This window comes from Trachurus japonicus, chromosome 9 (assembly GCF_045865225.1).
Source record: "Trachurus japonicus isolate A0001 chromosome 9, Traja_1.0".
In the NCBI taxonomy this organism is placed as follows: Eukaryota; Metazoa; Chordata; class Actinopteri; order Carangiformes; family Carangidae; genus Trachurus; species Trachurus japonicus.
The window spans coordinates 18,470,482-18,535,763 of NC_140915.1; the positions used below are offsets into that span (position 1 = coordinate 18,470,482).

The 65,282-nt window shown below is 42.5% G+C and overlaps 1 protein-coding gene across 1 annotated transcript; it reads right to left on the bottom strand.

Moving 5' to 3' along the window:
* Positions 1 to 32,874: 32,874 nt before the first annotated feature.
* Positions 32,875 to 59,834, bottom strand: crb2b (crumbs cell polarity complex component 2b). Its single transcript, XM_085786333.1, has 13 exons — positions 59,521 to 59,834; positions 53,824 to 54,519; positions 53,012 to 53,207; positions 48,806 to 48,945; positions 47,830 to 48,015; positions 47,639 to 47,752; positions 43,466 to 44,419; positions 40,984 to 41,525; positions 39,371 to 39,536; positions 37,738 to 38,599; positions 36,895 to 37,011; positions 36,607 to 36,733; positions 32,875 to 35,502 (listed from the first exon to the last, which is right to left on the bottom strand). The coding sequence occupies exons 1-13, from the start codon at positions 59,588 to 59,590 to the stop codon at positions 35,281 to 35,283; spliced, it is 4,392 nt and encodes a 1,463-aa protein (XP_085642459.1). The 5' UTR covers positions 59,591 to 59,834; the 3' UTR covers positions 32,875 to 35,280.
* Positions 59,835 to 65,282: the final 5,448 nt, after the last annotated feature.

Consider the following 65,282-nt stretch of genomic DNA (forward strand, 5'->3'; position numbering starts at 1 on the left):
ATTTTATATCTTATACTTTAATGTTTTTCCATGTCACTGTTTGAACTGACTCATGTCTTATGAATGGTGAAATATAAATTACCTTGTCTCGCCTAGAGGAGGAGACCAAGTCATTACAAGTCAGGAAATCATTGGTGTTAAGTCAAAGTCAAGTCTTCTTTGGGTTTCATCAGCTTGAATCCATCCGCTCTCTTCATCCTCAGACCAATCCTCTCAACCGCCTCCTTGCTCCCACACATTTCAGCCTTGCTCAAATCAGCAGGTTGAGAAATACGCTCTCTGCCAGGTGCATACACTTATCCAGTATTGCCTGACTGGTCGACAGGAAAGACGGCATGTGGCAAGAGAGGGAGAGAGAGAGAGAGAATGTATATGCTTGCATATTTGTCTCTGCTCCCCTTCCTCATGGGAACATAGTTACTGTGATCTCCCCCCGACAGGCATTGACTGGATTACACCCTAAGCCCTGCTCGCACGTTTTAGCCACAGTACAACATGCATGAGTGAAAGAAGATGGAGAAAACAACAAGGGGGTGGGGGTGGGGGGTGGTAGAGTGGGGCGACTGTGCACTGTGTAGTGGTGTGGAATAATGTCCCTGTTTACTTTCTGGGCTGTTATCGTGTTAAACAGCAGTGAGCCAGGCAGCACTGGGCTATTGGAGGGAAGAGGACTTGATGTCAGGCGAGTGCAGGGGTGGGGTGGGGTGGGGGTAGCAGCTGATGTATGGCATGACTGTATCAGTTGTGTGGAAGCTCTTGATAGATACACAGGAGAAGGGGGCATGAAGAGGACAACAATAGGATGCAGAAGAGGCTGACCTGCTTCTCCAAAGTTATATGCAAATATCTGCCATGCTCCAGAGAGAAGGGTGTTATGGGTAACTTAGTTGCAGACACTCATGCACACCTTCCTACTGTATAGGCTTTGTGCATACCTGTACATGGAGCAAGTTCAATGTTTGATTCAATTACTTTCAGGACACTAGCTGTTAAAGGGGTAGTATTATGGAAATATCACTTTTTGAAGGCTCTTTAACATGTGGGTGTTTGTCTTGCCTTCTGGCCCACAAAACGTGAGAATTGACAAAATAATCTGTAATTTTCAGGTTCCCTAGGTTGAAATCCACCTGGTTTTACAAGCTATTCCCTCAGTTGTCATCCAGTGATGTAACTAGGATTCAAATTTGCATAATACCACCTCTACCTGGGACCGGTAGAAGGGGTGGTTCATTTGCATTTAAAGGGACAGGCACTGAAACCAGCCGTTCTGACCAGTGCTGTTTTGAGAGTATGAAAAGAGAGCTGTGATGTTTGATCCTTGGGGTATTTTGACCGAAGTATGTCACAGTCTTTAAGACATCTGGGAACTATTTTAATTTGTGGAAGGGGGCATAATATGTCTCCTTTAACGCAGATATCAGTGGAATGTTTTTGTTAATATAAGTCCTAAATAGTCCTATTTTCCGTCAGCAATCACTTACATGAAGTATTTCAGCCTAAACACGAGTCTCTCCGTCACTCTGCTCTGCTGTAACCCGAGGAGAAAATTTTCCTTGTGGGATACAAGTGTTATCCAATGAGGGGAGAGAACGGCATGAAGGGCTGTGTGTGCAGCCAAGGGATGCGCGTGAATGTGGTGACGTAGCACGAGGACCAATTGATGCCTGACAAGGGCGGGGGCTGCTAACTCATGGTGCGTTCAAGGAAACTCGTACTTTGTGTTTTTCCTTCCTGTGAAGTCATACCAGTTCGATCTGGTACGAGTTCACGGGTCGGAAGTTACGAGTGGCCGTTATTAGGGATGTGCACGGTTACCCGGGTACTCGAGTACTCGAGTAGCAATCTGCTACTCGGGTATGAATTTATTACTCGGGTACCCGAGGATTAAAAAAAACGGCACGTCAGAGCGCAATCTAGTGTCGGATCAGACTACATTATCATGCCCTGGTTCGGCTTTTTGTAGTGTTAAACAGTTTCGGATCAAGCAACGTGATTTTCTGCTGTGTAAAAGCGTTTTTGGATCGAGCCTCGGATTTTCAAACCTTTTACAATAATTCTCCCTCCCTCCCTCGGCGACGTACGCCGTCGGGAGGGAGACGACAGGTCTCAAGTCTGGTAGAAAATATACTTTCACTTTACAAACACTCTGAAACCTTCCCTGTTATTTCCTGAAACGATGCGAGGCAGAGAGGACCGAAGGCACCAACATGTGTAGTGTGGACTAATAAATAAGCACCGCTAATGATTTAAAAAAGAAAAGAAAAAAAAAGTTTTCTCCTCCGTGGCAGCCGCGGCATAAATGCGCTGCACTCAGCGCTGCACTCAGCGCTCAGAGCGCATGCAGCGCATTTATTCCCCGGCATAAAGATGCACATCTGCCTCGTGTGTGCATCTTAAACTCCAGTCTCTACTCTTATTATCCACCTGACATTGTGTGTGACGACGCTGTGTGTCAGTAATGCGGACTGTCTGACGGACAGAGCGCATTTATGCACCGGCTGCGCTCTGTCCGTCAGACATGACGTCATTTTATTTTTTATTACAGTACTCGATTACCCGATTAGTACCAGCTTCGGTTACTCGATTAGTAAATTAGTCGAAATGCCCATCCCTAGCCGTTATAGGGAACTTTCACAGACAACAGGACGGTAAAAACACGAGCTACGGGTTACCTGGAACGCTACCAAGTCGTAGTTGTGACTTGAAGCTGTAACTTACGGTTTCAAAAGCCTGCCTTGAACACAGCATTAGCCGAAACGGCCGTGCCGATGATATCTGCTTTAAAACACTGAATACAAATAAGTTCAACCAAAACTGCCATGTGAACAACTCTCAACCAGGACTCCCTGAAAGAACAGATTTTTCTGTTTCATGGGATCTTCCAGGCTACATAAATGATTAATGAAAATTAATTATTATTTAACTATCAATTAATCAAATATACATCTGAGAAATCCAAATCTTATTTCAGTTAAATTCTGTATTTTAATTCTACCACCATCTTTGCTGTTTCTTGCTCACAGTATTTTTTCTGACTAATTAACTGCATTGTACATTGACCTGGGCTAAGATACAGGAGTAAAATATGCTTATATCACACACTCAAGTTGTACAACCTGAGTTTGACAATAGAAAGAAACAATGCATGCAGATGCAGATGTAAACTGAGGTGTGAACTTCAAATTGAGCAAAAAGTTTACTCTTACAGCCAAGCTGTGCTAATAAGTTCCTGGGTGTGCCTCCTGTTCAATTTCATTTTACTTATATAGTTACAGTTATATAGTTTTCTGTGTATTTACGCATATATATAAGAAAACTAATTGAAAATCATGCATAAAAAAACTCACAAACATAAGTTCATCAGAATTTAGACAACTCAAGTTTATGCAATTCTGCAACTGAGTTCCTGTGATTTTCCTGCAGGTTCAAAGGTTAACCTGACTTCCTCCACACGTCATCCATCTCCCCGTGTTACATCTCATCCATCTCTGGCCACTCCCACGTCCCCCCTCCCTCCCCTCCTCACTTTCTCTTCACTTCTCTTGCCCCAGCACTGGCCTGGGTAAGTGTGCTTAGGGGTGGGGGGTTGCAGAGTGAATGGCAGAAGGGAGTGGGTCAGCAGCGCTAGGTCGATCATGCAAGATTAGCCTGAGCGCTTGTGGTCATTATCAGAGCAGAGTATCAACGTTGCCGCACCAATTAGTTTTGACCCAGAAGGAATAGACTGCAGACCGGGGACGGGCATCGCTCCATTCACAGCAGACTCAGAATTACACACACACACACACACACGAGGATGAAACCTCATACTGACACACATACATACACATGAGAGGCATCACATCCATTTGTACTGCATCACTGTACATCGCTGGATCTCTCCCTCTCTTGCCCCATATTCTGTTTCTCTGTCTGTTTTCAGTCCAGGTGCCTCCTGGCAGACAGTGACAAGGTGTGTCCTCAGTGACAAACTTTATTTAAATGTGGGTGAACGTGTTGATGGGCTGACCTTCATCACACCTGGCGGGGTAAAAATTCACCAAATTTTGTTTAATGTGTAAAAAGTTCAGGTAATTTTGAGCATATATGTACTGAATATTATGAATTACTTTGTTATGTAATTGGTCAGGGAGAAGTGAACATGATGAATACCAGCAGCATCGCATCACTCATCATCACATACAGTGAAAAGTGTTTGTGAATGTCTCACAGCGTATTCAGGACTGAAACTTTATTATCTTACAGCACATTGACAAACAGATGAATAGCTGTACTTATTTTATTACTTTTTTTTTTTTAACTTCTGACTTTTAATACACTACTCTACACTTTTAGTCAGGGAAATTATTATTCTTTTTTTCAAAATGTGACCACACAGACAGGAGGAACAAAAAAGAAAAAAACCTGTCCTTAATGATGCTACATTACATAAAGATAAGGCAGAAGATTTTGAGATATGATCTGAATCTGATCTGAGGTAAGACTGTTTCATTTTTAAATGAACTGTCGTAAAATTGATTTTAGAGTAAACTAAAACTTTTCACATAGTTTAGTTTATTTCAGTCTTGACATGTCACCTCATTGTACAGTACAATGGAAATTACATCACACATAAATGTAGTAGCTAGACAAGGTTAGATTGAAAAGTTGTATAGGCTGAATCGTATCTTATTTTGCCTAGCCTGTTATATTAAAAAATATGCAATCTGCTTGTTTATTTTATCAACGAATAGCAGATTCAAAAAAAAGTTTTGAAATTTTGTAATATTTGACCAGGAAAAATCTCAAGTTTCCTGAAACACTGGGAAACATATGGTCATCAAAATGTTTCTATGCCCAGAGAAGTCAGTTTCTTCTTTTCAATAACTACAAATACTTGTGTTTCCTGACCAAGAACACATCTATTTGCACTTGACAACAATGGTTAAATTTGATTAAATATCATCCACAAACCTAAATATTAAATTTACTCATTTGGCTGATGCTTTTATCCAAGGTGGTTTACAAGTGAGGGACATAAGCTACAGGATAATAAGGGTCAAAGGACCATTGGTTGGACTCTGCAGTTAGGACTACAGTACGTCTTTCTGGTTATCGTCTTAAATCCGCCCTTGTCAAGGTGCCATCAACATGTGCACCAAGTGTAGGAGTGTCAGAGATGCAGTGAAAACACGGATGTTCACATTCCACAATAATCTGTGTAATGTGTGTGTCCCCTCATGTAAACTCTGGCCGTCTCTTCCTCTTCCTCTCTCTGTGTTCCTCCTGGCTGCCAGGTTGGCCCAGGCAGACTCCTCTCTGATTTGTTAAGGTAATGATCTAATCTGCGCCCATTAGGGAGAACAGCCTTTAGTGTTTAATGTGTGGCCAGGTGGTCCAGCTGCCAAGCTCCACGTATTAAAGGGCCCGGGCTCGGCAGTAATGAGTAATGAGCTGTATTTAAAAGCTGCCATACCTGAGCCCGCTTGGCCAGGCCTCAATATGGCCTGGTTCAAATGAACAACTTGACTGCTTTTTCAATTCCCCAGATGCTCAGATGAGCTGTGACTACTGAGCACAGAGTAGATACACACATAGGCTAAGAAACACCTGAGCTAAAACACACACACACAGAGAGACCTCCAGTTAGCCGTGTGTGGATGTCCTACAGTAGACTTTTCGGTTACTGTTCAATAAAGGAAATGAACATTAGGTATTGTTTTTTTATTATTAAAACAATCCAGGTGTAATTAGAAAATATATCTGAATTAATTAGCTGGCAGTAGCCTACTGTTGATTTGCTCAGATTTGTAAGATTTCTCTCCAGACATGTTATAAACTTAAATAAACTATGGTTATACATAAAAAGTGAAAATGAAGTGAAAAAGTGAAAGTCTGAAGCTCATCTCTTATTTACAGTGTGTCTACCTGCAACAGATTAAGTTCAGCTCCTGATTTACCTGGGTGATGAGCTATTGTGGATGGGCTCAGCAGAAAAAACAGTGTGTGTGGTGTGTTTTTAAGGGCATCTTCTAACTTTCCTATTTTTGTATTTTGGCTTACCTTTTATTGAAGCATATGTTCAGTCCTCTTTTTGTAAATCCATACAGCAAATAGTTCTGTACTTATTTTCACTACCATTGCTTATGATCCATGTGTCAAAGCACTTTGTAAACTCTTTTTAAATAGATAAAGTCATTCATATTATTCAGACTAAATACAGTTCTTGTCTTGCACAAAAGTTTATCAGACGTTTATCTGGGGCATCCGGCAGTGTAAGATTTAAGTCACATTTAAGTGCAAAGTTCACCTGGACAGGTGTCCTGGGCCATGGCTGAGGAAGAGAAACACACTGGGGACATTCTGCAATAAAACACATACAAATCACAAGCCTGTCCCTGAGCTTCTTCTGCCTCATGCGTTCCAGCTGGTTGGACCTTGATCTGTGCCCCACTAACGATCACAAACATTTCAGCCATCCCTAAGTCAATGTAATGCTGCTGATCCCACACACTGTAGCCCCTTCTAAATACAAATCCCACTGTAATGCCATTTAAGAGAAGACAGCAGTCGGGACTGAGAGACGTAGCAAATATGGTCATAAAATCCTGTCGGCATCAGCTTGAGCATAGATACACACAATTTGTTTTTTGTTATCCTAACATCTTCTATTAATTAAAATAGAAAGTAAAATATGTGTTATAAAATCAGAAAAATTGTTATGATTCACATTCAGTTTCAGTTCAATCTTACCATTGTGTTCAGGCAAAGTCTGCAGAGTCAGACTCTTTATGCAGATGTGTGGATATGAATGAGAAGGGGAGACGGAGAATAAGTAGCTTCTGACAAAAAAAATTATGTACTGATGCATGTACTGTACTGTGTGTACATATGAGATACATCTATCTATCTATCTATCCATCCATCCATCCCATTCCTGCAACAGTAGGTCCAGCCCTATGATTGTGAATATCAACTGACTGACTGAATGACTGACGGATGATATTTCCACCACTGCCCCACATTGTGCTGAGTCACAGTCTACTGACTCGCTCTGGTTTCCTGCCTGATTAGGAACTGCAGGGAACAGGGGGAGAACTTCCAATACACTGATCCTTGTGTCCATTACAGCAAATAAACTACTTTCATTATTACATATTGTTAAAGCTTTGCATTACTTCTCAGAGTTGCATATTTAGGTTACAATCGGGAGTCATGCAAACAAGACGTACCACGTGTCTTTTTTCCGGTCAGTCGTCATGGAAACATGACACTCTGCCAGTGGTGCAGCATTTCGACCAGGGTGAAAACAAACGTGTGTGAAAGCAAACTGTACGAGCTGAAGAATTAAACAATGAATGCATCGTTTCCATATCTGGTGCGCACCTATGGTCAGCAGCAGTATGTGTGAAAACACCCTTAAAACAAGCCTTGTGATGCTCGTCCACTGGTTCGGTGTTCACCATCTTGGCTCGTAGAAGTTCGGCTGCTCTGACACAGCAGAGGTCGACGAGCTAGTAGCCTTACTAGCTGGCTGTGTCCCATGGAACAGCAGCTCAGCTAACAATAACAATGTTGACGTCGATTCAGTTTGACTTCTCATCCCAAAATTTTTGGCCTCTCTTCTGTGACCTGAGGTTGATGTCCCTTTATGCTCGACGAAGTTGTGACGTGAAGTTAGCATGTCATGACAGTTGGTAGCAGTTTTAAGGGGTTGCTTCAGGTGCTGAGACCCGACTTCAGACCCCGTAAGTGTTCATGTGTTGATCAAAAGATGTCACCATTGCTCATTCAACCGCACCACTGTGATTGGTACTACAGATTATAAAACGTATTGTTTTTTAAAACATTGTTTTTTTCAGGCTGGTAGCCTAAATATAATTGCATGTCAATTAATCTACCTACGGTCTACCTCCAATTTGTCAAGTCAATTACAATCTGCAGTAGGCTACTAAATCTGCAGGAGCCTGTAATCTTGACAGATGTAGTGCCACATTCTGTGTACAAAACCTTGGTACACATTTTGACCAATGACATTAGACTTCAGTTCCTCTCCCGTCTGAAAACCAGTGACATGCTGTATTTGAGAACAGTTCTGGACACTGGCTCTTTGTCTGGGTCAGCCCCGTCCAGACTCCTCGTCAGCAATGATTGACCGCTACTTCAAATTTCATGCTAGAGAGCTGTCATTAAGCAATGTAATTTGAATATTCAGATGACTGTTTTAATTGAAGAGAACAAGTGTTCACACATGGCGGGGCTGGCGGTGTTGTCGAGCGCCTGAGGCCGAGTCCCCGAGCGGCCCAGACCCATCTGATCATGGCTCAGTGGAGACCACGAGCCCACCAACACTACGGCAAAACCCTGGCTTCTTTTAATGCCCTCAGGCTTCCATCACACACACACACACACACATACACATACACTTATACACATGCACGCACACAGGCCTGCACAGCACTTGAGAATAAGGGAAGGAGGAGAGGAAAGAAGGGGAGAAGAGAGCGATGGAGTGAGTGACAGCATAATTTGAAACAGCAAACACATTAACATGCACAGCAAATGGGATTTCAACAATGTCAGTGAGACATAAACACAAACTGAATATGCTATGAGGGATTTTGCCTCAGTCAGCGTGAGCGGTGTAACAGCAGTAACCTGCAGAGTGCACTCATTTCCCTGGCGTTCGTAAACATGAATCAGCACAAGTGAGTCACACCGAAGCTCATGTACAAGCATGAAAACACAAACACGTGTAGATGTGTATTTATATGTTAATCTTGTCGACAACAATGAACAATGTAAGTAAAGAATTTGAATTAATTCACTACTACTGCATACACCTACTGACATTTATTCTAACAGAGACCGTGTTGGACTTCACTTGAACTCAGCATTTAAAACCTATAAATAGAATAGAAAGAATAACATACTTTTCTTTTCTCTAAAAACATGCAGGGAGGTTGAAATCTTCGTCCAGAGCAGTGCATGGACGACCCCGACTAACTCCTCCACCCATTAGAGGTTTTGGGTAACTTGCATGAGGTCAACCACAGGGGAAAGTGCTGAATATTGATGTGAGCACAACACAGAAACTAAATAATAACCAGTGCTGGAAAGTAATGAACAACATGTACTGTCAATACTTGAATTAATGAAAATGATTTTGTGTACTTGTACTTAAGTTGTAGTTCAACAGTTTTTAGAATATTTAAGCTTTACTTACCTGGGTTTTGTTTGAATTGTTCTTCACTCCATTTTAAATCACATCTATTACAAGGTTATAAAATATTAATATTCTGTAATGTGTAATGTAAAAAAAAAAGAAACATACAACACCATGAAGGTCCCTGACACTCAAGAGTTTGATCTTCTTTGGGTCATAGGTGAAGTCACAACACTTGTGTCCTTTACCTAAAATGACACATTATATCTTCTCAAATGTTTTAAACGTTGTGTTGTGTGTTTAAAATGTTTTGTTTTTGCACTTTAATGTGTGAAATGTGTTCCTTTAGTTTAATATTTGCATCCCTTTGTGCTTTTTACATGACACAAAAGAACCCTCCCTATTTTTTTTTAAAGAAACTGAGTATCGCTGAACCTGAGTAGATTTTAAATGAGCTACTTTTTACTTTCACCTGAGTACATTTTTAGACCGGTATTGTTACGTTTATTTTAGTACTCTTTCCACCTCTGAAAAGAACATAATATCATAATGGCAACAACTTATTTAAGTCTATCAGTATTTTGTCGTTGGGGAATAAAAAATACAAACAAAGAAAAACAGATAAAATACAAAAACAAATACAATTCTGTCATTGACCAAAATCTATCACACTCCAACATTTTCCGACAATAGGAGTTCACTGTGTATAAAACAACTAATAACTAAATCTAATGTTTCCTGATGGTCAGCAGGTAGATAGTTTACAATCCTTGTATGTATGTGTCATATTCATTGTTTTATTTTTTTATGTATGTTATTATGTTTCAATTCTAACCCTCTCTTTTTGTATAAATTGGTCTGGGAATCCAGTTTAATCCACGTAGTGAGTATAAGTGCTTATATTGTGCTGTTGGTTCCTTGTCCCTTCAATTATTTGCAGGTTTATCATTAGTCACAGAGTCATGATGCAAATGCAGGCAGAGAGGCTGAAAACCTTTCCATGTGGCTTGAGACTTCACACAGAGCAGATACGTTATTACCTTCCTGTGTTCTGAAGGTTTTTAACCGTGAGACAAGTCTAACGTTAAATTGTCAAATTTAGCATGAAAGATCTTGACTGGGCTGCATTCTGCTTTACCGGAGCACTAAATATCTTCTGCCGACTCGAACTCAGACTCATAGGATACTAAATACGCGTGCTGCTATCGTGCGGGGCGTTATCACTGCACCGAGGCTCATGTGGTTGCCAGGATCTCTGTGGAGAATGAATTGGTTGAGTGATGCTGGGGTCTGCTAGCCCTTCACCCCCTCACGCCTGGTCCTCTTACCGTGCTCAGGCACCTCCTGTCCTGCCCAGATCACCCACTCCTCAGCCGCATTAATTGGCTGTCAAAAATGTGCTGAATTAACGGATTAATGAGCGTGGATTTGAATCCTAAGTTTGGCAAAGGGGCGATGTTTCCCTGCCGTGGCTCAGGCTCCCCCTGCCTCCCCTCTCGTGTGCGCAGGCCTGTTACAGATATGCATCCAGGACATTTGAGCGGATTGCATTTCATTAGTTTGATTTGAGCGGACAGCACTAAGCTGCTGAGGGCTCTGCGCTGACAGCTAATTACAGGAATCAGCCTTGTCCACTGATAGAGAACAATGGGCTGGGATGAGCCCGCCTCGCCAGAGGGACTGGCCCTGTATACAGCCCCAGTATTTGGCTCCCATACAGTCCCCTGTATGGAGAACCATTACTTGTGTTAAAGGATATAGAAAGCCTAATTGAGTGTTACCTTCCTCCTCAACTCTATTTCTAGACAGAAACAGAGAAAATGATAGAAAGATAGCAAGAATGGCCTTCGTGGAAACCTGAGGGCCCCCCACACCCACCCACCCACCCCCCTCCACACACACACACACACACACACCTCTCTGCCAATTACACTCGCTTCCCCACCCATCCCCGCTATACCCACAGCATCCTCCATCCCCTTTGCCCAGGCCAGCCGGCCGGCTGCGTGCGTGGATCTGTCCGCTTCCATAACTCCGTCCATCTTTAAATCATCAACATTAAAACACGCCGTTCACTCATGTGAACACTTTCCCCCTTAAAAGAGAATTAAATGGATTAGCGCAAACGTCAGTAAATTTAGCGGTGCATTACCCTTGCAACATTCCAAATGGCAGATTGCAGTCAGACAACTGGATTAGCTGAGTTCCTGCTCCCCGCCCCGCCGTAATCTTTTGTCAGGAGTCATGTTTTCTTTCTCTCTGTTCTTCCGCCAACCACGCAAATAAGTTTTTCTTTTATTTCCATCTCTAATGATCAACTTTGTTTGTGAAGCTAAACAAAAACTAGTTTGGATTATCTGCCTTCTTTTAAGCCTCGGCACTGAGGGCAGAGGCAATTTTGCAGAGGATCTCTGTCTATTTTCTGCTCCTCTGTCTTGTTTTGGAGGCACTGATATGGCCAGTGGCTAGTGGCCAGGTGCGCTGACACAGACTATTATTTTGGGAGTGAGCAGCACCATCTCTCAGCTTTTTGTGCCATTTTCAGGTCAGGCCTTTAGGTCATTTTCCCCTACAGATTCTACCAGTCTATTTTCTGGTCGGCTGATGGAAGGTAATGACTGAGAAGCTGATGGTGGTGCTGCCTGTGTCGGCACGTGACCATGTCATCTCAGCTCAGTGACAGGGCCCGCGGTGGCCGGCGTCTGCCATGGGAGCGCAGAGGAGCAGGCAGATCCCGATGCCTGGTCCGGGGGGTCAATGTGAGGTGGCCCCTGTGCTGACTGACAGAACACAAGGGTTTGTTAGGGAGATTTGTCCCTGCTGCGGATCTCCTGTCGGCCCGGTTGTGGCACTCATGTCAATTTGCACCCCACGCACGTCGCCAGTCTAGCTGACAGGTGAGCGGTGGTATGGCGTCCTGTCCGCCTAATTGTACCCCGCAGTCCTGCCTGTGTGTGGGTGCAGAGAGGATGGCTGAGGCCCGGGCCTGTTAGCTCCCTGCTTGCCCTGGCGGCCAGGCCCAGAGCAGCCTCCTCAGCATGGGAGTAATCCAAGGTGAGGGCCTGTCGCTCTGTCAGCTGGTCGTCTGGCAGTTGCGAAAGGATGATGGACATACCGCCCCTTCATGTGCAGATACACACACACAAACAACTAGTCATAACGCACGCAAACTATAAATCAAACCACATTTAAATGAGAGCCAGGGAAGAAGTGGATAGATACACATGCGTTTATGTCATGCACGTTGTATTCTTCAGGGAATCCATGGCTTTCGCAGTGTAAGGGGGGAGAAGCAGGGAGGGGGAGGTTGTAATTGTCAAATTGTCCATCTTTGAATTCCCCAAAGAACTTTGTATGTAAATATGTGGAACATGATTCTTAAGCAGTTCCTATGTTGTGTGTTTCTCAGCTCTGGTCTGTGATAAATGGGCTTGAATTAATGTCATGAGACTCAAAGAAAAACTCAGCGTTACACAAATTTTTGTCTCTGTGAATATTAACAAAAAAAAAGAAAAAAAAAAGGGATCCTGCGTGTGTGACAGACAAACGGCAAATCAAATCCCTCCCACTCATCACTGTGTTGTTTCCTCCCACCTTCATTTTCTCTCCAAGAGGAACTGATGATGTTTGCTTGCTTGATGAACAGTGTGAAGAGCATGTGTGTGTGTGTGTGTGTGTGTGTAGAGGTGGGGTGGGGGGTGGTGGGAGGGGGCTGTCGGGGAGGTGTGCCATTTCCTGGCTCATGAAGGCCTCAGTGCCAGCTGCGCGGGACTGGTGCTGCTTCCTGGGGGCAGATGCCTGCAGTGCTGCCTCCATGATCCCAGCTCTGTTCCTGCACCAGCCCCTGCAGTCTGCTTCACGCCCTGGGGGGGGAGGGAGGGGGGTGTGGTAGTGTTGTGTGTGTGGGGGGTGGAGTTGGGGGTTATGCATACACACAAACACACACATACACACACACACACACACACACACACACCCCTACCCCACATGCACAGTCACACAGAGCATATACAACTGGAAGTGCAAATACACACACGCTCACATACACACCTCCTAGGCTCTGGAGCATTAATTAGGCAGCCTACAAGTCTGCCACACCACGGTCTACCTCCATCACATGCTGGAAAACAGGCAGAGGAAGCGACAAGCACTATTCAACATACACACACACACACACACACACACACACACACGCCGGCGCACAATTCGAGGAAAACTGGGGAGGTGTGCTGCGACCGGAGCCCAAACAACAGAGAAACGAAGAAAAGAGATTCCAGTTGCTTTTTCGCCTCTGAACACGAGCTCCTCCTCGCCTTCAACCAGCTCGTCCATCGCTTTCATCACCCATTCCCTCTGCCCCCACCTCACCCTCACCCCCACCACCACCTCACCCCCACCCCTCCCCTCTCCTCTCCTCTCCTCTCCTCTTCAGGCACATTGTTACTGACACCACACTGGCACCCAGAGGCCCTGTGAGGTACTGCAGCCTCCCTTCCCTGCCATAAGGTTACCCCCCACCCCCACCAGCACCCCAGTCTATAAATAGGCTCTAATTAACCACTGCACTGTACCTTTGGAGATGTTGTTTGGAGTGGGAGAGTGTTTGTTGTCTTGTATCTATAGAAGTCACTCCTCTGTGGGACTGAGGCAGGATTGAAGGTCTCCTCTGCATCTTGATGATAACACACAAGATGTAAATGGTGCTGAAGCAGCTGCAGACATGTGTGGCAGGAGGGTGAAGACCTGAGCTGAACCAGGGTCAGTTCAGGCTGATGGATGAGTCTAATTCTGGATTTGAAATGAAACCACCACCACCACCACCACCACCACCCGCGCGATGGACGCTCCTTTCTGACCACAGACATTTTGATTAATTATAAGGTCAGATTTTAAACTCTGCAGTGTGACCTCATTAAGAAACATAAATATGTTTAAAACAACGACAACATTTGCTCAGAGAGGGTTTCAAGTGTCGTTATCCTTTCTTTTGCGTAAGTTAATATCAAGGAAACGTAATACATTTATTGTTATTTCTATATTTTAACACAAACTTTTGATTTTATAACTATCCCTCCCTAATAAACCAGAACACAGTGAACAATAGAGTGAGCAACAGTTACTACTGATCATAATGTGCTGTTGTTTCATTAACATTTGTATCAAATAATAGTAAATGACCTTTGCTTAATTTGAAGATGGCTCATCTTTTTCTGTGCTTCTTTTCATCATTGTTGATTTTGCAGTTGCCTTTTCCATATTGTATTTATCTTCTATTGTTTCTAGAGCATTTTTTAACCTCGGAGTGTCCAGTTTTTTGTTTAAGACCTGTGATTCTTCTGATTCAAAATGGATATAATTATTTTTGTGGGCTCTTGGGACGTGCTCTAAAAGTAGCGTTTGATTTTTCTTGATGTCCCTCCAGCTGGAATTGTTTTGTGTTTACCTGAGCAGTTGACTGTGTTTTATCTGTCTACCAAGCATGATCCTGCCAATACAGTGATTTTATGAAGAGGTGAACTTTTATTTCTATTATACTGTCTTTTATTTATGTGTTTATTCAGATCCTCCATTAGCTTCCACACAGTGGTTGCTGGTCTTCCAAAGGTCAAAAAACAACTAATATTTTACTAACAATTATTCACATCACACTACATCAATAAAACTGAAAATAATTAGAACAACTTCACATGTAAAACAACAAACAATAGTCTTGCAGTGAAAATTCAATTATTCAAATGTGCATAAAGAGCAAAAAGAAACAAATGCACATTTCAATAAAAACATTAACGTTCAGCAAATTTAGTTCTAGTGACATAATTGGAACATAATCCAAATTATGCATTATATTGTTTTCTCTGCAGGCTATTTAAAAACATGTATATAGTTTTTCCACATAAAAAAATATGGTGCATTTTGCTTGAATTACAGATTTGAATTTAGCCTCCACTGTTAGCCTGTTAACACAAATGTGTTTTCATGTCTCAGGCCAGCACTTAACTGACCAAATAACTGGCAAAACAAGTCACTGAAAAATCCTTCTGTCTTTCTTTCTTTTCTTCTATTTTAGGTCTGAGCTTTATTGTGAAATCAAAGATATCTCTTTTCTATTTCATACTTCTTACACAAATTTCATAAGTGGTATTTCACTCATTAGATAAAGTTAATACACTCTGAAGTTGTTTGGAAAATGGTGTGAAGTTAACAAAGCATTTGTGTTACGGTGATGGTAAATCGGTCCCGTCATCCTGAGATGTACACCCTGTATTTCCTGTCATCGTTATATGAATGTGTGTTTTTCCTGCCTGATGTTCAGTGTAATTGAAGTGAGCAGGAACAGTCTCTGACAGTGTGGACACTGCACAGTTAAGTCTCTCCCTCTCCCTCTCTCTCTCTCTCTGCGTGCGATGGGCCTGGCTGCAGAAGGCTGTGGCAGCTGTCTGAGCGTGTGTTTTGCCCATATGGGGCAGAAATGCTCATGGTGCACTGATTTCCGATAGGTCTTCACCTCCTATGCTGCTCATGGCCTGCGGCTCCTTCCTCCTTCTCCTGCTCCTCCTCTGCACTCAATCAATTGACTGACGCCGCTGACCAGCTCCCACAGCACGCTGCCGGAGGAGGGAAGTTATTGGAGTCGTGTGTGTGTGTGTGTGTGGGTGGGTGGGTGTGTGTCTGAATCAGATACCTCCAGTGGGGTTGTGAATGCAGTAATGTTTGCATAATCTGCAAATAATCTGCAGAAATCTGAAGCGTCAGACAATACACACTCTCCACAGCCATCTTCTGAGGAAGGTTTGGTCTGTATTCAAAACATGTTTCTTATTTTCATTTTCAAGTCTTATCTTTTTCAGCAGGATATAAATTCACTGACATTACTTCATTATGTCACTTCACTCATTATTTGACTTCGGAAATTAAAATTGCTCAATACAATTTTTTAAATGTTCAGTAAAGATGCTGATGTAATAAATAAATCAGTTCAAATTGTTGCTATTCTTTGCAGCTGTAAGGGAAATACTGTGAGCAGAAGCAGGTAATGTGTATCAAATGGCAACATTTATGTTTTAACTGTACATTGTCCCTTTTAAATAAATTAAAATTGAATTGAATTGATGTGAGGCAACATTTATCTGCTGTGTGAGCTTGAAAGTCAATAAATTGCGCATTTATCACTGATATGAAAAGTCACAAAATCTTAAACCTTGTAAAGTTGCCTTGTAGCAAAATATCATTTGAATAAACATGCCGAAAAATAGATGTTTTAAGTAATTTAAATCACTGTGAAACTCAAACTGTGCAGCAGAGACTGACGTAATCATTTTTTTTTTACAAATCAGCACAACAAAAGGATTTATAGAAGAAATACAAACACTAATTGATAAAATAACATTGCAACAACCAAACAACAAAGGCAAAATCATTTAAAACACAATAACAAACCCAGTGACAATAATCTGTAAAAACGCCAACAAGGAGGACTCAACAATGATTTAGCTAATAGTTCATTAATTATAATATTTTTAAAAGGGAAACCTTTGGCCCCCAAGCACATGAACTCATGTGTTCAAGATGTCGTCATGACTTCAGATTTACTTTGGAGAAACATTGTGTATCATTTCAGATGTGTCCCTGAAAAGCTTTTAATAAATGTAGTCTACAAAGTGAAACTGTGAGATAATGTAGAGAAGAAAGAACATGAATTATCAGAGTGAAGATAAAGGAGAAGTTATTTGTATTTGAGTATACTTTTACTTTGAATACAAGTGCAATATGTTTAGTGGTCTGAGCGGCTATTGGTCAGGTTTCAATAGGAATAGAAATACCTCAGTATGATTATAGATTAGAATCATTAGATTTGTATTAACTTTGTCAATTTGTTTTTATCCATTCAGTTATGAAGGACTGGCATACTTCACAGTCAATACAGAAAAATACCCATCTTTAGGTATCGATGTGCCTTCTGAACTGAAACCCATGTCATTTCATTCATTTTTGCAGATTAAAGAAAGTGGAACATCAATTTTGACAATATGTCAGAGCAGTTTAGAGATCATTTCTCATTTTCCCACACACACACATACATGTACATACGCACACTGCCGATCTGTTCAACTGTTTTTGTGTTATGAGATTTCACCTTTGAGACAGGGGAGCTGTAGATACCAGGTGTGTGATAGAAAGTAAACTCCTCGGGGGAGTGCAAGGTGCCTGCTGTCATAGCCACCAGCCACCGGTGTGTGTGAGTGTGTGTGTGGCCCACACCCCGGGGAGCTGGTCAGCTGTTGTTTCATGCAGGAGATTACACAGCTTAATCAGGCAGCCGGATCAGGTGCAGCTGATGCAGTAGCTTCTCAACACACACACACACACACACACACACACACACACACACACACACACACACACACACACACACACACACCCTTACACCCAATTAGCCCCGTTACCAGGCCTTCATGCCAGGGGACTGCAGACACACCCACCACATACAGGTGAGCTCGGCCTCTGTGCAGGCCTGTACATGTAACATAATAGTCCACACATATACACACACACACAAATATCATCTAAGTATATTCCAGCGGTATAACTAAAATAATAGTTATTTACTATGCATTGCACTGTAATATAATAGTTATAGGAGGCTCCAGAAATATATAAATATATAATAGTTAAAGCAGAAGTAAGCGGCAGGAAGCGATCCGGTCGCTTTCGCTAATGCTGCGTTCCAGGCAGGCTTTTGAAATCGTAAATTACAGTTTCAAGTCACAACTTACGACTTTGTAGCGTTTCAGGCAACCCCCTCATGTTTTTCCGACCTGTTTTACCTGTGAAAGTCACTATAACGGCCACTCGCAACTTCTGACCCGTGAACTCGTACCAGATCAAACTGATACAACTTCACAGGTCGGAAAAACACGAGTTACGAGTTTCCTTGAACGCACCATAACAGTCCTCGTCCCTGCGTCGCCACATTCACGGCGTCCCTTGGCTGCACACACAGCCCTGCATGCCGTTCTCTCTCCTCATTGGATAAAAACTGTAGGATACGATAAATGTTTTCTCCTCGGCTCAGAGCAGAGCAGAGTGACTGACAGACCCGTGTTTCGGTTCAAACACTCTATGTAAGTGATTGCTGTCGGAAGATATAACTATTTAAGACTTATATTAACACAAATATATCACTTACTTCTGCTTTAAGTAATAATAATCTGTACAGCACTGAGTGAGGGTAGATCAGGCTACAGAGAAGGTGAGAACCATATTAGCTGTCAGCCGTCCTCTGCCTTCATTATTGTTACCAGTAGAGTTTATCTTTCCTTAATTTTTTCAGGGTTTTATAAAGGGGAGAGTGGGCAGTTCTGTCTGGTGCCCCTGCGTTTATGATGTCATCCCATTAGTGGTGACAGTGGCTGTGGGTGTGTTACGTACTGCCTGCGTTACACGTAAATGACAGCTGACGTCGCTGGACTGCTGCAGTACTGTCTCTAGAGTTTGCAGGTTTCATTATAAATTCATTTCTGATGTATTTTGACAGACACATCGCTGTCTCCACATGCAGAGTGGATGAAATATACGTAGTTATATATGATTTGTATCATATTTCAATTCATCCATGAGAGAGACAACCATGTAATAGTGGAAGGAGTCAGTTTCACATAAAGTTGCCGGAGTGGCATCAACAGGTCTTTTTTTAGTCTGTGTGTCACAAAAGCGCAGCATCTGCTCAAGCATGTAACATGTCAGGCAAAATAAAAACCAAGATGTTCAGATGCAGCGCTCAAACATTCAGGGAAAAAGAGAAAGTGTTTTCATCCAATGACTGAACAACTCTCCAAAACATGTCTCTATCAAACGCTTCCTCTGCATCTAGTTGTGTTATGATTTTTTGATTTTGTGTGTGTGTGTTGTAGTCTTCTGATGTTGTTTGTTGAGTGTTGTTCCTTGATGGTTTTGGTCATTGTGGATGAAGGAATGAAGTCTTGTTTGTAGCCAAAATGTTTGTGCTTCAGAGGTGATTTTGATGTCTGTGTCGACGATTGATATGGAACGGCAACTAGAGGGAAGAGTGGGGTTTTATAGCAGCAGTATTATTCATCTGAGGTGGTAATTGACCTTCAGTCACACCTCAGTGACTGACTGACTTTCACTTAACATCTTTATCTTCAATTTTGGCTACTTTGGCTACTAGAGTTTGTTGTAAAACTTCAGTGAATTCAGCAGGGCATCCATGTGTTTTATTATCAGGCACTGTGTGTTTCTGAAAGTCAGGAGCATCTAAAATATCAGCTTTCAAGACCCTCAGATGAATGTCTCCATATTTTCATCAACTCACGTCTGCTCTCATCTTATCATCTGTCACATCTCATCTTTGTTACAGCACAGGGAATACCGCAGAGGCAATTTGTTGTTGCATCTAGGGGAATTAATTAATACTTCCTCCATACAGTGTGGCATGGCATCATTTACAGGCTTTTAGCTGCAGAGTTTATTTGGAGATGTTTTGGATTATCTACACCAATGAGGAAAATGGACCAGACTAAGTCAAACCATTGGCACATCTCTAGTCTCTCTGTCTGTCTGCTTAAAGTCTCATTTCAGCATCTCTGCCTGGGTGAAGAACTGAAGATGATGATGAGGGAAACACTGAAAATAAATCATTCCTTACCACAAACTAACAAGGTGATAGTGACAGTACAGAACCGTGACTCAATAGGCCTACATGTCTCCAACTCCTTATGCCAAAGATCTTGCTGATTGAGCTCTACACTTTGATGAAGGAAAATATAAAATAAAATGATGAATGATGATAAAATGCAGACTATCAACAGAAATTAAAATCAATTGCCATCAGTAGGCTATACTTTCTCATTCACTTACAAGCCTACTCAAAGAGCTAAATGGGACAACTGTTACCCTCTCTCCAATCAACCTGACTTGAGCCATTATAGCGGATTACCTGCGATTTTCCAGGGGCGCCAGCCGCAGCTCCCTCCAACAACTTGAACCTGAGTTTAGTCAGGTTTATCCTACAACTGAGCCACCTTAGACCAAGTATCATCAAGGCCTTTGCTTCAATCAAACACCAAGACATGGCATGAACATGACAGGCAAAAGAGACACAACACAATATAAACGTGTATGAAAGTCCAAACAGCAATCACAACAGAAAATGTCCTTTTCAGCCAAAACCACACAAGCAAAATGTCCAAAATGTCCCACATCACCAATGAAAGTTCGTTTAGCACTTTGGCTACTTACCTTATAGCTGCAGGCTGGTTGGTTGCTGCAGGTGATTCAGGTGATTCAGGAGTCCTGGTGTAGTTCTCATACTACGACGCGTGTATTTCAGACAATCCACAAAACTAGGGTGATGATTAATCCAACGACCGCGGACTAAGTTAGAAAAAAAAAAAAAAAAAAGAAGACGAAAAAAAGACGAAAATAGGCCAATAATCACGGCACTGACGCTGCTGCTGTTACTCAGGTATGGCGAGCCGCCATCTTGCTTTTTACCGGACCATTTTTAAAAAGTGGGGCGTAAAGTTGGATGGACACCATTGGTCGATGCTGGAGGTGTGTCGGGGGCGTGAAATAACGGCGGGAGGGTAGGAGTAGTCTGGGGCCGTTGACTCGCTGTTTTGGTAGGAAACAGATCCAGGGCGAGAGAGACAGGCCTTTCCGTCAAAATAAAAGCACCGAGCTAATAAAATGTGGTAAAACTCTTTAATTTAAGGAATATAATTTACAAGAAAGTCCCCGAGCCATTAAGTTAACATTTTGCTTTTATTCTATTACAAGTTAATGTTTATTTTATAAGTTTTATGTTGGTGAACACTTTTATTTTGGTGAATTTGGTGATTTCGGTAGGCTATCCGCTACAGACAGGAACCAGAATGCAGACTAATTGAGAGGTAACGGACGAGGCTAGGTAGGAGTCCTTTCTAGACGTATCATTTCCTGTCTGATCGCCACACATGTTGCATCATGTGTTCAAGCAGCTGAGAGCAGTGACTGAAGTTTACCCTGTTAGCACCAGGGAACATCAAGATAGTCATTTTCATTTTCTCATACAGTGGCCTACTGCAGATGTTACAAAGGAGACATGATGTGACATTTTACACGCCTTTACTGCCAAATTTATTAATACAAAAAAGTAATGTAAGGTAGTAGCCTACTATTTTCAAATGTAAAATAGAGCATGTTACATTTAAACATAATAGTAGCCTACACCTGGGTCTATGGAAAGGATTCAGCTTGGTTATGGATCAGCTCTCCTTATGTTCTCACCACCTGCTACTGTGAGTGACTTATTTAATTTCATAAACTGTGATCGTGCTACATAAATAGCCTATCATTCAGTAGCCTAATTCGTTTTTTTGTTTGTTTGTTCTTATAGCGTAGGTAGGCTACTAGCCTACTATGTTACCAATGTTACTGAAGAAATAAGTCATCCTTTCCGGGCAAATCCATATCCTAGATTTGCACAACACTCAATGAAACAACCAACTAATAATATTACCTACTATACTAATAACAAAACAAAGTTGATTGTTGGATCCTCTTGAACAACTCCTTGGGCCTTACAACTTAAGTGTACAGCCACCCTCCAAACTTGAGCCTGTCCCTCTGTTCCTCCATATTCTATAAAGTGAGACTTGGGCTGGTTCAGCTGAACCGTAGACGAGCCTCAGAGATTCAGCGTGTCACATATTTTCTGGGAGCCTCCTGCAGTGTGTCTTGTCATGTGTCCTGGGGGCTGACAGAAAGACAGACAGAGCCTCTTTGTGGCTGTCGCTGCTTCTGTCTCTATCTTTATTTCCCTCATGCTCTCTCCCTTCCTCTGACTCTCTCTCTCTCTCTCTCTCTCTCCCTCTCTCTGATGCCACTGTCTGTCTGGAGATTAATTAAACGGCTACCCAGCCAGCCAGCGCCACATCAGCCATCATCAGCCTCTCCTCGCCATCAGCTCCCTGCTACAGCGAGGCTGAAGTGCGTGCACGCCTGTCTGTGCGTGTTCACCCACACATGCTATTAAATTTATCTCTTTATCTGTGTTTGGTGTGTGTTTCCTGTTTGGTGGTCTGTGTGAGTTTATACGGTACCATCCTCAAAGTGTGTTCGACGTTGCATGTTCTGTCTGTGTAACTCAGGATGTGCACATGGTGTGTGTTTGTGAGCAGAAAATTAATTTCAGGATGCATCTATGTGTGTGAGAATGTGTGTGTGTTTGTGTGTGTGTGTGCGGATGTTGTACTCAGCTGTTTGTGTGGTGTGGATGTGTGTTTTCCTATGTACTGTATGGACACTGTGAGAGAGTTGTGCCACAGTAACCATCAAATCTGGCAGAGTGGAGATGATTGCAGTTACCTGGCAGGTGTATGTGTGTGTGTGTGTGTGTGTGTGTGTGTGTGTGTGTAGGGGGGTGGGGTGCAGTGGGATGTCGGATCTGAGTGTTTACTGTTTGCCATTATTGTTGTCATTACGGCTGGCTTTGGCATCAGTGGCGTGTGTGTGCTCCAGCCGGTCTTATCATTACCATCCCGCCTCACTGTAGTCCTCCGCTTGTCAATTTACTGTACAGACTCCTCTCAAGAATTTCCCCCGCTGTCACGCCACTGAAGGCTTCCTCTTTCTCCTTCCCTTCAGCTTTCCCTTCTCGTCTTTGTTCTTTTCAGTTCTTTACTGCGCTTTAAGGAAGTGTGTGGACATAATGCGTGTGCGCATGTGTTCGGGGTGCAGGGGGGGGGTCAGTGAATCTGGCAGCTCAGACCGGCTCTGCTCGGCTTTTCAGGCCTTAATTGAGACATACTGTCAGAGTGACAAACACATTTGCATGCGGTGTGTTTTTAAGGATGTGCTTTTTTTTTCGGCCGCTCACCACTCTGTTAATCAGCTCTCCATCACTCACATGAAGAAATGTTTGCAAGCACACACACATACAAAGTAACTGTACATACAGTTTAAAGAGCAGTCAGGATGGTTGATACTCCCTATCCTTGCGGTAATGAGAAGAAAAAGAGTCAGTTGAAGGAGAAGATGCTAACTGGAACATTAGTTAATATATATAAAGCTGTACGAATATGACCAAGGGTTAGTCTGCAGCCATGTCAGCATACTCTACATACAGTAAATGCTAACCTGTTTCGCAGGTAATATGTTTGCCGTCTTAGCTTACTAACATAATTTAACCTATATCTGGCTCAGAGATTACTAAATCATTGAGATTAATCCTCTGGGGGCCATTGATAATTGTGTGTCTATTAAAAAGTCTTTGGAATATATCAGGATGGAGAGAGAGTGGCGGACAGACAGACAGGGAAATCTTGCAGAAACTGACTCAGCTGCCAAACTGGAAGTTTTCCTCAGGACTATTGTCAGTAAATTTTAAACAGAGACTTCAACGGCACTGCCTGTAGTATGTTTTTCATTCATATATTCCTGGGGAGTGAAATGTAAATGACAGATGTATTGGATGCTCTTTATAAAATGCAATCCTGTTGACAACAAGTCAGTGAGCAACTAACCCCTTCATCATCATCAGCTATGTTTTGCATGATGCAGCAGAGTTAGAAAACCAAACTGCCTCCATTTGCAACCTGCACTCCTTCTCCTTTGTCATTTGACCTTATCTATTTGCCCACTGACAAAAGCTTCCCTGGTACCCAGTGCATTATTCCTTGCATGTATAATCACATTATATCTTGGCCACATAGCTTTATTCTTCAAAACCTATTCTACATTCACTGAAGTCCAATCTGAGCAACAGTGGGAGAATGTATTGTAATGAATGCCAAAGCTGAGCACTAAGAGGTATTTTGTTCTTGAGGCTCTTAAGGAATATGGATTATGAATGAGGGCGGGATCAGACCTGCTGCGGTTTCAATATGTATGACTCTTTTCATATGCACCGACCCCGCTCCTTTATAAGCCACAGCAGGTGAGGATCAGGCAGCACTTCTGACACTGGAGAAAAGCAGCCACATGGGTTCGGATTTTTTAGCCCTGTGCTGGGATAAAAAAAATATAATCTATTCCTTAATATACTGGAGCTCATTTGAGAGGTAATTTTTAACAGTTTTTTCTACTGACCACCTCATAGCAAATGTTATGTATACCAGATTTGGCGATTGCGTCCTATGTCCATTCAGCAGACAAAACTGAATTAATGGGCAGTGGCATCTGTTTGTGAGACCATGACAAACACTTGGGTAAAATTTCCACAATTGGCGCTTCTGGCTTGGTCAGGTGCTTCATTAAACACACTTTTTTTTTTTTTTTTTTTACCAGCGAGGGATCATGTCCTTGTTACTGCAGCTCATATAGTTGGCTACAGCACCTGTGGTAGCAGGGACACGGCATAATACTTAATATGTGTTACATTCGGCAAGCAAAGCCTCTTGCTGACAGGTGAAAACAAGTGGCTTGGAACCCAGTGTGTAGGCTATCAGGAAAACACATGGCTGTCTACACCCTGCCCATGCCAGTGGAGGAGTTAGCAGTAACGAGTTGCTCCAAAATTGGATGAGAAATCGTGAAAAATGTGGGAGCTGTTGTCCTGATTCTCATATCTTAAGGCCTGTTGTGCCATAGCGAAAAATAGATTTTCTGTCAGTATCATTAAATTTACAAAGACTAAAAAAGTCCCAATTTAATTCTAAAATAATCTGATCTGGAAGTTTCAAAGACTTTGCTGTAATAGCTTTGGCCCCTTGCTATAGGTCCAATCTTAAATAGGTTGTTTTTGGTAAACCTCTAATTTTTCATTTTGATACTCGTGCCAATCATGTTTGTATGCTTACTTGCCAGTCAGAGGGACTTTCTCGAATACAAGATGAAAGAGATGGACCAGCTGCAGAAGAAGAAAACAGGTACAGAGGAGCAGTAACACACCTCCTGGGTACAAGAGACTAAAAGGATGGAAGAGAAGACCCAGGCCGACCCAGGAAAACCTTGAGGTATGGCTCTTCAGCTGATTTTAATTTGAACTTGTCGGAAAAGTACCTCCTGGAAGAGGAAATGCTATCTGTGTCTTTTCAGGATTCAACAATCACAATGGCTAAAACTCTGCATGATGCTATAGTGTGTTGCCTATCAGCAGTAGGGACAGGAAGACTCATCAGAAATGAGGGACACATGCAGCAAAATATGGAGAGGTACAGTATTTGAAATGAAGAAAAAACCTGCTCCAGAATGCACCTGGCCCGAGACTGGGGACATTTTAGTAAAATGATGGAGGAGTCAGGAGTCTCTGACTAGACTTAAACCCCACAGAACATCCGTAGACAAAACTGTAGATGATGCTCCTGCTTCATATCCAGCCTGACAGAGCTGGAGTGGAAGGATGAGCTCAACCAGCCAAGCCAAGCTTTCAAAAATCTGTAAAACCGCACGTTTGCATTTAGTTATTATGGGTTATCAAGTGTAGGTGTTATCCATAGAAAAGTTAAGGGGTCTGACTACTTCCTAAAACCAAGGTATGAGTGTAACCCCAGCGTCCCTGCTCTCACCAGTGCCTCCCTCTCTGTCACTGGCAATGAGCCACTTGGCTGGGCACTGTCAGCTCCTCTTGACTAATTAGCTCTGTTGTTCTCCTCCTCCCCAGATTCCCTCTGTTTCAAGTACAGACAAACAGCAGCAGGCTTTCATGTTCACCTCCCCAGCTCCTCCACAACACTGCTGTGAGCAAACCCTGAATCTAAGCCCCCACACGTCAGCCAGAGCTGTTGACCCCTCTGCTGAGTGTGTACAGTCCATCGGGCCCAAGGGAAGAGCTTCAGCTGAGATTTGTTAGTAAGATTTGAGTTAACTGGACTGTGGTACAGTTGAGACAGGTGATGCTGTCTTTAGACACTGTTGAGGGACCTGGATTGTTGATCATTGACTGGAACACAAATAACCGAAAAACACAAAGTTGTCTGTGTGTAAATTATCTGGAACTTTCCATTGTATTATGGATGGCATCTTTTCTAACTTTTCCATCACATCCCTGTAGACGACCACAGAGGATATGGGCAGCCCTCAAAGGCTTTAAATAAGTAAACAGCAAAATGTCAATCTCAGTGCCAGTTCTTTTCACCAGATGTTTTGATTTGCTGTAGTGGAAATAGCACAGGTGAGAATAAATATGACTGAGGTATTAAAAAAGAAAAGTTAAACAAAGTTAGATATGATTTATAGAAGGTAAATAAACAAACAAGAGTTTCATCTTTCTTTTTTTAAGTGTGGGCATAAACAATATTCTTTCTTTTGTTGCTTCTGCTATTGTGGATGACCTTTTTTGGCTTCTGAAGGCGGTCACACTGGAAACTCTACATCTCTGTTTCTGTAACCTATCTCTCAATTAAGCCAGACCAGAATCTGGCCTGACCTGAACCAAGAGCAGAGGGGTTCAACAGATCCATAAAACTGTTTACATAATACTGTAATCCAGAAATCACTACAGGTGGATATCGTACTGTACTACAACATCAGATACTTGTCAGTGTAATTCATATTTCCTACTATTGTACAGAAGTAACATTTTGAGACACTTAATTGAAATGTACAGTATTCATACATTGTATTGAATGTTGTAGTAGTTTTCCCCCAAAATCTGGCTACTTTGGTTTATGTCAGAGGATAAATGTGTCAGCGTGGAAGGAAAAGCTAAATGCTAAATTTAGAAGGATTAGATTGTGTGGCATGTGTTTGTGTGTACATGTGTGTGTGTGTGTGTGTGTGTGTGTGTGTGTGTGTGTGTGTGTGTGTGTGTGTGTGTGTGTGTGTGTGTGTGAGAGAGAGTGGTGTATTTGTGTGCATACATGTATGTCTGAGTGTCTAGAATGTGAGAGGTCCTCACATTTGTGTGTGTGTGTGTATGTGTGTGTGTGCTGAGTGCATGTGGATGTGGTGTGCATATCTATTTCTGGGCCAGGGGATCCTCTCCTGCAGGTCTAATTACTTTAATGAGGAATGTCTCCCTCTCTATCAGCCCTACCCAAGGGTGCACATTAACATTCCCTCCACATAGTCATACACACCAACACTCACAATTAACCACGAATTCATCAGCAGAGTAAATACTGTTTCTTGCCTCAGTGTGAAACTTACTCCCGCCTTAAACTCCTACTTCCACGAGAGTCCCCCTCCCCACTCCTCTCACACACACATACACACACACACACCCTCTAGTGTAGTGATTCAACTCAGACTCGACTTGATTCCTGCGATACTTCCAGCCCGTCTGCCTTGACTTCCCCCAGACACTTAAAGGTGAGAAGACACCAGGATTTTTTTCTCTAAACAGATCAGACAATATGCAATTGAGTCATTATTCGACTGTGCTGTTTCGCTCTCATCCACTCATCCAATTTAGAATCCAAGAAAGTGGCTGACAGCTGGATATCTAATGATATTTCTGTTGTTACCCCCGCAACTATTACCTGTGTGTCTTTGTGGGTTTTCATGTGTGTGTCTGTGTGGGTTACTGTGTATTAAGCTTCAGAGAGCAGTCTAGCGTTGCCAAGAGACGGTGCAGGCACCACTAAGGGCCACAGCTTTATTCATGAGAGAGCGAGATGGTAGCTGGGAGGGTTTGTTATTTAAACTGATCTGATGAGCGAAGCCTGAGGATGTGGAAGAAACACACTGAAACTTGGACGGTCTCTTTCTGCTTGTCAGTCAGAGCTGCAGCTCGTGTCTGCCCTCTGGTGGTCAGAACAACGAACTGCCACACAGAGGTCAGAGGAGGAGAGAAATTACAGCTCAGATATAGAGCTCCTTTCCTCAAAACGTGATCTGGGTGCTTTCTGATCATAACCACATCATATAAAATATATATTTACTACATAAGAGTTTTAGTAATAACAGTCAGACCATGCCAACTTATGAATACCTGACAGAACCTGGAACAACTGGTATTACAATAATGCATGGTTTGTGCTGAGAAGTGTTGCTAAATGAGGCTTAAAGTTCAAGGGACATTGGGTCTGACTATACAATGATATTTGTTGCATTATGTAACTTTATTTTATTTTATTTATTTATTTTAATGTTTATTTTGCAGGGACGATACATACAACATTGCCACAAAGAATGAAAAATGTGATGCATACAAGACGTCTAGCTTCAGCTAATTTGCAGTCTTTAATATGAAAGATGCATCAAGAGGTTGTTTTTTACTCCCAGTCTCAAAAATCGATGGAAATGAAAATAGATCAGAGATTAAATAAATTAAATAGATCAGGTAAAAGGGTTTTTAAAGAGTTTAAATAAATATTAAACAGTATAGAACAGCAGACCCCCCACATATATGACATGTTTTACTACATCATATCTGACACTCTGATCATTAATTAGAAACGTGTTGGGGTTTACGCAAAAAGTTTATTTTATTGACATTCGCCTTTGCCGATAATTCTTGTCAGATATCATTGGATGTTACTCTCATGCTTTGGTGCTGATATTCACATACACAAACCCTGCCACACATCATAAACACAACATGCACATTATGGGAATCTACACAGAAGAGATTATTCAATTCAGTGGCTGCAACCTTCATTTGGTTTCTGTAAAGCGCTTTGGGTGCCATGAAAAGCGCTATAAATCCAAGCCATTATTATTATTATCATAGGTCTACAAAGGTGTAACTTCACAATCTGGCAGCTTTACCAACACACAAGTCTTTTTAGGCAAACTTGAGGCCTTCAGTACTAACCTAATATTTACATTGTACTGTGTAATACTCAGGTGCTGTTTACTGCCACATTATTTTCATTACCGGCAAGTAATTACTTTGGGGATTTGTTTTGTGTTTATAGAGTGTAGACCATGAATCATCATAATTAAATCACAATCATAAACAACTAAAGGAAATTGGTTGATAAATATTAAGGGATATAAAACTGCATCTCCTGTTTACTTGCTGATGAAATGCTGATGTACTGTATGTGTCTTTCTATATATATTCTATTGTCTGGGCTATGGACAATACAAAACAGACTAAACCTCAGTCCCTTCCCTATAACGTCTTGTGAGTGATAGTGAGTTGTGACATTCTGCATTAATTAATATTACAATAATGACATTTGCCTGCACCTATATGTGTAAAATGACATATGGCGTGAAGTAGTGACAGAGCTGGGACTCACTAATTTGATCAGTCCTGCACTCACACGTTTCTGGGATCAGCTGCTCATCTTATTGTTATAATGGTCATGGTGAATGGTCAACATGTTGGTATTTTTATGTTTATTACAATGTGATTTCATAACAGAATAAGCAATGAGTTCAACATGGTGTTACAGTGGGTTTATTTCTTTATATTTGTGTAATCTTGTTTTTGTGAAAGTGTATTAATAAGAAGAACTCATTAAGTTGAAATACATATTGATCATTTTTGTAACTTTGTGTCAAAGATGGTGTTTTTTATTGGTATTCTTTGTTTGGATCTGCCACGGTAAAGAAAGGCCTTTATCATCCCAAAAAATGAAGTAGCAAACAGACAATAAAAGCAATGAGAGATAGCAGAATATCAAGCCTTCCCTAATTTAGCCTTTGTCAGGCAGCGCAGAGACAGGGGACTTTACAGAGAAAGCCCACCTGGCTAAATGAATAGGCAACGTTGTCAGGGTTTAGAGGAGCCAGTCAGCTGTGAGGCTGCCATATAATACAGCGTCTGTCAGCGCTGACAAGTCTCAGAGACACACACCTCTAATCTCAACCCCCCTCTCTGCTTCCCCTCAACCGTAACGCACAGAAGAAATGACACCCTGCCCAAATATTAAACATCTTCCAAGGCGATTCCAACATCTTCTTTTCTCTAACTGCTTAAACCCAACCGCCACCTCCCCCCACGCTCCCCCCTCTCTCCCATCTTGTCTTGTCTTGTCTCCTCAGAAGCCCTGGCAGCCGGATCATCTCCGTCTCTTAGTGTCAATTAAAAGTGAAATATCTGCATTTGTCAACATATCATTTGTGGTGGCCCCGTGATGCACTGCTGATTTGTAGGCCGATTCCTGACACTGGTGAGGCAATGCCGAGGCGGCAGTCTCCCTCATTAGACCTAGAGCTGGCACCATGATGGTTGACAATGCTGGGAAGCTTCGCTCCCCGCCGACATGATACTAACCCAGGAACAGGCCTCGTCTGTCACTCCTGTCACTTGCCAGCCAGCCATCCAGTCAGGGAGAGCGAGGGGCAGATGGGTGGAGGAGGAGATGCGCAAAGGATGGGCAGGCGGGTGCATCATGCACCCTACTCCCAGGGCCAGGAGAGAGAGACTACAATTAAGTTTATTTGTATAGCACAATGTCAATATGTCATTGTGTCTGAGGGAGATGTGGTTGACATTTCAGGATGGTGTCAGCTAACTGTAAGCTGCTCTGATTTTAGACACTGGTTACATCAGACATGCACACACACACAGACACACACACAGGGGAAAAATAACTTTCATGAAATAACAAAAATTATATCCATAAATAGACAAATAGTGTCTACAACAGTTAGTGATCACTAATAATAACGAAGAACAGTTCAAATTGTCTCCATTTGTCATGTAACCCTCACCTTGTCTTGATAGTTTACCTTTAAGTGCAGAAATCTGTGGAAGATTTGACTTGATGTCACACCAAATACAGTAAAATGTGTTTTAAACCTGTTTCAGGGGATGATATAAATGTTTTACAGCTACAGCTTTACTGTAGGCCTGCAAGGCCTGCATGCCTTTAAAGGATGCAGCTAACTTCATCACCCTATATTGTTCATCTGTCTCTACAACTTGGCATCGTGTAAAAGGATATTGAATTATTATTATTAAGAATAGGACAGATCCCTCCTGCTAGGAGAAGGAGAACGTTTTTGCAGTCATCCATTGTGAGACTTTATATAGACTGGTATGTGCCAATACATTCACCAGTGAAGTGCAACAGTGTCTTGCACACCACTGCTCATATAAAGCCTATTCTCAGATACTTCCACTTGTTGTTTGTCATGATAGTGGAATCTATACTATTGTCCAGTTTTGTATTTTATTCTTTTTTTGTTTGTTTTTTTCTTTTACATTTCCATTGAGTCTGCCAATCAGAAACCCGTCTGTCTATGCCTTTGAAAACAGTTCTTGAGCCTTTTCTGACTTTCTTTGGAGAAGCAGAACAATCTCAGGGTTTCATGCCAGCATTCCTGGCACCTCCTCCCCCTGGGAGGAGGGGGAGGAGAAGGACGCTTGTCCTGCTTTGCCTGGATCATTAGGAAGAGAAGCACTGACCTAGTCAGCAGCCACCATGGGTGGGAGTCACTCAGACACACAAAAGAATGCACCATTACGGCTTCAAAGGGAAGAGAAGGGCAGGGGGTGGGGAGGATATTCAACACCAAAATATTTCTTATCTTTGCTGTTTTTATTCCATCCGCTTTCTTCCATCTGTCTCTTGGTGACCTACTACTCCTACAGGCTTACAGCTGGAAACACAGCTCCAGAGCTAAGATGCAAAGCTGTTGCTAATGGGTGTTATTACTTTAGTTGCTGATATCTGTGAAACTGTTGAATATCACTGCTCTATATTATATTGAAGTTTAGCAGAGACTGAAAACAAAACATTGTTAGCTACAACGTTGTCACAAACTTTTATTTTGAAATGAAAACAGTAATCAGGTTTATTTTTATTCTTGTTTTATTTTCCCTTGAACACTGTCAAAAACACATTTCATATCTACCAATTTCGATGCCATTCCCCACTATATACACATAATTACAGCGTAACTAAAGCAAACATCTTTCTTTACAGATAAATCATAAAATCCTCCTTGTCATACGGACAAGGGTTGTCAGCACAAATGAAAAGTTATATTCCAAAAAAGAAAACATAAAATTTGGCTCTGAATGTCTAAATGAGTTGCAGCTAATTTAAAACACCTCCAGGGAACAATTACTATTTTCTAAAGTGTAATATTTTGGAATAAAACTCCTCATGCGCTGATCCACAGTCAGCTGTACACGGTACAGCTTCAGTGGGAACAACTCCAGTGTAAAACCATTCTGTATATAGCTGCAGTATTTATTTGTCCTGCTTGTATGATCTGGTGTCTAAGATACAGCATTAAAAAAACACTGTACTACATTGTATATACCAGTGCATTGAACAGTGTTTTGATATTTGAGCAATGACAGGATAGTTGGGTTTCATGGATAAAGGAGAACATGAAGGCACATACTCTCTCATCGTGCGCACACCTGTATATCCCCCTGTATTAAAGGAGCATTATGTGATTTCTGACTTTAATTTGAAGTGAGAGACACAGCTGTAATCTAGGAGCAGCAATATCCTTAATTCATGCAAATAGACCTAAGGTCTGGCTCACAGTCGGTGTTATAGTTCATCCCAAAGATGAGACAGGATGAGGGCAAATATAAACTATTGCCACAAGCTTAGAAGCAAAAACAACCCAAGGGAGTTAACCTAAGCATATAGCAGCCATATAATGCATTTAATCTGGGGGCACCAAGAGAGCAACATGGGATCTGCTGTGGTTGGTCTTACTAATTAAAGTCAGTGTTAAGTTTGAAAGCAATAAGTAAATTATTGGTGCCACTGCCAACCCAACAGAATTTTAACAAAATCCCAAATTAAGATTTTTAATTGAATTTAATATGGAAGCTGAGAAAGGCCATAGTCACTTTTTTTAAATCCTGTAATCACAAAACAACCGAACACTGTCCTCTTCAAATTATGGAATAACATTTTTTTCTTTTTCTTTCTTTTTGAAATAATGGATCTTTGTAACATAGAGATGGCAGAATAATTATCCAGTCATCTTAAGATAATGCCATAATTTCATGATAAATGATGTCACTTTCTTTAGATAATTATTCCATGATTTTCATATGACAAAGCTGCATTTTTTTCAAGATAACAAAGAAATGTCTTGTTATTGTAAGAAAACATATCCCAACATGACTGGATGATATGAGTATGGCCTTGCTCGCCTTCCATAAAAGACCAATACTTTTACTAATGCATATTCAGCTGTGAGACTCATGTACTTTCCCTTTAACATACTTTTACTGGGTGTCAGTCTGAATTTGTACCCCATCAGCAGTATCACAGTATCACACTTAGTTAATTGTGAAAACATCCTTGTTAACTGCTTTGGTAAAGGTAGCAACACTGGTGAGCACAGAGTCAAAGGCAAGTGAGTGGTGAGACTGGAGTACAGATGTGAGACTTTAAGGGCTAATTCTCAGTGTAAGGGTTCTTAACTCAAAATGAAGAATCCTTTAAATGACCATAAGGTCAAAGTCAGTCTGATCAGTATTTGTGAAACAATACATCAAAGATTGAAACTCATCTGAAGCAGCTTCATAAGATTAGAGAATGGATCATAGCGAGTTTTACAAAACAAAATCTTTATTTTTCATGAGCTGCTGGAGTCAAAACTTTAGTTAGCCTAGTTTAGTGCTAAGACTGGATACAGGAGGAAACAGTAAGCCTGGCACAAAATAGTTGTAACAAATCTTCTGTTTGCGGCAGATGTTTAGGATTGACGTGTTGGGAGGTGTCTGCATTTCACTCTGAACTGTTATTTTCTTTTTTCTGTTTTATGAGTCAACCAAACTGGTTCAATACTCCACAGGAGTAAATGATCAAATATCAGTAAGCCAATCAGCATGCAGCATACTTGGAGCAAATCTAATCGATTCTAATTAGAGCCACCATCATTAAATGGCCAGTCACCTTCTAATGATGGTGACTGGCTATTTAACACTGGATCAGAACGAATTATACATTTTTGAATTAACCAATATTGAAAAGTTTTTGAGTGCTACTCAGTTATCTATGTACACAAATACTGATGCGACTGACTTTGACCATGACAAAAACATTTCTACAATTAAATAGTTTCCCACAAAGATATTACAAAAAAAAAGAAAGAAAATACAGTGATTTGAACTTTTGCAGCACATTATACACAACACAAAGACATGGATAAAACAATGATAATTAATAACAAAAAAAGTGGGTAAAGTGGTTAGCCTTTTAGCCATACAGTGCACATTGACAATATAATACAGCAATTATTCACACAGCAAACATCTGTCTGCATCTTTTCATTCACAGTGAGGATTGACAGAAGAGATGAATGAAAACCTGCAGACACATGATGGAAGAACACTGAATAGCGCTCTCTGCCACAGTATTATTAAGCACCAATGCGCAAGACAATTTTGCACAATAATAAAAAATAAAAATAAAAAAACAGAAAAAAGCACACACATTCCTTCAGACCAAAAAGTTAAAATCACAAATTTGCTGTGGATGGAGATTTTAAAAGAAAAAATTCAAGTTGCAAAACCCATTATGGCAGAAGATTTGAATGCAGGATCAGCATTACCAAGGGAGCTCTAACAAGATAAAGACAGAGTTCTAATTAGTCTCTTTCTGTTGAAATCCAACAATTAACCAGACACCCCTTGTATGTAAGTAATACTCCTACAAGGAATATACTGGTGCAGGAAGGACTCCCCTGATAATATTATGTACTTTATTCTTATGCAAATGAATCTGTAATTTGACAGAATTTGTTTCAGATACATTTTCCTCCCTCTTCATCCTGTCTTGCCCAAACAGTCAGATGTGGAATCTGCAGAGGACGGCTTTGAATTCAAATAAGGTTTTGCTTTGCTAAACCATAAATGATGAATCACTTGCCCTTACGTGACTGCATGGAGGGCATCAGAGAAACAGAGTCAGTGATTTTCAATCTGTATGAATCAGCTACATCTCCCAGTGCCCAAAGGTTTGGTGCTTTTTTCTTACTTTGCTCCTCATTGGACTTTGCTCCAATACAAATTAAGCTTTCTCTTGTCCTCAACACTTCACCTCACAAGGGGACGTGACGGGTGAGACCGTCCTTTGACCGCAATCTCACAGGTGAGACAGCACAAGAAGCCGTTGGTCTTCACCTGCGCACCTCAGACGTTTCAATGTCAGTAGTAGTTCCAGACAGACAATCGGTCGTTGACCTTTCCTCCATCGTTTCCCTGCAGGGCTGGAGAGCATAGCAGTGTGACACTGCAGAGTGCATGTTCTCTAGGCCCTGTAGTCAGAAGCACTGACTGGATGCAAAGCAGAGAGGCAGGGCTGCAGCAGGGCTTAGATCAACCTCTCTTCTGGGGGGACTTTGAGGACACTGCCCATCTCCAGCCTGGCACCAGCTACCTCCTGTGAGCTGGGACTGTACGTGCCCTCTGACTGACGCTTCTTCCGAGCCGTCATGATGAGGAAGAACACCACCAGGATGGCCAGTAACATACACAGGGTTGTTAGAGGGATGGTCACCGCCAGCCAGGGAACCCTCTCCTTATGCTCCTCTTTCTGCAAGCGCACAGAGCGTTAAGTCAAGAGTTGTTCAAGTAAATCAGTCAATAGGAAGTTGTTCATATGTGAAATTTTAGTCCGGATGTTTCATAACTCACTTCTAAAAGGCCAGAGGTCACATATTTTAGGGGACTTTCTGCTGAACATCATCTGGGAATAGTTGGCGTTTTGACACTCTTTGGATTTGCATTAGTAAAAATTTAAGAGGTGTCACATAATGTAACAATGAAGATTAACATGCCTAAAAGGGATTCTTGAAACAAATGATGGTGATGATGGTGTACCATCAAACTATATTACTGTTTCATTAATATGAATGATATACATATAGCATTTAAGAAGAAGTTACCCTAGAACATACAGGGTCAGTGTGCAGGATTTCAAAGGATGTATGATTAGAGATGGAGCATAATGTTGATAATACAAAGTCACCACTAGATGTCACTAAATCCTTCACAGTAAACTTTTAATGCAAACACTGGTTTCATGTGTTGTCTTTTTGCACTCTTTGCTTTACATCAGATACACTGATCTAACTAAATCTTAATAATAAACCGTATTTTCCTTCCTTTTCTCTTTTAAATGCAGATGTAAAACTTATTAAAGCACTGGAACAAGGCAGCACACTTTTATATCAACATAAATCAATGCTATTTTTCTACCCCATGTGCTTTAAACCAGGTTTCTCCACGTGTGATCTATAGATCACGGGCTAACATTTTATAATACAGTAAGTACACACTATTAGGCATTAGTTAAGCATTAAATACTCAATTCATCATTTATAACACATGAATACTTATTAGTCTGTAGTTAAACACAGTTAAAATGTTTTACTCACAGGGTTAGGGTTAAGCATTCATTGTATTTATAAACTACATACTAATGAGTATTCATGCTTTATAAATGAAGAATTCAGTATCTATTAATGCTTAACTAATGCTTAATAGTGTGTACTTATTATGTGCAAGTGTTATCGATCACGGTTGTGTGGCAGCCTCAAGGAAACCACGTATTCTGGCTGTTACTTACTACGACACATGCTGTGACAGTGAATTAACACAGCATCAGTGTCGGTGAAAAGACTTGTCTGTCACTTACGTTGCTCTCACACTGTGTGCCGCTGAAGCCCTGCACACACACACACTGGAAACGGTTGAGTCTGTCCAGACAGGTGGCGCCGTTGAGACAAGGGTTGGACTCACATTCGTCTATTTCTGCCTCGCACCTGAAACACATCAGTGGGGTTTAAACACAACGCTGACTGACAGAGCTGACGCTCACACACCGGCGCTCCTCTGACCTTTACTCTTGGCTAGAGCTCAGACACACTTTCTCCTCGGCCGCAGGTGTGTGGCGAGAAGTGTGTGTACCATATGCTGCTCTCACCTGGCACCGGTGTATCCAGGTCTGCAGGTGCAGTTTCCTCCAGAGCTGCCTCCTATACAAACTCCTCCATTAAGACATTCTGTCTTTGCGTCACATGCCACTGGAGGAAAACGCCACCTGAACACACATGAATATATTCTCTGTTACAATCAACACTTGTTCTCATTAGGATTAACAGGAACATCAAACTCAAACTAATGTTAACACAACAGCCCTGTTAGACATCCCTGAAGCTGCTATCTGCATGGAAGTGCTTTGTTATGACATCACAAAGTGACATAAATCCTGGCAGCTGGTTTTAAGGCTCGGTATCTTAATACAGACTGTTGACTGTGGCTTTGATACTTTAACAGTATAAGTATAGAACCTTGACCTGCTTTGTAATCACAATACAAATAGACATCTACCTTTATACTGTATAAGACCTATAAACACGTCTTTCCTGGTTCCTTAATTAAATTAATGACAAAATTAGGTGTCGTCACATCTAAACAACCTGCTTGCTGGGTACAAATTCCACGTCTGTAGTTTGTAGCACACAACTTTTGTATTGTTAAGTATTTTTCTGAAAGTCCAAGCAAAACAATTCAAGTAATCTCTTATGTATCATATAATCTACCACTATTCATCCACTATCCCATCATTAAAAAATGACGGCATTTTGACAATATCCCCGTGAAAGAAGAATAATCCTGCAAAGTTTATCAAAAGAAGTTACCGCCATCCAAAGGATTCATGGATAAAACAATAACAGGCTGTACTTGAACATCTGGAATTTTTTAACATTTTTTCAAACCAAAAAATGTGTGAGGGTTGCAGAGAAATGGGAAGGTGTGTACTCACTGGCAGCGTTTTCCAATATATCCAGGTGGACACAAGCATGTGTGAGTTTCCCCTGTCTCCACGCAGCTACCTCCATTCACACAGATGAACTCCTGACAGTTGTCCAGCTCCTCCTGACAGTCCTTCCCTGCGTATCCAGGTTCACAATCACACTGGTAATCTGCCAGGAGGTCTTTACATGTCCCGTAGACACACGGGCCAGAGGAGCACTCGTTTATCTCTCTCTCACACAGCTCCCCCTCCCATCCGGCGCTGCAGCTGCAGTTGAACTCATAAAACTGGTCCAGACATTCACCCTGGTTGAGACACGGCTGGGAATCACAGATGGGTGCACCCTGGCATCCTATGATTGGCTCATGTCCACCAAGTCTGGAAAACCGGCTCACCTGAGGGGCTTCTGGCACTTTAATGAGCGGCAGGTAGACTCCACCCACTCTGATCTCCCCTAAGCATCCAGTGTATTTCTCAGCTATTCGGATTTTAGTATCATTGAGGAAGTTGAGGTTGCCGCCGATACCCAAACTGCCACCCGCTCTCTGCCCGTCCACAGTGAGGCGCCAGCGGGACACTGACTGTGTGGGGTCTACCATGGTCAGCTGGATGTGGTGCCACGCACCGTCCGCAATGGTCCTGTCGCTTGTGAAGGCCAGCAGCTCCGTGCTCGGTCCGCTGTCCAGTTTGACCAGCAGGGTGGAGTTGAGCAGACCCAGACAGAAGACCTCGTCCATGTTCTTGGCCTGCAGCAGGATCCCGTCCTCATCACGTGTCCGTAGATCCATGGTGACGGTGGTCACAGGGCTCAGCAGCGAGCTGTTGGCGAAATACTGCAGAGAGTTGTCCTGGAAGATGGCTTCAGTTAAACCTGTGGGAGGAGAAGATGGTGTGAGTGAACTAACCAATGAATGTTACTTCTCCAGTATGACCTTATGTACATGTAGCTATGGGCCTCAGACTGAGCTACTGTCACAGAGTTTTACTGGAGTTTGTTTTTCTGACCTCTGCAGGTATTCTCCATGTAACCCATCCATATGATTATTCACAGAAATCACTCAGTTCTCTTGTTGTGGTTTTCGGTGAATCAGAAGGAGATTTGTCTATTCTGGCAAAACAACCCTGATGATGTTTCTTCAGTTTGGACTGTAATACACCAGTCAGGGGATGACTGAAAAAATAATTCAGGACAGGACTTAAACTCCACCACTCTTCAGTTGTTTCTTTCTTTCTCTTTCTTTTTATCTTTGCTTTTGACCAGTGAGGTGAGTGAGGTTAACACCTTGTTAAAGCTACCTGCCAAGAGGAAATATAATCCTAAAAGCCAGAATGCCACCAAAACTCAAAAACTATCTTGTTAATTAGGAAAGAGGTTAAAGACAATTTCTGTGTCTTTTTTCTGTGGCCTATTACTGAATTTACTGCAGCCTGGTACCGATCCATGGAGGTCATGGACTTCCCTCTCTCTGTTGTACTAAGAAGCTTTTCCTTTGGTGTCTGAGGTTAGATGACCAGTCGGAGACTTTTCAAGACTGTGAGTCTAATTAAAGAAGTCAGAGAATAACAAAATAAACACGACCTTACCTCACTGCTCTGCCTCGATTAAAAGAGATGATCACTAGTGAAGGATTACTGTACTCACACTCATAACCGTCGTGCAGGTCCACGCAGCGGACGCCATCAAAACACGGGTTGTCAACGCACCACAGTCGTGTCTCGCACAGTCGGCCCGAGTAGTTAATGGAGCAGTCGCACTTGAAGTCATTCCAGGTGACCTGACACTGTCCACCGTTGAAACAGGGCTCATCCTGTGCACAGACAAACACAGATGGATGGATTACATGATCACTTGTAAAAATCTGTCACCTGATGTGACCGCAGGGTTTAAAGCTGCACAGAGGACTGAGCGCTAACTTGTGGATCAAAGGGATTCAAAAGCCTGAACAATGTTATTAAGAATGAGGCATTACAGACAGTACAGCCCTGCCATCACACAGCTCTGCAAGGTGTTAACACAATTAGCACGAGTTCAGTGTTAGACACACAGACACACACACAGGATAAGCACTAGCACTGAGCTTCTCATTAAAACTGGACATTACACAGTTTTGCCAATACCTTGAATATGATGCAGCCTGCTTTATTACGTACAGTAATGTAGCCAGACCATAGTAATGTCAGTTGGTCAGTGCACCTCTGGATTGTAACTAGATTTGGTTAGTGGATAAAAACCAGTGGTTCTAATGGTAATCCCATAAATAAACATCTAGTGCCACCATCACCTCAGACCACCCACATCAAGTATTTTCACATTGAACTTAAATTTCTCTCGATCTCTCAGAGAATTAGACCAAATCTTTAAATATTACTACAGTTACAGTACATTTGCCTGCAATTAACCCATACCATTACAGACATAGATCACACATTCAATATTTATTTGATGGAACAATTCAGATGTTACAGCAGACCCCAGGCCTGTAGCAGCATAGATAATTTGTGACATGCTTTAGGAAAGATACATTAAAATATAAGATACACTCTAATTAACTTAAAAACTGACAGTATTATTTATCTATGTGATAATATTTATCAAAGAGTAGCTGAGTTTTGTTTTGTGTAGAATAGAGAGCCTAACCTTGAATCAAAATTGGCACAACTGATCTATTTTGGTGTTGATGATAAACAGAACAGGTAAATATAATATAAGTCCATGAGAGGCTAATGAAATAATCACTTCTTAGGATCATGCACTTTCTCACCTCTCAAGAAGCTTTTCCTTTGATGTCAGTGAGGGTCTGCCGTTGGCATGTTGTTGATATCATTCAAAAAATTAAATAACCTTCCTCTTGTGTCTTAAAATAGTAAACTATTTGTCACTATGGGACAGAATTCTCTATTTTGGACTGAAGTGGTTGAAACACACTGTGGACAGCTCTGTTGTAATTTGGCTGCTTCACCGGAGGACAGCTACAGTAACTTGTTACAACTGTCTCCAGCCTGGCGGCCATGGCAGGACATCATGTGCTGGACACACTGACCTGAACACATGCTCATCCTGTCATTTAGAATTAAATGAAACAATAATTCAAACACAATAAGATCTAATTAATTTTTTCATTGCCCATTTTATGTAATGTCTTACAATGATTTATATCAGTTTATAAATTATTAATAAACCATTTATAAATCTAGAGTAGTATAAAGTGGTACCTTGTCGTCTATTCTGTTAGTGAGTGAATATATTTCTCTTACCTTGCAGGTGTCATCACTGTGACATCCTGTCAGCACGTTCTCCTCTGTGTCGGCCGGGTAAACCTCCACCGTCTCTGGATGATCTTCAGCAGCCAGATGCTTGTGGTCCAGCCGAATGTCCTGCAGGCAGCCCTTGAAGTTTCCTCCCCAGGCGTTCATGCTGGTGCCCACAGGGAGCCCTCCAACATACACCACATCCCCCGCCTCTACACTCACGTTCCCTAAGGCGCGATGGTTCCCAGCTTTGGGGAAGACGACGTGGCCGTTGTGTACCTTAACAGTGACCAAATTGTTGTTGCCATCCGTGACAAACGTGGCCTCTGACAGCAGAGTGGTGTGAGGGCTGTAAATAGCAACAGTGCCTTCCTTCAGGTAGATAGTCAGGTAGGGGTCGCCGTCGCGGCTGAGCTGCAGAATCAGACCGTTGTGTTTGAGGGACCGCATCAAAAAGGAAATGCTGAAGTTGTTTCCGTGGCTTTCCAGGATGTTGTAAGCAGAGTAGCTGGTGGTGTTCTCACGGCCAAATGTCCAGGATGGGTACTCTGTGGTGGAAGACAGGAGCATGAGCTTGTCAGTATCTCATCCCAGCAGCACACAGTTTTAATGAAGTATCAAGTTACAGTTATGAGGAATTCTGGTCTTTTTGGTGATCTCTCACAAAGATCCAGTGAGTGACATTATGTGATGTGTGAGCCAGTGTTTTGATGATGTTTTACCCACAGTAATCACAACAAAGTCTGCAGTTTGCCCTGACTCCACACATTCAGATTATTGCTTTCTCATCAATGTTTCTAGCAGCAGCGAGCCCTTTTTTTTTTTTAACTGTGCACAACCTGCCCAGCACCAAATAAGCTAACTGTGACTTTGCACTGGAAACAAAGCTACCACCAGATACTTTAAAAAATGATTTACACTACAGTATTAAAAAAATATATATATATAATTGTCTATGTACATTTGAGCTGAAATTACCACTTGTTCACAGGTGAGACATGAAGCAAAATGATTAAATACTCCACTATGGGAAAGTGCTGGAGAATCAGTTTAGGTTTGTGAACAATAACTGTGGCTGTGGTGAATCTTCCTCGACTGAGATTGAAACACTAGTAGCATCTAAATTTATTTCACTGCTTGAAACACACAATACAAGGTTACTGCAAACAGTAATAACACTGGTTTCATATGTACTTCAGTACTGTGCCGCACTGACCGCATGCAGAGACAATGTTACAATTTGCTGGTTTTGCATGTTTCTCTCTGAATTAATTTATGTAGCATTAATCACTGATGTAAGTAAAGAAGCTCAGACTTTGTTTCATCCAGCTTAGTCTAAAGCAGGGGTCTCCAACTGGGGGCTCCCAGTAGCTCAGCCCCTTGTTTCAAAGTAGCTGAAGGGAGTGGGTTATGGTCTGTGGAAACCATGGGTGTGTGTGCTTCAAACACTAAACAACACAACTTCACTAAGAAAATATGTTGGTCCAATGCAACATCAATCTGATACACAGAGAGATCCCTTCCCTCAACCAATTAATCATTATGAGTCAGTTTTTACATCAGCTGTGCAGCTTGGTGTGATAGTGACTCTTCTGATAAGAGAATAGATCTAAACTAATTTTTCCCAACAATCTAGAAATATGTTGGTATGGATACTCTAAGTTACAATGTGAGCTTCAAGTTGCTGAGCTTCATTTTCTTTATTTACACTGAATTAGCTAATTTATTGTTGGTACTTTTTTGTATTTGTTTTTGGCCATTTCGTGTTACTATTATTCAGTAAAACTGTGAAAGGTGAATGGTTACAGACCGACCCACCTACAGTCACCAGTTGATTAGAAATAATAAAAGACATTCACAAGATGGAAAGACTGACCTGTCTACTGAGATTGAGAAAAGACTTATATTGCACAAGATAGACAAAATGGAGAAGACCTCCCCCCATTTTTTGTGTGTGTCACTTAAACTCTATTTGAAAAGGTAATATAATCTAAATAGTACTCTGTAGAAACCCCTGTCGAAAATCCATACACATTGTGTTGAGTATTGATATTGATGAGTATGTCGAGTGCCTGGCCATGATGCTTCCTTTTATTTTGCACTGTGCTGTTGTTATTTTTGTCATAAAAAAGATTTTAAAAAATTTAGTATAAAAAAAAAGGGACAAGGAAATGGTACAGAGAGAAGGGGAATGACACAGTCCAGTCTGACTGAACATGACTCAGATTTGAATTCTTTTAAAGCAGTTTTTTGAGACATAAGGAGCTCTCTACCTTTGATTGAATGTCTCAGGGTAAAATAGGTCAGAGACACCTTCTCTAGTGTTCACTGATTGTGCATTTAATCTGTCATACAGTCCAAAAGCAGGACCCTGGCTTCAGTGGGAAACAAACATTCTTGGCTGGCTTGAGGATTGGCCACAAGGTCGGGATCCCAACAGTTACTACTTTGCTATGAAGGCTTTAGTGTATTCCTGCAGTGCTCTCACCTTTCTCACAGGTCTCTCCGTAGTAAGGCCGGTGACACTGACATCTGGCACGAACCCACATGTCCACACAGTATCCGCGCTGCATGCAGGGTTCCTCCTGACACCAGTCTGTTTTGCTGCATCCCAGCTCCAAGGCGTGGTTCTCCTCTCTGATGAGGTCCTGAGGCAGAAGCAGCTTACGGTCCACATAAAGGTCTTCCATGCAGCCGATGAAGCCCCTTCCACTGGACATTTGGGCTAAATACTCTTGTGGTGCCCCTCCCACATACAGCTGCTGAAAGGAGCTGGGCTGGAGGAAGAACAGATAGTTGTGGCCCTCGTTCTTCACCCGACACCCGTCCATACAGCCGGGTCCTTTCACAGTCAGAACCAGCCTCTCATCCATGGACACAGAGACCTGGTACCATTCTCCATCATTGACCAAAACGGGGTAAACGACCTGCAGTACCTTCCCTGCCTTTACCCGAGCCTGGAGGGAGCCGCCGACAAGCTCCAGGGAGACAAACTGCTCCATGGTGCCTCTGTAGTAGAGCACCATGTCAGGCAGAGTGGTCCTGAAGCGGAGCTGCATGTGGAGGCCGTGGTCGTGGTCGTCAGCCTCTCGCTCCGTCCTGTTTTTGGAGACGGGCAGCTGCATGTGGACGTAGCCCTCGGAGTTGAAGGAGAAGGTGGTCGACGTGTTGCAGCGTTCTCCGCTCCAGCCGGGCGGACACAGGCAGGTGTAGCTCTGCTCCCCGTCGTCCGTCAGTACGGGGACACAACCCGCTTCGTGCTGACACTGGTGCTGCTGGCAGCCGACCAGGAGCACGTCACAGTCTCGCCCACCCCACGGCTCCCGACCGGGCTCCGGTGACGGGCAGTGACACCTGTAAGCGTTGGCGGCATCTTCGCACGTGGCACCGTTCTGGCACGGGTCGCTCTCACACTCGTTGATGTCCACCTCACAGTGGACGCCTGCAAGGAGAGACGCTCAGTCAGTACTATAACAACAACAATGGCTCACCTTTTCATTCAATTCATCAATTATTTTATCACATAAAAAGCAATCAAACGTCAAGGCGAGTGCAGAAAGAGCCTGGAAGGCCAAACTACACAAAATGACATAATAAGGCAGGGTGCTGTGTGCACATTTAGCCACAGATGAACAGGCAGATCTGTTTGAGGCAATGCATGAATATTATTTCCATCAATGTCATTTGCAGAGGAGGAAATGACTGGAGGAAATAGGCTTTCATTAGAAATAACAGGTGAGGTGAATTGGATTTGTGTTCCTTCCTTTGTGCAATTAAACTAGTTAATGTCAAACTAACTGAATCAGTTGGACATTGAGATATCACTCTATGCTACTCTGTGCACACACACACATGGGAAATTGGGAAAAGCCACACACAGTTACACAGTCCCTGTGCCTGGTGTCTGTGGTCAGAGCCGTCTCATCAAACTGCATTCACCATTAAGCCCTGGCAGCAGCAGTCAACTTGCATTAACATAGTCCTTTAAAATACTCTACACCCGAGGAACCCTAAAGCTGCTCATCCTCTCTCTGCCAAGACGTCGCCATTAGTAACACACGAGCGGCGCAACTTTCTTCAAGTGTTATGAAAAAGTGCTGTACCATACTGTACCTGTCAGCCCCCGGGGCCCACAGCAGCAGCAGAGCAGCAGCAGCAGCCGCAGCAGCATCAACCTCCTTCCCTTTCCCTCCATGATCCACTGAGTCAACAGTCAACACACTCCTCACGCTGCAGGGTGGCACAAGTGATACAGCCAGGTGCTCTCTCTCTCTTTCTCTCTCTTTCTCCTTCTATCTATCTATCAATCTGTGTGTCTTGTCTGTGAGTGTCTCTCTCTCTCCCTCTTAACAGTAGCTTACAAAGCAGAAATGCTGTCACTCCTCCACTTTCCACCAGGCAGACAGGCAGGACTGATTAAAATACAGCCCTGCCCAGTTTTTCTTTACCTCCCTCTTCTCCCTCCTCCATCCCTCCCTCCCTCACACCCCCTTCTCCTCTCCTGTCTGCAGCCCAGCCCGAGCAGAGTGGTAAGCTTCCAGCCTCCAGCTGGCCTCTGTCAGTGTTTGACAGGAGGAATGAGTGCTGCAGTCTCCTCTGCTGGCCTGTGGATGCCCACTAGTGGCAGGAGAAAACCTGCAGAAGTTGCTGCACATTCAAGTCCTCAGGAAGACCAGGGCCTGATGCAGCTGAATGACAGTCGGCACTGACTTCATTACTCACATTTGATTTATTCCCTACAGCACTTGTATATCTCATTGTCCTCCTTTATAGTGATTAAAGTGTAGATTAAAGTTATAATATGCAACTTCCCCACAATAAAATGTATAAAAACATCTGCACCTCTGTTCTAAGAGAAATCTCTTACAGTATTTTAATCATGGTAACAGATGGGTACATGTCATTGGTGGCCTGTCAATGACATCACATCCTCTACAATTATGTGTCAGTGTTGTGTTTTGTATGATTTTTCTTTCTTTCTTATTTTCTTCAGGATATGTTTGTGAATAATTCAACCACAGTCAAAACTTTCTGAACCACTGACACTGAAGGAGTCAAAATCAGAAGTGTCTGAGAGCAACTCCTATGATCTCACATGACTTCACGAGAGACCTCTGGTGGCAGAAGTAACTGTGAGTTTAATCTTCAGATTATGAGGGGGAACAAGAGTCTGATGATAACTGATGACGTTAATTTACAAAGTCACAAATATATTAATATACAGTAAACTTAACATAATATTGTAACAATGATTTTCTGAGTTACTAAAGTCAAAATCGTATAGCTTTGTTGTCTTTTTGTTATGAAGGGTAGACCTCTGTGGACTGACACATGATTGTAGAGGATATAACGTCATTGACAGGCCACAGAAAGACACATTTGGCAGTCTTAAAGCTGCTGTTAGACATTTCAATGTGGAGAAGCTACAGATTAATGTCATGCTACTGTATGTGTGTAGTTGACAAAATTAAAAAGCATAGGTTACATCTGTTGCTCATCATGTAATTAGATTATTTAAGGCAGCCACAATGTTCAGTGTGTTATTTCCCTACACATTTTCATGATACAATACTGCGCTGACACCTGTAATAACCTTGAACCAGACATTTTTAATGCAACATGTCCTACATCAGCCTTCCAAAGCTCAATGTAGTGGGCACAAAGGGGCTCATCTCTGCTGGATTAACAACAGTGTGGACCCCCTCCTACACATGGATGTCAACCTGTTGCTCACACGCCATACAAGGGTAATATGATCACACTTTGGGAGTTTTCCTTTATCTTTTCTGGCTGCTGCCTATAGAAACAGATTCATAGTGCAGTTTACTTACAGGATGAATTGCACATAATTTTAAAAAAAAGCATGTTTTGTATCATCTTTGTCTTTTTTTCATTAGGCTTTAATTAGCCTCCTAAGCAGCTTTACTGTAATCTCCCATCCCCTCAACAAATTTCCGAAGAGACCCCTGTTTAATGCCTGAGATGGATGCCTGACATATGGCACCTTTTATTGGCTTTGTTGTTTTCCATACCATATGCCCCGCCATCGCTCCCTGCCCTACACTGAGGGGGCCTGAACCCCTTGTGGCTAAAACCAGGTCCTGTTCACTGTTTGCTTCTTGTTGTTCTTGACTTTAATTGACTTCCTCACTCCTCAGTCCATGCGTTAGTTTTTCAAGCGTTCAGGTTTTTTAGTGTGGTTCCTCCTGTTTTGAGTGACGAGGAGACAAAGCATCACTAATGAGGGATTAATGCTTTGCCCGGTCATGAGGAATGATCAGCGGGAGGAAGATTAACCCTTTATTGTTTGGCCAAGGAGCAGAAGCATGGTGTGAGGGTTACCACTGAGCTACTGAGGACATTCAGCTCTGTTCAGTTCAGCTCAGGTCAGAGCTTTGGTTTATAATTATAACCATAAAGGTCCTTGAACTATTTTATTAGGCCAGAACATAATCTTTTCCTAAACCTATTCAAACTGTGACGGCTGATGTAAACATGGTGAGGAAGATGACTTATGTGGTTGTTCAGGTAGAAGGAGTTGTAATAGTAGTTTAGAGGATGAGGAGCGACGGGGACAGGACACCACCCTGTGGGCTGCCGGTGACAGAGGATGTTTTGTTAGGTGATAAGAGTAGCAGAGCAGATAAGAGGTCCCTCCTACCTGTGAAGCCACTCGGACACACGCAGCGATAAGAGTTGACCAGGTCCTGGCAGCTTCCTCCATGCTGACAAGGAGCAGACTCACACTCGTCCACGTTGACTGAGCAGTTGTCTCCTAAAATGGGAAGAAACTAGTCAGAGAGTCTGTGTCTGGATCTATACTGAAGGTCTCTCTGTTGTGAACTGGCTTACCGGTAAATCCGGGCAGACAGCGGCAGATGAAGCCAGCTGCTTGTTCGTACGTGAAATTGGCCGTGTTGAGTTCAGGGAGCGTCCCGTAGTTCACGGTATCTGATCGCTGGAAACACTGGCCGTCATTCTCACAGGGAAGCAGCTCACACTCATCTATATCCACCTCACAGTTATCTCCCTCATAACCTGGACATACATACAGTACATACACATGTTTAAAAGATCAGGTTTGACTTTGTTTTTTTAAAGACTCTGTATGTAACATTCAGAAAAATGTAATGTCTCAAGTTACATTTATACAATCTGTTCACAAATTGGTCAAAACACACAGAGGGAAGAGTCAGAGAGTATATGGTTAACTAGAGATGATGTCTGTTCTGATAGCACAACTCATCATTTGTGCATTCAGGCATACAATTACACAAACCAACCTATCAGACGGCACATTTACCAAGCCAAGTGACAGAGCTAACTACCTGGGGGGACTCCATTTTTTCCATAAAATATGTTATAGTATAAATACTACATAAAATATGGATCTTTTATGTAACAGCTTTCTTGAAAACACTGAACTGAACACTGTGAGTATAGAGAAATGGGCAGGCGACTGAAGAGTAACATGTCTTGCAGCGTACAATACTGCATGTGAGTATTAAATGAACATATACTGTGGTACCTGTGAAAGTAGCATCAGGTTTTAGGAAATGCACACGCCATACGGCAGCAGGAGTGCAAGAAGTGCAAACGTCTGCATCAGTTTTTAAAATTCTGCAACACTGATGATTTTATTTATCTGTGCCATAAATGACAGATGGGACAAAAGGCTGCATTTGCCCCACCTCCCCACTCTCCTACCCCTCTTGTTCTCGAAACTCTTTTGTGGAGTTTGATTTATGTGTGGGAAACCTCCAGCCACCAGAGGACATTCCTCTCTGTAACTTTATATTAGGTCAAATGTTGAACTGTAGCGTTATACCTGGCCAGCAGAGACAGTTATACTGGTTGACCCCCTCCAGGCAGGTGGCTCCATGTTTGCAGGGGTCAGAGGCGCATTCAGGAATATCCTCCTCACAGTGGTCGCCGACAAAGCCCGTCCCTTCACAGTCACATTCATAGCTGGGGAAAAAGCAGAGATGCAAATGAGCCTGTCACACTCTGTGATTGCCATAACACTGTGATGAGGAACAGAGATGAGGAAAAACCATGAACAGTCAGCTAAATGTCAGTTACAGGTGAATAACACAGAAGTTAATTTCACTGCTCAAGATAAACCAGATTTAGTTGTTTTGACAGATATATCAACCTGAACGTGTCTCCAATGGTAAAATAAAGCAGATTATGGGCTCTAGTTTCGTCGACCAGGTGAAGTCTGTGATCAGCGCAGCTTCGCCACGCCAACGGGGTGGGGCCCAGGTCCATTTCGCAAGATTGGTGGGCCGCGCAGTCAGACTTAGACCGGCGCAATCCCTCCCCTCGTCCCTCCCACCGGCGCAAACGGCAAAGAGGGAGGAGAGAGGGCGGGAGGGAGACAGGAGGAGGAGAGAAAGGCGTGGAGTGGGTTTGACACAGCCGAGTCAGATCTTCACCAATCAAAGGAGCTCCTCTCCTCACCTTTAACTGCGCGGCGGGTGATGCGCGCTGCAAGTTTGTCATTTTATACTTGGACATGGACGGAGGAAACAGCGACGCCAGAGGCCGAACCTCTCCCAGGAGGAAACAGCTGTTTTGGTCCGGAGGTCCGAGCTCAGAGTGACCAATAATGAGTTTACTAATATACTTAACCAGGATTGATCTGATACACTGAGAACCCCTATACGCAATCTAAGAAACAACAACTAATAAACTAATAAAGAAACTCACATTTATTCAAACTCTGTGTATAAGATGAGAGGTGTAGGCTACACTAATCACAACATAAACACACGCCATGTAAAGGACACGCTCTCTCTCTCTCCCTCTCTCTCTCCCTCTCTCTCTCTTTCTCTCTCTGTCCTCCTCTCTCTCTCTCTCTGTCCGTCTCTTTTTTTCTCTTTTTTTTCTGTGATGAGATGCTGAGTATACTGTAGTAGGCTATATACTGACTATCTGATACCGAGGCTGTTGTGGTGGGCTAAGAGAGATGATGATTTGTGTTTTGTTTTTCATTACGGCTGCGTGATGCGGTCGCTCTCCGCTCATGAATTAATAAGTAAATAAATAAATACAGCGATCATCACAAGGGCAGAGTGGTATCTCAACACGGCAGCGACATGCAGTCATCCACCCTCAGTCCTGCTTTTGGGACATCCACAGCTGCTTTTCAGTGCCAGTTCGTCCCTGCTGTGTTAATTCAGGTGGAGTTTCCATTACGCGTGCCACAGCCTTTGATCTCTGCTTTGATCTGACGTCAGATGTGACGGGACAATCTATATAGATATAAATTCACGTGTTGATTCCGTTAGTTGCATTAAATAGTGGTTATTGTGGATATTTATTGCATTGAAATGTGTCTGGAACTGTGGAGATCTGCCTGCGAGGTCTTGGTGACGTGTGTGCACTGCAGGTCAGTCAGCCAAACTTCCACTGCACCTGCTGCGCTTCGCGCTGCGCTGAGACTAGACCTGGTTGGAGGTGGCGAGCTTTCAGCGCAACCTCGGCGGGACATTTTCGGACGAAACTTCCACTGCACCAAGCTGAATCTGTGACGCCTCCCCCTGCTGCGCGGCCACGCCTATCTCAGCGCAGCGCGATCTGCCAATCTTCCAATCTGACTTTGCGCTAGGCTGCGCTGGTCGAAACTTGCATTAGACCGGCTGCGCTACCTTGCGCCACCTGCGCTGCGCCAGCAAACTAGGGCCCTATATCTTATTTCATTTATTTAATAGTTTATCTAAAACATACCGTACTCAGGGTTAGGGTTATTAATATAAAAATACTACGTGTACTGAATTGAGCTAACATGTTTTATAGCCTCACCATTCACCATTTATAAGAAAAACATGATCTCAATTTGAATATTCACAATATTTTCAAACATATTCTGGGAAATTTTTACATAGACAGAAAAAATATTTGCTGAATCATTGTATGAGTAAGTAGGCCTATACAATGTTACAAGTATAAAAGCTCAACACAATTACCATAAAAACATGCTTATTTCAGTAGATTCACACACATAACACAATAATAAAATCAAAGAATCATATGTGACCTTTTCAAGAGGCACTGAAACCATCACTCAGCCACCTTAACTAGTGTGTAGACTATAAGTGTACGGTGTGTAAATGACAGCCCTCATTCCCTCCATCCTCCTCACTCCCTGCTGTTCCAATCGGTTTTGCTACAGCACCGGGTATTATCAGCACCTCAGCTCTTTAATGACTCATCGCAGTGACTGACAGTGGATTAATTCTTATCCCTGGTCAACTTTAATGTGCCAGGCTGACACAACACACTGCTGGATGATACATCGGCTTCACCAGGCTCAGCACGAGAAGGAGAGCTGTAGACAGGTGCAGCAGTAAGCAGCAGATTCTCACGATCGGATCAGTCAAATATACGTATATGTATGAGTCCAACCTTATCAACTTGCATCAAATTAACAGACAAAATTAAACCAGTTTAACATTAAATTACAGTATAAATGCCAGACTAGTTAAAACTTTAATTACCACGATAATAATATCATGATCATAATGACATATACTTATTAATCCATTTAGGGACAATTCAAATTGTCAAGTAGCTTATAAAGCACCACTGAATAAAGCTATACAACACTTCTGTTGACTGCTTGAGGAATTTTATGTAATTACAAAAAACCCTACTGGCGATACCACGTTGGGCTGCAGTCACACACACACACACACACACACACATACAGGCACCAGCAGTCACAGGATAATCGTCTGCGGCTGCAATGTGGCTGCAGTCACACATAACGTGAGTAACAGTGGCGATTATTCTCGTTCACTTCCAGTCTATGAGAGCGAAGGGAAATATAGTGTATATATCATGGCTAGATGGCGTACATGAGCTGCAGGAAGTGACGTAGATTCTTACCAAATCTTGTCGAGAACTCCCGACTGGTTAAGTTTAGTAAAACTGACTGACATGTAAAATAGGGAGAAAAAAAACAAAAAGTAAGTGAAGCCATTTACTTTTGTTGGTTTAGGCACAGCTAAGTAAAGATTGCATGTTTTCTAGGACATCACTTCCTGCAGCTCATGTACGCCATCTAGCAACAACCGCATCTTGGCGCGGAGTCAACCGAAGGGTCGGCACTTCACAGTCATCAGCTCTACGAGTGGAAACTATACCAGACTGCCTCGCCTTAGCTTACCCGACTAGCGAACTGTCAGCTCATGTACCATAAACCCTCTCCACAGTCTGATGTAATCCACTTTGTTGACGAAGGAGTGAACAATTGCTTGCATGAGGAACTGCTAGCTTGTGCGAAATAACACGTGGCCTGGCGTAGACACCTCCTGGCTTGCCCCGACTCAGGTGATCTGTCACGCCGCCTTATAGCCATCTTGACTGATCTTTCGGTGTAGAAACCGAGCTCCCCCAGAAAGAACACTTTGCAGGTGTTTGTTGTAGCGGGGCAGATGTCTAACATTATCTGTCAGTTTTACTGTCGCACATTTCACACACTTTCCATCCACACACTTTTCCAGTCGTTCCACACGAAAGCACAGAATTTTCACTGAGAGAAGCTGCTGCAAACACTGGATTCGCCACCATGTTCAACGTTACACACAAGACATTTCACCCATAGCAGTATTGATAATACTACATTACACTCATAGCACCATTTCCAAGATAATAATGCATTATCTAGGTCCAGTAGGCCACGTATAGCAACACATCCCACTCATAACAGCTGTAAAGTGACATCCATGTCCACCTTCAGTCCAATTTCTGCTTTCAGGGAGAACAACACCAATGCAAATGAGTGTACGTTCTATCTTTTGGTCCCTTTCTTTCTTTGGTTGTCTTCCTTCTGCTGAATGACCAGGTTTACAAACCACTTATGAACTGTTGTCAGCCATGTTTCTACCTGTCTCTGGGAGACTCACGACCCCCCTTTAATGTAGCCTACAGTTTCTGTAGCTTTGTGTAACTGCTCATGCATCAAAAACCCAAATCACTCTACCTACACTAAAGTTGAGTGTGCAAACATGCAGGTGTGTTATCCTACCTGTTGATGCCGTCCATGCACCTGCCCTCATTCAGACAGGGTCCGCTGGCACACTCATCAATGTTGACCTCGCAGTCTTGGCCTTGAAAGCCGACCAGACACTCACACAGGTATGCAGCAACGAAGTCTCTGCAGGTGGCGCCGTTCTGACAGGGTTTCACCTCGCACTCGTCGATCTCCACCTCACAGTTAATCCCTGGTGGGAACAGGCAGAGTGGCAGCGGGCCAAGGAGGTCGGTTACACACCTAATTATCTTAACACACCTACAGATACAACACAATAACAATGTAGCTGCCAGGAGCTCAGCTCCAGACACACAGCAGCAGCACTAAAAGCCGCTTAAACCGAGCCATGAAACCTCTTATCATGCAAGAAATGAGATAAAAACATCTTACTCTCATGAAATAAAACCACAATATATGCAATCTGCTCAGAGAGGGAGTGGCCTCTCTGTGTCTGTGTGGTACTGTTCCAAAAAGGCCTGATGGGAGAAATGGTTTTACTTCAAAAATGGCACAATGAGTAAAAGATTTTAGTCTCGGGTTGATTGACCTGAGCTAAATGGCTCTGCTTGGCTTTGTTTGTTTGCTTTTACATGAAATGTCGACATTTTAAAGATGTTGTATAGGACAGTAAAGCAAAACAAATGTTCATAATTCATTAATTATTCTTTTCTGTCACCATATACATCTAATTACTGTTTTACAGCTAGATCTATATCAATACTATATCAATAAATTGTCAAATAAATTATATTCATACACATCATCACCAAATGTCAATTTATTAGCGATTCTTATGGTGTGTTTACCTTTGAAGCCTGGAGCACAGTCACACTTGTAGTGATCCACTTCATCCAGACATGTGCCGTTGTTCTGACAGGGCCTGGAGGCGCACTCATTGATGTCCAGGTCACAGTGGTATCCTTGAAACCCAGGCACACAGAAACACTGGTAGGCGTCGACCCCGTCTTTACAGATGGCTCCGTTCTGACAGGGCTCAGACTGGCATTCATCAATGTTCTCCTCACAGCTCGTCCCCTGGTACCCGGCGGCACACCGACACTCACAGCCACTGTCAGGGACGTCCACACAGGTGCCACCGTTCTGGCATGTGCCCTCGGAACAAGTGGTCAGATTATCCTGGCACTCCTCCCCCCCTGATCCAATGGGACAGTGGCAGGAAAATCTGTTGATCGTGTCGACACACAACGACTTGGTGCCGTTGCAGGGGTTGCTTTGACATTCATCTACATCCTCGGTGCAGTTAAGTCCTGTGAAGCCATCTGGGCAGTGGCAGGTGAACTCTTGGGTCCCAGGTTTGCCGGTGCAGTTGGTACAAGGTGCTGTGATACACGGATCAAGGAGCTCATCGCAGTTTTTGCCCATGTACCACACTGGTCCTTGGGGGCACAGGCACACATATTCGCCCAGGTGGTCCAGACAGGTGGCACCGTTGTTACAGGGAGATGAGAGACAGCTGTCAGCTGCCACTGTGCAGAGAAGGCCTGGCAGAAACAAGAGGAACATGTGTCTTGAAAGATGTCTTTTGTACAAGTCTAAACTTCTATGGAGAGTGATAGATCTGCATTTCCTCCAATTCATCCATCCATTGGATAGCTACAGCTTATTTGTGTCCCCAGGCCAAAAGACCTCAAATGCGGGAATCTTATAGTTCATAAGATTTATGGGGTTTTAAGTCCATTTAAATTAAAATAAATTATTCTCAATTATTATTCTCACCTCGTGGAGCACGTACCACATGGACACAGACCTTACTGTAGTGGCCATGGGTTTCACTCTGACTATTTGCTTCATACCATCCTCTCCTCCTCTGTCTATCTCTCCCAGTCTTAAACCTTACAAAATAACCAAATTATAACATAACACAATTCTCTCAACATCTCTCTGTAATTTACCATGAGCAGCTGCTGACTGTATAACCACTTCCAACCAACTGTAAAGCTTTATATGTTGTAAATAATGTGTGTGTGTCATAATAATAAATTAATAAACAGCTGCTGACTAACACCTGAGTCACTCTTAACTATTGGATACTTATTACTGGCAGATTAAAGTGTCCTAAGCCGAAGCTATGACACGGCAAAAGCAGTGAGCACTAACAAATTTGGTTAAATCAATATATAAAGATAATGGTATATAATTGTTTTTTGTTTTTTTGTTTTTACCAAAAGCCTGATTTGTGCACGACAGTGAATGAGCACTTCTACAAGCTGTAGTGAACTGAGCTCAACTCCTCCCCTGTGATTGGCTGTAGAGCTTACACACTGGTCTAACTATGACTTCAATGCTTTTTAGGAGCTTACAACCAAGTCGGGTGATGAAGCCCCTCTTTCCTCTAGACTTAGGATCACAGCAGATGGTGTCACGAGTAAACTTATTACATGACTGAGCTGGCAGCTGTCAGTGTTGTCGATGAAGGTTTCACTCATACTGTTAACACACAGCTCAAGGTCTAACAAGTAGATCAGTAGTGACATCAGTAGTGACTTCTTTCTTTTTGTCAATGGTTTCCACCAAAAACACTCAGAGTCATCTCCATTAACTTCAACTTAACTTAACTTGATGATTGATTTAAGCATTGTATAGCATATAATATAAATCCCAATTGTTATAGGAAGATTGCACTCATTCTTTAAAATGTTGCATACTCTGTATTTAGTATTCCTCTGTGTAAACCCTCAGGCAGAGGAATCACATGACAAAACCAACAGTGACTCTGACTTTCTCCCGTCTCTCCACAAACACACAGCACTGTATGGTTATTTGGATAAAGTCATCTGACACAATGGCAGACGATCTGCTCCATCAGAGTCAACGACAACAACAACATCCCAGGAACAATGAGTATATTTTCCCCTGCAACACCTTAAGTCGTCGATGCATCCTCTTTAACACCAACAGTTCCTTTCACATGTGTCTGCTGCTGTCACACCCTTTATCTTTTCTTTTCACATCACTCTCTCACTACCACCACCACTCTGTGCCTGATAAATCCTGAGAAGCGCTGTGCTGTTTGTGCTTCCTTTGTTTTAATTTGAAAGCTGATTAGACAGACTGTAACAGTGTTAGAAGCCACAGTGTCGTTCACGTGAGTGTATGAATTTATCATGACTATATATTTCCTCATGATTTTTAGTCTTTATGTGAATGGTTGTTAGTTTTATTGTGAGGGCGAGGTAATATTTTAGTTTGTGCAGCAGCTTATTTCATTGCAAATATAGATGATTCATTTATTTAATTTAGAGGCAACTTACCTCTGAGTTTATCCAGAGCAATCGCTAACACAAAGAGTTCAATACCTGGCTTCCTGAATATCAGAGGACAGATTTTAAAATACCACAACTGGTCTTGGGCCCAAACACATCGTCTGATCTATTTCATCCAGACCGCTCAAGTCACCTGGGACAGGTACTCAGCTACAGGTACCCAGAACTGGGCAAGGGGAAGCAGATCCTTGTTCCTCTGCTCTAAAACTGTCAGATTGTGTGAATAAATAAAATAAAACATACGTTTTTTGTAGCCTACATTGTTTTTAAATGTTGTTTTAATGTCATCTATTTTTAATGTATCTTTCTGTAACGTACTTTGAACTTCCTTGTGTCTGAATGGCGCTAAAAATAAACCTGTCTTGCCAGGTCACATTTTAAAGGGTTGTTTTTTGTTTCTGTACTGAAAAGTATTTAATACAGTAAATCTCTCATTTTGCTGTGTTTCCTAGAAAAGCTGGATGTTACAGGGTGTCTTCGTGTGATGGTAAAACTGCTTTGTTCTCATCTTTCTTTCTCCTTATCTCAGCCCATGCTGTGAGGTGTCATTGCCTCTGTCTTACATCATCTTTATACATCTCCGTCTGTTAGTTCTCACTGAAGTCAGTTATACTTTTTTTCTCCTAGATCCTCCCCATGCAGGACTGACTTGTAAAGCTGAACTCAAGTCAGAATCATGAACTTTAACCTCCACTGCCTGTAATCTCATGAATCCCCTGGACATCGAGGGTCTCACTCACTCTTTGCCCCCGTCATCCAAACCCAATCAACCCCTCACACATTCCTGGAGGCTGATAGCTGCTCCTCCCACGCACAGCCCACCCCCCCTGCCTCATACACCTCATAGATTATTGCCGGACAGGGTTGATCCCTGGCACTGAGTGGTACCAGCATCTCCAGCCAACAATAACACTGAGCAGAGCTGCTGACTGATCAAACCGATGACGCTGTCCAGAGAACCTCTGCAAGGATTCACCAAACCTGGTCAGGTGAAGGCTGGATCTCTACAGATAGCAGAATCAAACCATGGCCATGATTAGAATGGATTGAAGACACTTTACATCACATATTCCTTACATTTCCAAGCTGCTTTTCACCTTATGACCAGACATGCTGCACCGAGATCCTTAGGTAAAATTAAAGGCCAGAGGAGATCTATGCGCTGAATTTCTGCCCCACTTTAAGTCACTGCTCAACACATACAGCTGCTTTCATGCACAACTTAGTAAAGTTAGGAACACCATCAGCAAACTGTCTTCATCCCTAACATGACTGCATTAACCTAATGCAGAAATATAAAAGTAAATGGCTGCTGTGTTTCCGTAAGTGATCCCCGTTTCTGAGTTGTTTTTAGAGGTTTTAGGATTTTGTTTGTGTCTTTGCGGGTGCAAGAGGCCGGAGCCGAGAGAGAGAGAGAGTGTGTTTACACCGTGTCACGACAACAGCGGCACAGAGTCAGTAGAGAGTGACGCTGCGGGGCAGAGGAAGCAGCAGCGCCGTGAATCACAGAGAAAGGGAAGCCTCTGGCTAATGCACAAGTTGAGCTCAGAGGAATTTTATTGATTCACGACAAGAGACTGGCAGCACTGCCTAGATTCAGTATTGTGCCCCGAAGGCTCCACAGCAGTTGGTTACTTTGCTTTAATACCCAAAAGAAAAAAGCACAAATCCTTCGCTGAATCAGTCACACTTCCACTCTGAGTCAGAGACAAATATCCTTTTGTCTCCTGCATCACTCGGGGGCTAAGATACAGTATGTTAAAGCACCCTCATCATTCAGATTTTTTTAAAAATTTTATTAATGATACTATAGTAGTAAAACTTGCCATTACAGGTGCAATTAACTTTTTTTTTCTTTGGTCCTGATTTAACATTTAAGGGTGAAGCATCCTCCTTTAGTTTTTATATCCACTCAATCAGTTTTATAGCTACTTCTGAGATTTTGGGTCACTGGTTTCGAGAACAAATTCTCTTTACATTAGTCACAGTTTTACACTGAGACCCTCACATGCACTTGTCTCCCCTGTGCATCATCTGGTGATGGCAGCCCTCCAGAGGCCCCTGAAGGAGAGGGAGGACAGCTCTTTTGGTATTTTTCCTCTCTCATACAATTCCATTAAAAGCAATAAACCCTGTAGTACTCGAGGGCCCTTTTCCCAATATTCAAACCCTATCCTTGTCATCCTCATCTTCAACACACACGCACTCTTCTTCCTGTTTGTGTTGTCAGCCGCCGTCTGTTTCTTTAAATTCTCAGGCGCTCTCAGTGCCAGGTCTCTTGCCACGCTCCTTAAGACCCCGTCATTCCTCTCTTTCAGAGATGAGACAAAAAAATCTGTGCAACCAGTGCAGCTGGACGCCGAGCTCGTTACCATGGCGATCCCCAACAATGCCACCCACAGCCAATCCCCGCTGCCGGCCCGCCACCTTTTAAATGAGCCTCAGACCCCTTTACATAAACGAAGGTCGCGAGAAAACTGGGTCAAAAGAGTTTCATAAGGTGACTGCCCCCCACCCCACCACCACAGCTACCCCTGCCCCCTCATCTAAGACACACCCCGAGACTGGTGCCTCCACATTCATCACACATGAATGAATCAGGAGGAAACCAGCTACTTAAATCCTATCAAATTAGTTCATTATCTGTTACACAGTAGTTTGAGCCAATGCGGCGTCAACACTTGAGACAGTTTTAGCAATCAACCCCATAAAAATCATCAGGATGCACTTTACTTTACTGACACTGACAGAAATAATGATGCTGAAGATCCTCTTTGATGGCAGGTCTCTTCTTCTTGTAATCCGTAGCAATAAAAACACATCTTGATTCATCATTTCCTGATCATTTTCTATAGGATGTTTCATGTAAAGAACTAATAACATGAAAACATTTGTTCAATTTATGAATCATCCCATATACGACAGTCTTGGTTACTCTTGCAATCAATAGGAGCTATTGGAACAATATGAAGTATGAAAGTTGAAAATGTTTTCCTTATATTTAGAGCCAAATTCAGTTGTTATTTACAGCAAACTGATTATGAATATTTATTAAAGGAGATGTAGAGCTTCTCAACACAGATATGCACACATAAACATGCCCATGTGCTTCAAACACAAGCAAAGGTCGTAGCTACAGTCAAGAATGAAAAATTGAATTGTTGGTTTTCACCCCTAACATGTAAAAAAAAATCAGTGAACTGATGTCTGATGACTTACCCAGTTTGAACATCATCACGGTGATCAGCACCGTCCTCTGATATCTGGACCAAACTCTTCCAAAATCCATGTTGAGGTTCAGTCCGCTGGTTTCCAGTCAGAGCACAACGATGCTGTCAGTCCACAGGTTCTCCATCCGGCCCGCCACGGTGCTCCATCCAGGCTGTCCCAACTTAGCTGCTTGGAGCGAGGGGCAACACATCCATGCCAGACCACTCTGTATGTCAGTGTGTGAGTGTGTGTGTGTGTGCGTGTGTAAAAACGTGTGTGTTGGAGAGTGAGTGAGTGAGTGAGTATCCCTGGGGACCAAGCTGGGCTGGAGTAAAGCAGAATAATCACCCCAGCAGAGAGGAAAACATGGGACGGACAAGTGGATTCCACTCATCCAGCCGCTGGTCGCACTTGTTGCTCTCACATTACTTTCAATAACTTATTCTGACAAATGCACAGCAGCGTTTTTTTTTAAAGCCTGAGGTTTGGATTTATAAATCCAGACACTGATGCAGATTCATTTTAAGCAAATTAACTAATTCAGCAGTTGTATTTAATATACAGCATGTATTTAGATTTATACAGATGGCAATGAACCCAAATTTAAAGCCACAGACAAAAGAAAAAAAATGTAGAGAAATTTGATTGGATATTGGTAAGATATCCAATGTCTCGTCTGTTGGTATATCAGTAATAAAGTCCGATGATATCAGATTTTTGTCAATAATTCAAAACCACTATAACCATCTGAATACTTTTAGGAGCAGGTCCTCGGTGCAGGTCTTGGATCAGTGGACCGTTGCTCCCCACTTCCCTCCGTCTCCACCCCGACATTCTGCAGCGGAGGTGGAGGGGGCTTATCCTGCCCTATCTGGTTGACAGAGGCCTATGTGGCAGCTAGACTAATGCCTCAGTCACCCCCACTCCTACTCCCCACCCCCAATACAAAACCTCAGCCCATCCTCCCCCACCCCCTCCCATGGCCTAAGCCAAGCATAAGGCTCGACCTGCTGCGATCACAACAAAAAAAAAAAGTTTAATTAAACATTTGGTGAGGAGGAGGGAGGGAAGGAGGGGTTTTTTTTGGAGGGGGGGGGTCGGTCTCTCACTTCAACAGGCGACATGCAAATGTGTAAAGTGGTGACTCACAGCAGCTCCACAGCTTCACATTCCTCAGTGACTGGCTGCTGCTTTCATTAAAGTAGTCACACAATAGAGAAACAGACAAGAGGCTGACGGTGAGTCTCAGCCAGGACAGTCCCACAGAGAGTTGCCTGAGGTCTGTCTGTCTGTCTTTCAGGAGCAATGCAGGTTCAACCACACACTATTAGTAGTTTGAATATTATTTTACATATTCACTACATGCTCATCAGAGGGTGGAGCCGCTGCATCCAGAAGCTGTTTGCCAACCAATAAGACATAGAAGAAGCAGCCAAGACCATTGATTTTGTTCTTGTTTTTTGGGGTTGTTTTTTGTCTCGTGCAGGCTAAATACAGTATCCATTTTATTTACACTTCACATTTACCACTGCTCTGTCCACTCTTGCATAAATAAAACTACACACAGAGCTAAATTACCAGCTAATAAACCCGCAAGTCCTGCTTAACAAATTTTCTTTTTAATTTCAAACGTGTTTCAGCCTGTGCCTGTGACAGACTTAGCTATGTGTATTTAAAAAAAGAGAAACACATTTTACAATATATCCACCTGTTACTATTAGGTGCTGGTCAAGCTTGAACAAAGTAGAATAATTTATATGCGTACAGTCTGGAGGAGATTGTGTTTCCTGTTGTATCCTACTCCCTGTCTTGGTCGCGGTCCTACAGACCTGTCTGAGGTGATTTATTGTGGGGAACCACACACAGACAACACTAAGAACTACTCACCTAAACACTGGAATTCACCAGGGAGAGAAAAATAGAAAATAATTAACCCAAAATACACCAAAACCCCTTTAATTTTTACCCATCCATATATAGTCGCTGTCACTGTTAAGTTTTGGACATGAGTAATGGATGGTAGAGCGGTGCAGTGGTGCAGTGGGTGGACTATCACCTCACAGAAACAGGGCTCTGGGAAAACCTGCAAAGTCAACACAGTTTGTTCTTAACTATGCAAATGTCAATGATCGCTGGAAGTCCTGCCAGTGTACCCTGCTTTTTGCCCCACTGGTGGGAATCAGCTCGAGTCTCCCCCCTTTGCCATCACATCTAAACAGGGATAGTTAATGAATGGATGGAGTTAATAGCTCCTGTTCCAGCCTATACTCCCACAGTAATCATATGAACAGATTAATGATTGAAACAAACAATGACGATGATGTAATGTAATGTAATGTTGAGGTGACGTGGGGATAAACTGGGGATCTGTTCTCATCACTTCACCAGTCTGTGGTGTCCTCCTTCAATCCAGTTTCATCCAGGGCTCAGACAAACCATGACAGGGGGTCATCATCATGTCTGTAAACAAATACTGTCCACACTGACAGACAGTAAGACAATCTGTCCCTCGGCTTACACTGGGTCCCATATGGAGCAATGATCTGTGAGTAAACACATATGCAACACAACACACTGTGAACAAGATGCTCTCTTTTACTTTCTCTATGTAATTTTTTTTTTCTGTTGCTTTCTTGAAAATTTTCTATATGCATACATTTCATGTGTGAGCCAGTAAACAGCTATTCGTGCTAAGGGTGGCTATGTAGCAATACAAAGCTCCTTAACATTTCAATGAGGCACACTATTGCACCAGGTGAAATGTTTCTCAATCACCATGACCACAAGGTCAGTAGAGCATTAAATGTGGATCAACTTGCCCCTGAAAAAACAGTTTCCAAGCATTTTGCAAACATTTTGTCAATTTTGATCTCGTTCTGGCATTTGTTTAAATTAGAAAGCTATAAAATATTGCCACCCTCATCTAAGAAAGTACAAAACTCCCCGATCGAGACATGTACCATCTGATTTAATTGTAATTAAGTCCATTTAAGTTCAAATTATAATAAAAAATGTCCGCACTTAGTTAAACTACTTGTAATCGCTCATGCATGCAGTTCACTTGCTCTGTCTGAGTTTCCACTACAGAGCAGTTAAAGAAGAAGAAACTGTGTTGGTGGTATTTTACAGGCTGTGGGAGGAGCAGCAGATGGCTGTTAATGGGCAGCGAACGCTAACTCCGCCATTGAAGAGTAGGTGACATTTACAACGGTCAATCACTGCACACTGAGCTACATCTATTAACACTCTGACCACAACAGCATCCAGAGAGCTTTTATCCAATGTCCAATACACACAAAAATGAAGATAATAGTGTCCTGTGTGTTTCAAGTGGGTTAAAAAGTAAACAGTGTTTCCTTGTGTGATGACCTCACATTTCCCCGTTTGATGTTTTACCCCAGGAAAAATCCCAGGGAGGGTTTACACACCTTCTCTTGATAGAGGAGAGATGGGACTGTTTATAATTTATGAGTCTCCTTATAAACTTCCAGACAGGCGCAGGAGATTTGCTGTGGGTACTCTATCTCGCCCTCTCTCTCTCTCTCTCTCTCTCTCTCTCCCCCGCACACATTCCCTCCCTTCCACATCTTAACATCCATTCCTGTCTAGCCCCTACACAACAATGGCATCTCAAAAGTCCTCCAATTGCCTTGTGACCCTTAACTTCACCCCTCACTCCCTTTTTCTTTAAAAAAAAAAAAAAGAAAGAAAAAAAACTCTGGCAACAAAGAATGCTGGCAGAGCCCAGATAGAGACAAAGTAGACAAACTCAGGAAAAGGAAGCTGATGAAGTATTCATGCAAACGCAAAATATGGACAAATGAATGATTCGAAACCCCGTGCTGATTTGTTCATTTCTGGATGACAGTCAGTCTTACTAACATTAGTTCACTATTCCTGCTCTACAGTTTGATCTCTGGCTCTGGAGCAGCTTTGTCATGTCAGAGAAATTAAACTTGGTGATGTCGCCAGGGTTAATGACAGTAAATCATTATGATTAGTCCTCAATACAAATTGTGGAGATGGATTTGAAAGACAAAGGCATTTACCAAGCACTTAGTATTTATTGACCCTGTTGTATTGCACCATGGGACATATTGGATCCCCTGTTTTGTGTTGCCCCTCACATGCCCCCTTTACATCACTTTGGTGACTTATAAATTAGTGTATGTAAATGTATTTGACTATGACATATGGCTGTACTGCAAATCTGCCTCACCAGGATAGGTCATAACCTTGTGTATGCCTTCACGGCATTGGGAGGCTATTTACATTCTGCCTAGTCACCCTGTGTTTACACGTACAGTATTACAATACAGCTCAATACACAAGAAAACTGAAGCCTGATGAACTTGAAATTGATTAATAACATGTGAATAATAGGTTGATCCAAGTCACAGCTGGCAATAAACTGCTGTATCTTATTTATAAAGTTGATATACTGTCTAATGCCTACAAAACATTAAACATGAATGCCCTCAGTATTGATATAATGTTATATTGTCACTGGGAACTTGAAAGTCTCCTGTAAATAAAATGGATATGGGGCTTTAGGATGCCCTTGAATATGTTTCTGAATTCTTTTCTACAAAGTGATGCTAATTAAACCAAATGTATCTGTCTCTCAAAATGTGATGTATAAATGTTAAACGGTTCATGTTATTGAGCAAAGCAAAAACTGGGATTACCAACAGCTGAAGCCACGTTGAGACTGTGGTACAACACTGTGGTGCATCATCCTGCTTGGGAGTATTAACGTGGGTAGCGGGAGTCCCTGTAAGAGGATTCTGGTCCGTTCAAGCATCTTAGAGAACAGCGGCACCAGATACCGGACCAAATCTCTGAGGTTTCTCACTGTTGCCTGACAGTGGCTCGCCAAAACAAATCTCTGTTGTGACTTCACTAATTGCTCCGGTTGTCTCTAATACCTCATTAGTACAATAAAGTGATTTACATGCCAACTGAGGTCTCACTACCTCACCGTATGGTTCTTTGTTTTTCTTCCTTCCTTTATTAAGCTCTGGAGTCTACAGCATATTTGTGTACAGTATAGTTTATTTCCAATAAAGCAGCTGGTTGTGTGGCTAAATCTCCAAGCTCAACATGAGAATGTCTGCAGTTCAGAAAAACAGATGATCTCTCGTCTAATGATATTTTCTCTGTATGGAATAAAGAGGCTTCAATCTGTTGTCCCATCCACTGGCCTCCTGTCTGCAGTAATCTTGATGAGGAGCTAATAAGCTGGAGAGAGACAGCGGCCCCCAGTTGTGGCCCCCCTCAGTGGGCCCCGCGACCTTCCAAAACATCCCCCATTAACCCTTCATCACCCAAACCTGGTCTGAAGTATGCCTGCTGAAATGCTCAAGTAATGAAAGGGATCTGAACAAAGCCAGGAGGGATCAAAGCAAACTTCCTCCAGTGATATTTGAAAAGTAAATATGGTAAAATACTGCATTCCACTTTTAAGATTGTGTCTGTCTGTCAGCTTAGCGCTGACATTACTTCTAGGAATTCACAGCAGGGGAGTCGGGACGGTCCAGACAGCCGTGCATTTCTGCTCTCTACAGTTTGCAGAGATGACACAACAGAATACTAAATGTTGAATATGCAACGTAAGATGGATTAAAAATCACAAGCACGGTTTTTAGAATTTGAAATAAAACTGCACTCAACAAAACACAGCCCAAAGATTAGGTCAAAATACAGGACATCGGAACAAATTCGCCATTAATCCCATTACCACATACTGGTTGCCGTGCTGGGTTTTGTCA

What these genes read in the sequence shown, in the direction of transcription:
- crb2b (XM_085786333.1), bottom strand. Translation starts at nt 59,590, where the DNA reads ATGGATTTTGGAAGAGTTTGGTCCAGATATCAGAGGACGGTGCTGATC. An exon ending in CGTGATGATGTTCAAACTGG is followed by an intron (nt 54,520 to 59,520) that starts GTAAGTCATCAG and finishes TGTTTCTGCCAG; the next exon opens with GCCTTCTCTGCACAGTGGCA. An exon ending in TGCATGGACGGCATCAACAG is followed by an intron (nt 48,946 to 53,011) that starts GTAGGATAACAC and finishes CTTTTTCCCCAG; the next exon opens with CTATGAATGTGACTGTGAAG.